This window comes from Lynx rufus, unplaced genomic scaffold, assembly GCF_022079265.1.
Source record: "Lynx rufus isolate CCGP_SWC_20201006 ecotype Redwood Valley unplaced genomic scaffold, mLynRuf1.p SCAF_1, whole genome shotgun sequence".
NCBI classification, from domain to species: domain Eukaryota; kingdom Metazoa; phylum Chordata; class Mammalia; order Carnivora; family Felidae; genus Lynx; species Lynx rufus.
Window position 1 is genome coordinate 131,323,122 of NW_025814823.1, and position 72,089 is coordinate 131,395,210.

Genomic DNA, 72,089 nt, shown 5'->3' on the forward strand with positions numbered 1-72,089 from the left:
TCAATGGGTGAATGGATAAAGAAGATAAAGAAGATGTCGTGTGTGTGTGTGTGTGCGTGTATACACACACACACACACACACACACACACACACACACAATGGAGTATTACTCTGCAATCAAAAAGAATGAAATCTTGCTATTTGCAACTACATGAATGGAACTGGAGGGTATTATACTAAGTGAAATCTGTCAGTCAGAGAATGACAAAGATCACATGAATTCACTTATATGAGGACTTTAAGAGACAATACAGATGGACATAAGTGAAGAGAAACAAAAATAATATAAAAACAAGAAGGGTGACAAATAAGAGACTCATAAATATGGAGAACAAACTGAGGGTTACTGGAGGGGTTTTGGGAGGGGAGATGGGCTAAACGGGTAAGGGGCATTAAGGAATCTACTCCTGAAATCGTTGTTGCACTATACACTAACTAACTTGGATGTAAATTTAAAAAAATGAAAAAATTTAAAAAAGACAATTTAGGAAGCTATGACCATCATGCAATCATGAACTAAAACCTAAAACTAGAATGTGAGAAATTTTAAAAAATAGGAAAGGCATATATGAGAGACACAAAAGTAGAGCCACTGGACTTGGCAGTTAGGGATATTGGCAAAGAATCGTGTGATAAGCTAGGAAATGTCCATTCCCATAGATCTAGTTAGTACAAAGCCAGAGTGTATAATATCAGTAGATAACTCAGTAACTTGGAGTAGCTTGACAGTTTAAGAATCACTCTGTTATAAAAACACTAGTGCGATGTCAGTTGTGTTAACTGTTGCAGACTTTATTTACCCCGCTGAGATCATTGCCCCCATTCCTACCACCTGTTACCCTATTTCTTTCATAAAAAAGTCATCAGGCACAAATTCTCTCCTGTTTGTCAAAGTTTCGATAATTAAAAGTGCTATGTGTTCTTAGAGGCAATGGGGAAGTGGAGGAAGTCAGAGCAACTGCCAGCCCTAGACTTCCCATTCTCTCAATTTCAAATCACACTTGAGGTGGTGAAGGAGCAAGCCAGGCCAGGAGGGCCAGAAAGAGAAGTTGTATATATGCCAGTTTAAAGGTCAGCTCAAACTCTGAGTCTATTTCCCACAGGCACTATTGCAGCCTCCAACTCCGTGCAATTCCATCTGGCCTTCCATCTGGCTTCCAGGTAGCAGATTCCCCAGTACAGATGTGCTTTCATAGTGACTGTTCACCTGGAGCATCCGTCTAGACATATAACTTTTGAATGAAACCGTGGACAAGTTGACCCTCATAACATATCTTCCTTTCACCCCAAAGCTGGCTTCACCCAGCCTCCCTTCATGTCTTGTCTCACAGAATATCTCCACCTCAAAGCTCAACCCTTCAACCTCTTGCCTTCTTCAAGACTTTGCTCCTTTAGTGATTCCTTCTTTCACCAGAATATTCAGTTTTTCCTGCCTTCAGCCTTTCGCCTCTGTTGCTTCCATTTTCCCCAGCCGCCAGAGATATGCTTTGGTCTCATTTTCTCTGAAAGAAAAAGAAATGTTTATGTCACCCAAACTTCCCTTTAGCTGCTTTCTTCCTCTTTTTAAGACTAAAATTGAATTCTGGAAATTTATAAAAGAGATGTTTCTTCTCTCGCCAAGTAGCACCTTCTGATCTAAATTTCCTTATTCCTAGTCTATTGCAATCATCTCCAGTCTCCAATGGTGGGTTCCTCTCAAACAGCATTTTAAACACCCAGTCCATCTTGCAGGCTTCTCGACTTCTTCCTTGCAGCCCTTTGTTATTAATCACTCCCATTTCCATCCTTCCTCCATCATACTAGTTTAGGCTATTCTACTGCAATAGTCATTTAAGTTTGCTACAGAATTCTTAAGTAATCTCGTGTGGTAATACAGGAAAGATTCTTGGCCATTTGTCATCTTATGGTCATCAACTTACATGTATAAACCCATGAGCTTGGAAAACTGTCACTGAAAAAGCATGGTGCAGATAATTTCATTTCCCTTGAGATGCTTTATATATGCTATAACCATGGTCATACACCAGTCATAAGGCGTTCTATAGTGCTTTCGGTTTTTTTGGTGTAATGCCATAACAATTAGTGCTATCTATATTACAGAACATATAGGAAGCCCCCCTTTCAGTTGTCCAAGTGGTAAAAGGAAAGCTGTCCTCGCATCTTGTGATTGCTAGTCAACTTAGGCAATGTTCTGTTCCTCTTGGCCTGGCTTGCTCCTCCACCACTTTTGGCATGATCCAAAATTGAAGGAATGGGGAATAAAATTTTCAAGTCAGAGACTTCATTAGGGAGATACATAGTACAAATTTTGCGAGCCTAACGGGGAAAGCATAACGAAAGAAAAGGATTCCTCAAATAAAGGAAAAGGCATATTTCTGCTCATATGACAGTCAAAGTCTGGTTGGTGGGGAAGACTCTGGTCTACATAGAGAATTAGAGATCCAGGCTCCTTACATCCGTGACCCCAATCCTCCTTTCTGTCTCGGGAGTCGTTTCCATTCACCTACCAAGTGCGAAAAAAAGCTCATTCTGGAGGTGTTCACAGTCCAACCCTCAAAGTGGTGATATCATTCTGCACGTATTATATTAGCCTGACACCAGCCTCATGGCCACACCCTACAAGAAGAAACATTGGAAAATCTAGTCTGTTTGTCTACTCAGGAAGAAAAGTTCTTGCATACTGACGACCACAAACATACTCTGATACATTAGTAAACCATAATAAGATGCTGTTGTAACCAATTAGAAAGCACAAACAGTAACGTTAATGTCAATGACTATTAGGATTGTTTCTAGAATTGTGGGGACCCAGTCTGATTCTTTACATGAACTGAAATGCATTTGGGTGTTTCTAACGTGTCCATGCATGGTCAATCCCTCCTAAACCTTGAAATGCCTGTGCATGTTCATAAATAGGTAATGATTACACATTTGCAATGTGATATATGCACAGTATGTCTAATCATCATTAACAATGATGTATTATCCTAATATCAACATTGTACAAAGCTATAACAAAAATAGGAAACTATAGACCAATATTTCATATGAATACAGATATAAAATCCAAAAAAAAATACTAGCAAACCCAATCCAGTAACATATAAAAAGAAATATACACTATGACTAAATGAGATTTATCCCAAGAATGTAAGGTTGGTTTCACATCTGAAAACAAATTAATGTAATACACCATATCAATAGAATAAAGCCAAAAAAAAAAAAAAACAGAAGCACATGGTCATCTTAGTTGATCCAGAAGAAGCATTTGATAAAATCCAACAGCCTTTTATGATTAAAAAAACAATTGTTAAAGTAGGAAAATAAGGAAATTTCCTCAGCCTGATAAAGTACAGCTATGAAAAATCTGTACTGAACAACATAAATAATGGTGAAAGTCTGAATGTTCTCCCAACATGACCAGGAAGAAGGTGAAAGATATCTGGTCTCATCATTTCCATGCAGTCTTGTACTAGAGGTTCCAGCCAGGGAATTGGGCAAGAAAATGAAATAAGGTGTACACACTGGGGAATAAAAGAAGTAAAACTATTTCTGTTTACAGATGACACTATGTTGCATACTGAAAAATCCTAAGAAATTCACTAATGGTATATTAGAACAAACAAGTTAGCAAGACTGCAGAACAAAAGATCAATATACAAAAATCTAGAGTTATATAAGATGAACAATTTGAAAATGATACAAAGAACGCAATAAGCTTCCAGTTATGGAACAAATCAGTCACATGAGATGAAGGGTACAGCATAGAGAATATAGTCAATGGTATTATAATAGTGTTGTATGGTGACAGACAGTCCCTACGCTAGTGGTGAGCACAGCATAACGTATAGAGTTGCTGAATCACTATGTTGTACACCTGAAACTAATGTAACGTAGTGTATCAACTATACTTCAATTAAAATTTTTTTAAGGTTTTTAAAAAGAAAGCAATATTTTAATTACAATAGCACCAGAAAAAAAATATGATCTGGGAATAAATTCAACAAAATGAACTCAGACTTGCATTCTGAAAACTACAAAACACTGTTAAAGTAACTTAAAGCAGATGTAGGGGCACCTGGGTGGCTCAGTGTGTTGAGCATCGAACTTCGGCTCAGGTCATGATCTCACAGTTCGTGAGTTCGAGCCCCACATTGGGTTAGCTGCTGTTAGTGCAGGGTCTGCTTCTTCAGATCCGCTGTTCCCCTCTTTCTCTGGCACTCCTTTGCTCACGCTCGCTCTTTCTCAAAAAATAAACATTAAAAAAAAGTACCTTGAAGCATATTTAAATAAATGGAAAGACATTCCGTGTTCATAAATCCAAAGATGTAATGTTGTTAATGTTATGATACTCCTCATATTGATCTACAACAGATTCAATGCAATCTCTATTAAAATCTCAGCTACCTTTTTTTTCCCTGAAATTGACAAGCAGATCTTAGAATTCATATGGAAAGGTAAGGGACACAATAACTGAAACAGTCTTGCAAATAAAAGAATGAAGTCGAAGAACTCATATATTCTGATTTCAAAACTTACTACAAATCTATAGTAATCAAGAATATATGATACTGGCATAAGGACAGGCATATAGATCAGCGTAATAGAATTCACAGTCCAGAAATAACCCCTTACATTCATGCTCAATTGATCTTCATCAAGAGTGCTAAAATTAATTCCATGAGGAAAAATAGTCATTTCTTCAACAAATGTTACAGGAAGTACAAAAATCTGAAGTTGCGTAACTTGTTTGCAGCACACACAAAAATTAACTGAAAATGGATCAGCTACCTAAATGTAAAAGCTAAATACAACCGTTAAAAAACACATATAGGAGTAAACCTTCATGTCCTTCTCAGATACAACACAAAAAGCATAAGCAGGAAAAGAAAAAATAGATAAATTGGACTTCACCAAAATTAAAAACACCTTTGTTGCGTATGGTAACCTCAAGAAAGTGAAAAGACAATAGAAGGGAAGAAAATAATAGGCAAATCATCTTCTGATAAGAGTACAGTATCCAGAATATAGAAAAAACCTTTAGCAACTCAACAAAAAGACCACCAGAGTTTAAAAATGAGAAAAGAATTTGAATAGCTATGTCTCTAGATAAAATACACACATGGTCAATAGGCACATGAAGATGTGCTCAATATCATTGGTTATTGGACAAATGCAAATAAAAACCTCAGTGAGATACCACTTCAAACAAACTAGGATGGCTGTCATCAAAACGATGGATAATAACAAGTACTGGCCAAGAGACCTCAGAAGGGACCATTTTACTTGGTGGGAATGAAGAAAGGTGCAGCCACCTTGGAGTACATTTATTAAGTTCCTTAAAATTTTTAACATATGGTTAGCACATGACTCAGCAATTCTACTCCTAGTTTTATACCCGAGATTATGAAAACATGCCCACACAGAAATTTGTATGCAAATGTTCATAACAGCATTATCCATAGTAGTCAAAAAGTGGAAACAACCCAAATGTTTATTAATGGATGAATAAATACAGTGTAGTAGATCTATAAAATTAAATATTATTTGAAAATACAAAGAAATAAAGTCCTGATACCTAGTACAACATGGATAACCTTTAACTCATTACACCAAGTAAAATAAACCCTTTACAAAAGACCACATATTACATGAAATGCTCTTAATGGGCAAAGTCATAGAGACAGAAAGTAGATTAGTGATTGCCTGCCTAGCGCTCAGGGTTTAGTGGAAAATAAGGAGCAATTGTTAATGAATATAGCACTATTATTATTATTTTGAGGGATAATAAAAATTCTCTAAAATGGATTACAATGATGGCTGCCCAACGCTGTGAATGTACTATAAACTTTCAAAGTGTATACTCTGGGGCGCCTGGGTGGCGCAGTCGGTTAAGCGTCCGACTTCAGCCAGGTCACGATCTCGCGGTCCGGGAGTTCGAGCCCCGCATCGGGCTCTGGGCTGATGGCTCAGAGCCTGGAGCCTGTTTCCAATTCTGTGTCTCCCTCTCTCTCTGCCCCTCCCCCGTTCATGCTCTGTCTCTCTCTGTCCCAAAAATAAATAAACGTTGAAAAAAAAAAAAAAGTGTATACTCTAATGGGTTAATGTAAAGAATGTGAAACAGGTCTCTATAGACCTGTTTCCAAAATGAAACTATATAACATAGCAAGATGTCAGTAGTGGCACAGCAAGAAGTTAAACTCGGGTGACGTGGCCGGCCAAAGACATACACTATGCAGAATGTATGCTAGACTTTGAGGATTATAGAACTATATGAGACACGGTGAGGCCCCGTTCAGGGCTTCCCATGACCTAGGCCCTAACAGGCTAAATACTAACACTTTCAACATAAATGAATCTGCTGTCAGCAACTGAGAAAATTCTAGAATTTGAGCACACAAATCCCCAAATCTTCGATTTCCTGGTATTTCCTGTTGGAAATAGGCCCCTTTAGAGTTTTCATAGTAAATCGTATAAGATTTAAGATTTATTTGCTCAAGGGCTTAGTTTCAACAAGCCTGAACCTCATGCGTCTGATAACTCTTTCAAGGTGTCCATTGAAATGTTACCTTATCAGTAAGCCCTTCCTTGAACATCCTGTAAAAAATACCAACACTCTTCCCCTACATCTCACCACTTGCTATATATCATACTCTAGTTAATTTTTTCCCATAATACTAATCACCATCCGATATATAACATATATTCGTGGTTTTAGTGTTGATTTTCTCTTTCCTTCTTTAGAATGTAAGCTCTTTAAGGCATGAGACTGTATCAGTTAGCCTTTTCCACCTGACAAATTCCCTTCAAAATTCAGTGCCTTAAAATAACAACCATCTATTTTGTTCACAAGTCTGTGCTTTGACAATTTGGTGATAAACGAAGGTGGGAGGTTTCTCTGGTGTGAGCTGTGCTCACTCTTGCATCTGCAGTCAGCCTCTGAGTCAACTGAGATCTGGCTCATCTGTGATAACCTTAGCTAGGATGGGTCTTCTCTGCTCCAGGTGATCTCTTGGTCTCCAGCAAACGAGCACAGGCTTGTACCCATGGTGGTTGGGCAGGATTCTGAGGTACCATGTAGAAGCGTGCAAAGCCTCATGAATTGCATGGTTACATCAATTCTGCCATGTTTATTGGTCAAAGTAAATCACAAGGCCAACCCATATTCAAGCAGTGAGAAAGCCTCCATGTCTTTCTGGGTGAAGCTAAAACTCACATTGCAAAAAGGGGGACACACAGAGGGCACTAACTGTGGCATTCTTACAAAAAACTCTGCCACAGAAACTTCCTCTGATTTGTTCACTGCTATATCCAAAGCACCTAGAACAGTGCGTAGGTCACAGATATTCCAGAAATATTAATTGAAGGAATGAATGAATCACATGCCCACTCTGTCTAAACCAGAGGTTGTCCCATAGACTGCCTCTTCTCCGTTACAAATCCTTGCAATGCAGTATATGCTTGCAAGAAACTACATTGATTGTGAATAGTTGCAATTGGAGTTCTGCTCTACTGTTCTTTTAAAGTTAAAATGAGCTTTCACCATTTGTTTTCTCTCTTAGTTAGTTCTTCCAAGTTAGACTACTTGCTTCCATAGACGGTGAAGCATAGCATATTTCATAAAATGCTTCTCATCCAAGGACCTTAGAAAAGTTTCAAAACTTTCTCCTCCATCTCCACAGCTATATAACCTGTAAGATAGGTGAGTCCTGTTGTCTACTCCTTTCTTTCTCCGTCCCTTATTCCAACCAGCCTGTTTCTTTTTCTTTCTTCAAACCTAAATCCAGTTGAGACACAAGAGAACAACCACTTGCTAATACAAGACATCTCCTTGAAACTTGGCTTGGGGAACTTTCTGGAAGCTGGACCATTGTGCAGTATTATAGATAAGTGTTGCAGAAATAACTGATCAGTTATTGGGACTCAACTCATTTCCTCATCCCTGCCATTGCCACATAGCAAAGTGAGCTGGGAAATAGAAACAACCCATTGCATACTTTAGCCTCCTGGATCCAGATTTTCCAGGAATATCTGTTTAGGGATCAAATGGGTCTGCTATAGTTCTTGATAACTGGATTTAAAGAGTAAACTGTATTGCTCTGCTGTCCATTGGTCAACTGGACAGACTCAATCTTCTGGGCTTCGTGTATCCTTAACACACTGCCCAGGATGATGCATTTCGGTTGCCCCTCTTGAAAGGCTGCTGTAGCATCTTGGAATTGTGGCCTCTCCAAACAAATTCTACTGAAAGTTAAAAAAGGTGCATCAACAATCAGGGTATTCATCTAAGCATTCTCTAAGGTGGCATTACTCACATAGTCTCCCAAATGACAGAGTGTTCAAATGCTGTGACATGTATCAATACCTTTCCCAGCAGGCCCCTGCCATCTGGGCTGGGAATTCTCTTAGCAGGAAACAAAGCCCTTTTATATTTACAGATAAAGCTTAAAAAAACAAACAAACCCCAAAGACCCAGAGGAGAAGTAACTCTCAACTTCCCCTTTTCTGTCATTTGCCCACATTTTCTTGGCACGAAGCCTCAGTAGCATCTTCACCTCCCTCTCCCCTCACACCCAGATACCAAGTCCTGCCAGTTCTTCCTCTGATGTACTTTTCAGAGTCTAACTTGTTTCCCATCCCTTCTGCTAACATCCCCCATTCAGGTCTTTATTGTTTCACACCTGTGTCATTGAAATGAGCTCCAAACAGAACTTCAGCCTTCATTCTTAGTGGTCTACAGTGACTAAAACTATAGTTCTAGCTTTTTAATCTGGAAATATAATAATTCCACATATGATCGCTAGCACTTTCCTTTTTAAAAAAAAAATATTTATTTATTTATTTTGAGAGAGAGAGCATGTGCGTGCATGCGCACATGTGGTGGGGGGTGCAGAGGGAGAGAGAGAATCCCATGCAGTGTCTGTGCTGTCAGCACAGAGCCCCCATGTGGGGCTGGATCCCACAAACTATGAGATCACGAGACCTGAGCCAAAATCAAGACTTGGAGTCTTAACCTACTGAGCTGCCCAGGCACCCCTCTAGCACTTTCTTCTATACTTACCCAGTGTGAACCCTCTGCATTGGCTAAAGTGGTCTAACGGGTATTTCCAAAAGGATCTGCTACCTAAATTTAAACAGTATATTGAGTGAAAATTACTTGGCAAAAACTTACTTACACATTACAGAAGCATGAATTATTCTGTCTTGTAACTAACCCTGACCAATCTATTGTTAAGCCATGAGTCTGCATCTTTCTCTAGGCTCTCCACCTCAGTCAACCCAGGCCACAAGCATCCAGCACTCCCATCACAAATTTTATACCAGGCCCCCACTTAACAAGAAGAAGGGATCAGGTTGTCTTTGGCCTCTCCTAAAGAATGTCTGCCTTTTCATACCACCCACAGCCGTGTGCCCACAGCTCAATCCTGGAGGCTTTACACAGTCTTCCCTGCTGAATCGTTCTTACCCACACCCAGCTCACGGTGATCTCTGTCCCCTGAATTCTTAGAGCCAAACTCTTGTGACTTGTCCTGTTTAGACGATACTAATATTCTACCACTAATGTTTACTTAGCCTTAGTAGCTTGTTGTTACAGACCCAAGGAGGGTGAAACTCCCTCAAGGTGACAAAAGCATCTTACTTTAATTTGTAGGCCCATGTTTCAACATTATTTAATGGAGCCTTACAAGTGGCGGCTGCTAATTTGTTATCCGGGCTTGCTAGTCATGCTGGAAGTGAATGATAACAATTTTCTTTCTCCATTTGAGTGATGATAGAGACTCAGGGAGGCCTGTAGAAAATGGAAAGCCATAGTCTCCTTGGAGGAATAGATGCTAGAGCAGAGAACAAAGGGCCAAAAAAGGGAGATAGCCAGACTCTAAAAGACAAATGTTCCAAATGCATCAGTTTCCTCAAGGTCAGGGACACATTTATGTAATAGCTTTCATATGAGAACTTCCAGACAGTTTTTCTTCTCTCAATTCCTCTGTCTTTACGTTTCATTATTGGGAGAATATTTAGATACACGTGTTGCCTGAACAAGGGTTCGTGAAGCTTCAAAGGTGCTCTCTTCTGTGGCCAAAATATCCCTGGCCTGTGTTTTCCCCTTACAGTGTACCTGGGTTCACCTTGCCCTGCAGCCATCATTCTGACACTAGAAAGCGGTGGAATTGACAACCAAAACCTGGGAAATAAGAGGCATTCCTGATGATTCCAATAGGGGAAAACAGAGCATAAAAATAATTTGACATCGTAATAGATCTTATATACAGAACCCCACTATCAGCAGAGACCCAGCCGGAAAGGAAAATGCCTCTCCATTTTTAACTGCTGGACAAACCCCAGAACAATGAGTTACTTTATTTGAAACCAGGTGAAGCCATTTTCCTCTAGCAGGAAGTGGTGGGGAAGACAGAGGAGGGGTGTCAGACTGTCCACTGCTTTAAAAAGACAGGATGGGGGTGCCTGGGTGGCTCAGTCGGTTAAGCGGCCGACTTCGGCTCAGGTCATGATCTCGCGGTCCGTGAGTTCGAGCCCCGCGTCGGGCTCTGTGCTGCCAGCTCAGAGCCTGGAGCCTGCTTCAGATTCTGTGTCTCCCTCTCTCTGACCCTCCCCTGTTCATGCTCTGTCTCTCTCTGTCTCAAAAATAAATAAACGTTAAAAAAAAATTAAAAAAATAAAAATAAAAAGACAGGATGGGGCCTCCTTGATTTTACAGAGACTGCATTTCTCTGCTTCATGTCCCCTGCCCTGTCCATATTACTTAGACAAATGTCTAAGTCCTAACTGTAGGTGTCAGTCAGGGAAAATTCATGGTTTTGTGGCTAAATAATGATATGTGACCTCCTCTTTTCAGAGATAGGATTTTTGTGTTTTTTTTTAAAGAAATCACTCCTTTAGACTGAGTTTCAGCACTAAAAACTGAATTTATTTCCCTAAGTGTCATATCCCTGATTTGTATAGCAGAATCTTCTCCTGACAAGTGTATTTTTTAACTTCGATTTTTAAATAATACAAATAAATACAAGTAGACAGTAATTCTGATTAAAATAAAGATGCATGTATTATTGATATCAGTTTATTGTAGCATTACCATTAATAAAGTCTTTTATTGTCACAGAGAAGAGTGAAGGCCAATTTTGATGCATATATACTTTATCTTAATACAAATACTAAAAGAAATAAGAAGCATCAGGGGCTGTTTACTGCTATGCACTTATTCCCCAAATTTCTCTATTGCCTTGGCAATTGTACTCCAGTTGGATGCTCCTTCCCCATTTTCACGTAATTCCTCCAAAGCAGGAAGAATAAATGTCCAGAAACCATTGGCATACAGTGCTGTAAAAGACACAAGTAAATGGAGGACTCAGCCCTTTGAATGTAATACTTGCTGGCCAAGGCATAATTTGGGTAAGCAAATTTTGAGCTTGAATTATTTTATATGTATCTATAATTTGTTCAAAAAATTAAGGAAGACATACAGAAAGTGCATTTTTTTTCATACAGCTGTACTGAAATTATTGTGAGAAAAAAAATTGAATTTTCAAGTGAATAATTTTTGGACTGAAGATATCTACCTTATTTGCTCCACCTTAGCCCCTTATCAGCATTACCTATGCATCAACGAACCATCCACTGAGTGTCCAGAGTTCTTAAACTTTCTCTGTTTTAACGGGATATGATAGTTACTCTCAGTTTCGGTACGAGAAAAAGATACCAAATGGAGGCTTTGTTCAGCGGACAAACAATAAAATGGCTTCAGTGATAGAACTGTCTTTTCACCTTCTGAATAAAAACACAAGTGAAGTTTCCATTGGCAACTTTTGCAACACTGTTCTCAAAACATCAGACGCAATCATTCAAAAGGTAGAGTTGAAGGGAGACGGCAGAAAAAACCAATAACTTTGTGCAGTTACGGTAAAACACAACCGGTATTCATCAGAAAATGAGAGGCTACATCTCACTAACAAACCTCTTGATCCCAGTCCTGTGGATGGAAATTTACATTCAAACGGAGCACCAAAATAACTTCCCTTCTGGGGGCAGTAAAGATTGTAACTAGTTTCTCAGCAAGAATGGCAAGGCCAAAAGAGTAACTTTTGGGGGGAGAAGGCTGGGAGTGCTCCACATAGTCAAATGGCAAGAAACAGGTTTGTCCTAGACCTGTGGCTCACATCAGGCCAAGGAGCGAATATAACCCTGTACAAGATTCTCGGGGACTCCGAAGGGAGAGCACCCCTAACTAGTTAACTAGTCTTTGGGGTCCCATTATTTAAAGTAACCGCCTGTGAGGTTCCAGGCAGTACTAAACCTATCGGGACCCATTCGATTGGAAGCCCGGAATTCCTATTTGGAAAGCAAAGTCCTAATAGCTACGTGTCCCAGACGTCTTGCAGAAACAAATCCCATGTAACGTTAGGACGCGCTAAACAGAACTATACTATCCAACAGGACAGGGGGTGAATTAGGCGGAAAGAGTCTGCATCCTGTGGATGCAACTGCCCTCTCAGATTCCACGGGGAGCGTCATCTGCAGGACGGCCTGCGCGCCGGACACCAACACCTCTTTGCCTCCCCTGGTCTCTCTCCTCCCACCTGACCTAGCTCCCCGCGCTTTCTCAAACCGTGTTGTTTATTTGCGCTTCTGCGCGTTCCCCGGCGCAGGCGGAGGGATGGCTCTGGTTTCGGTTACAACTCCGCGCGCGCGCGCCAAGTGCAAAGCAGACAGCAGCTGGCTGGGTAGGCGCGCGAACCTTTAGGCCGCTGGGGGTCCCCAGCACGCACACCTTGGCTGGCGGGCATGGTCCGGGGGTGGGTAAGTGGCGATGCCAGAACGTGCAGACTCGCCACCAGCCTATACAAACAGAAGTCCGTTCTCCCATCCCACTGGTTGTCAGTTTCTTTGGTGAGTGCTGACACGAAGGCAAGCACGGATACAATCGTTCCTCACTCCCGCCTCGCTCTCCCCCACTGGCCCAGCCTTGCTTGTACTTACAAGTCCACTCTAAGAGACAGCTTCTGGCCACTTGTTTGGAATCCAAGAAAACAGAGCATGGGGCTGTGCGCAAAAGAGTTATTCAGCAAGTCTACACAGGGAAGCGGGGATTCCCAGGGACATCACAGGCACTGGGAAAACAGAACCTCCAGCCTTTCCCTAGTAGCAAACCAATGCATAGGGACTGGCGAGATGAAACTGGAAAAAAAAAAAAAAAAAGTGAGTTTCTAGGAGTGCGGGCCAGGGTTGGGACTAGGTAACGAAGCAAACTTCTGAACCTTAAATTCAAGTTCTAGCACTGGGGCGATTAGGTGGGAGCCGTTAGTGGGCGCGGCGGCTGGGTGTAGTTTATTTTTCTGCGTAGATTTTTTGCCTTGAACCGCTGAGGCTCAAACTTCCGCCGCGAAGATGTGGAGTGCCGAAGAGGGAGGAGGCAACTACAAGGATCAACACTGATTCCGAGGCCAAAGTGTGAGCCAAGGTCGCTTCTCACAGACCCAGGTAGTTTCCCAGGCCCTCCAGCCCCACCTTTGGGGGCCTCTTTGCCCAAAACGCACACCCTCCGAGCAAGGGATTAGGGGATAGGGGATTAGGGGACGGGGGAGGAGGGAGGAGGTCTGGAAGCGGCGGACCCAGCAACTGAGAAAGTCGGGAAAAGTAGCAGGCTATCAGAGGTGTTTGATTCCAGAGGGCTGGAGGAGGCCGAGAGGATGGGGCGGGCCTACTTGCCGACGACTTGTCCATCATCTTCGGCGGCAGAACTTGCACTTGATGATCTTCTTAAACGCGTTTTGGAAGTCTTTGTTGAAGTAGGCGTAAATGACCGGGTTGAGCAGAGAATTGGAGTAGCCCAGCCAGTTGATTATGGCGCCCAGAAGCGTGGGCATGTGGCAGCTGCTCTCGCAGAAGGGCAGGACCAGGGCAACGATGAAGAAGGGCAGCCAGCAGAGGATGAATGTGCCCATGATGATGCCCAGCGTCTTCACCGTTTTCCTTTCTCTGGCCAGGGCCATCTTGCGCTTGGCTTCGGCGTTGCGCTCATTCTTCTTCTCGAAGGAGGCGGGGGCGCAAGGGATACTACTGGCCTCGCTGGGCAGCGGCAGGTGCTCTTTGGAGTTGCCCACCCGGTGCACTTCAATCACCTCCAGGGCGGCGCCGTCGTCACCCTGCCTCACCGCGCCATTGGTGCACGGAGCCCCCCCTGCCTTGTTCACGCCCTGCCTCCATTCTCTGCTCCCTGGCTCGCCATTTACGCTCTTCTTGGGCTGCCGGGCTGGCGACACACCAAAGCGGGTGTCCGCTCCCTTCTTCTCCACCTTCTTGACTGTTTTGCGGATGCGGAAGCGCGCAGCTCGGAAAATGCGCCCGTAGAGAACCAACATTAGCAGCAAAGGGATGTAGAAGGCTCCAAAGGTGGAATAGATAGTGTAGCCATGGTCCTTGCTAATCGTGCACGCGTCGGGGTCCGAGCGGTCTTCGGGGGTACGCCAGCCCAGCATGGGCGGGATGGAGATAAGGAAGCCAATGAGCCAAGTGAGGGAGATGAGCGCAGCGGCGCGCCGGGGCGTCCTCTTGTTCACGTAGTCGATGGGGTCCGTGATGGCCCAGTACCTGTCCAGCGCAATGGCACACAGGTGCAGGATGGACGAGGTGCAGCACAGCACGTCGAGGGCAATGAATAGGTCACAGGTGACCTGTCCCAGTGTCCATTTGTTGAGCACCTGGTACAACGCAGCCATGGGCAGCACCAGCACCGACACCATGAGATCGGTGACAGCCAGCGAGCCGATGAGATAGTTGGCCACATTCTGCAGGGAGCGCTCCAGGGCAATCGCGGCCACCACGCAAGCATTGCCCAGCACCGCGCAGAAAATGAGCGTGCCCAGCAGCAGAGAGGTGATCACTTGGTAGCCGAAGGTCACGTCGGAGATGACAGTAGCGTTGCCGCGTGTCCCGAAGGGACCCTCGGACAAGGTGGTGTTGTTGCCAGGTCCAGGGCTGAGCACATCCATGCCTGAGCGCCCAGCGGGGGGAGGGGGAGGGGAGAAAGAGCTGCCTTAGGATCCCCCTCGCCCCTCCCCCTGGGGTCTTCTACCCCTCTCTCCCCCCCGGGGAGTTCCAGGTGGAGGAAACGCCGGGACTCAAGCAGGAAGTTCTTACTGCTCGGGCGAGGGCATCTCCGAGGAGCAGCTTCTAGGAGCTCCGTGGGCTCCGTTGGTCCAGCAGGCTCCGAGACTCCAGAGGGGAAAGGAGTTCGCCAGAGAACAGCTCCGGGACCTCTGAGCGGCCGAGAGGTGGCTGGAACGTCTGTTTCTCACTGTCCATTTTACTCTGCCGCTGCTCAACTGGCTGCCGGAGCTGGAGTCTCCCCACTAGCAAACAATCTTCGGTCTTAGAAGTATCTGGAATAGAGAAACCTCGTCCTCTGCGGTCACTCTGTGATCTCTTCCTCCGTCTCTCCCTTCCTCTTTGCCACTCTCTCCTCCTGTCTCCTCTCTTAAGCCTTCTCTCCCCGTTCTCCCTCTCCCTTCTCAGCCCTCGTTCAGTCTCCCTCTTCCTTCTCACTCCCCTTTCTTTATCCCTCTGTGTCGCTCCGAGGCTACGACGACGGTGGCCCTCCCTCCTACGCTAACCCTCCCCTCCTAACACTTCCCCAACCCTGAGTGTCTCTTTCCTCTGGGTCCCCGCCCTCCTCTCCCTCTAGCTAAGCGTCTTTTCCTTCTAGCCCCTTTTTGTCGGCAGAGATTCAGAATCCACTTTCACCGGATCCTCCGCTGGTCACACCGATATTACAACATATAACTCCGCCTCTCACCCAGCCAAACTAGAGAAGGGGAAAAAACAATCCTAACTATCCGTTGCTTCATATTTCTGTCAAATTGTTAAGAAGAGTTAGCAGCACAGAGTGACAATAGGAAATGAGAAATGGAGCCACAGGGAACCTGAATGGGTAGGTAGACAGCCCTTGGATTAGTCTGTAAATTATTGTTAATTGATGGAAAGAAGACGAAGTGTGTTTTAGCTTATGAAAGAAGCCATCCTGTTCATTATCTGACAGTTCAGCCCGACTCCCTTGGGGAGGATGTTTCCTGTAGATTTATTTATTTATTTTTAACCTTGGGGAATTATCGGGGAGAGGGATTCTAAAGGGCGAGTCACCGGACAGATAAAGCAGCATGTCAAAGTGAAGAAAAAACTCAATTCGATATGTATTACACACACACACACAGACACACACACACACACACACACAAATACGCCTATCCATCACCATTACCTTTTTAATGTCAATAAACATTACCATGTTTCATAGCTTCGTGGCGAGTAAATTTAGAGAAGGGGATCTTTCGCCACTGTTCTGTAAATAACGTTGGGCGTTTTATACAGCCTTTTGCTTCTTTTATCACAGCCTGCAAACCTCTAGGGAGAACTTGGTGGAACCCCTGGTCGCTGGCCCGCAGTTTCTCTTAAGCGCCGAAATTGTCTTCAGCACTTGGGACAGCTCTAGGCAACAAGGGCTTATGTCGCCACCTTCTGGCAAATGCTTTGGAGCGCCATCTAGAAACCTTTGACTTGCAGAAATTAAGCAAGTATTGTGGCAATCCCATAACTTCAAGAAAGAAAAATACGGTTATTAAAAAAAAAGTAATATTGAATTTTGTATATCTTCTATTTTCTTCAAAAATTTCTTTTATTGCCCTATTTTGCTCTTAATCTTGTATATCAAGCCTATTCTATTTTCCAGCTCTTTTTTGAAAGCGCACAGCATCAGCAATTCGTAGATTCTATCCAGGAACTGGGTATTAATAGACCTATGTAAACAGCTTCATCTGTGTTTGTTTTGTGCTAACAAAGGCTGCACTTTGGAGCTCATACATTTGGACATGTTCACCAAGGGTGGGGGGGGGAGTATCAGATTTTGCAAATAGGGTTGACAACATAGAAAATGAATCCACTACCATGGGTTGCTTCTAAGCTGTTTCTTTTACCAAGAAAGGCAAATTTAATCCCATTTGAACATAAGAATGGGATTCCTAAGCTAGAAAAAAAACATAGCACAACAAAGTTCACTTGTACATTCTGATTGCATGACTGGAGCGAAGGAAAAGTGCAGAATCCAATCCTACAAGCAGATATGACAGGTATGACTCTAGTTAACATGCACAGATTCACCACAGAGAGCAATAATATTGATATTGTGTTCAAATTTGAACTCTGAATTTTATGGCTTTGAATTCTCCAAGACCAAACAAAAGAGCAATCACCAAAGCGTCAAAGAAAATCTAATTTGGCTGATGCATACAGTCCAGGGCAATGTGTTTGGGGATGGATTGTTTTACAATGTGATGCTGGGCACAGTTCCCACTCAATCATTTCAGCATGCCACAATAATGAACCTGACATTTATAATGATTCATGGCCTCAAAAAGAAAGAGGTAAGTATACACAGCAATACTGGCTACAGACTCTGAAGATGTCTTTTTTTAAGATTTGTGAAGGTGTTCATTCCCCCCTTTAAAATATCCTCACAAAAACAGAACTAAATAGCTTTATTAAAGTATATTTGTGGATCCAAAAATTATAAAAGGAAAATAATTAAAATCTGGATTCTTCAAAGATGAAATTTTGGAAATAGAGTTGATAACATAAATAAAGAGTAAAATACAAGAAATTTAAAATTTAAAAAGTAAATATATGCATATCAAAGACATCCTTGAATAGGAATGTGTCAAATTTAGTGCATACAAATGTATGTCAATAAATATGTTAGCCAGCAATATGCATTCATCTGTTGGATCCTAAATGGTTTAATAAGTGAAAATTTTGTTTTTTCCTTTTCAGGAAAGCTAAAATGATTTCAATCTGGAATTAATAATTAACAATCTGGCATTTGTTATTCTGCTATAATATTCAATGATGCAGCATTTTTATAAGTTGAAAAAAATCACAAGTACTTCATGTTTTCCATAGGAATAGTGTACATGATATCAAACATTTCATTTCTTAACATTTATAACAAGATTTTTAGGCACTCTTCTGAACACTACGAAGAAAATAAAAATGCGAAAAGGATATATAGCACTGATTATGGGATCAACCTTCATGTGGCTAATAGTTAACTATATAACCCTTTATTGAACTGATAACACTGTGATATATATTAAAAGCACAATGACATTGCATTTCTTCATGTTCATGCTTTGCCTATTCTTCTGTATTTAACCCTTAAAGACACAGAATCCCAGATATGCCAGGAGAAAATGGTGCAAACCAAAGAACTGGATAGTTAGACTCTTGTTCATCAAGGCCTCGGAATTTAGCCTAAAGAAAAGCTAGCCTTAAAATGGATGTTATTGAGGACGTCATTTGAAAAAAAAAAACAAAAACAAAAACCTTGCAGTCATTCTGCTTTTATTTCTTCTTTGAATTTGCTAGACGCAACTTGTCAGTTATGGATCTGGAGTATGATACATCATCCATCATGTGAAATTTCTCGAAAATAGTTCATGAGAGATAAAGATTTTTAACATTTTCACAGGAAATTTGATACAGGCCCTGCATTTTAATGTAGTTCTTTGACCAGGGCCATAAGATAAAAAGGTATTAAGCTGATAATATATTTTAAAAAGATATCTGCTATAAACTCTGAATGTCCTATCATTACTAAAGGTTTAGTAATGGTTGAGGTTTCTCGGTAATTGATGAGTTTATCAACAATCCCAAATTACGGCTGAATTTTCTATTAATGAGGAAATATTTTACATAGTCAAGAGTTGAAAATGTACTTAGGAGATTGCAAACGTGATTTCTAAAAGCTATTAAACAAAGTTTTTAGTTTTTTTCAAGTGGAAACTAAGATAGATTTTTTTTATATAAAAATACCTTTCTGAATTTAGTCATCAAATAGTAAAGCAATAGGGCAATTGTAGTTCTTCCAGAACTATGGATTCACTGGAATTCACTAGTGAAAAAAAAAACAGAACTTCAAAGAGAAATGTTTGCTTAAATAATTTAGGAAATGTGGTCTTCTGAGTATCAGTAAGAATTAACTGGGCATTTATAAAAAAAAAAAAAATGTAACCAAAATGCAAGAGAAAAAATGCTCCTGTAAAACTGAGTATGCTTTTTCTGTGTGTCAAGCATCACCATCCCCACCCCCCCACCCACCCCCCCACCCCCGGTGGTATCATTCCTTCACTGCTATGTCTACATGTCGGGCACTTCTTAGAGGCCCAGAACTGCACTTGATTTTCAGTACCAAGACACAGTGGAGCCTCAGTCTGTGCTCCTAGAACCATTAAGATTGACTTGGTTTATTGAATACGCATGCTAAAACCACAACATATGGAGAGTGAAAATAATGCAACATATATTCGCTAGTTGTGGGACCTTGGGAAAGTTGTCTGACCTTCTGGTTTCCTCAGTAGTAAAATCAATGTTATCATTCACTCGTGAAGACTAAATGGTCTCAATAAATACCCAACAGCTTAAACGATCAGAGTAAGTAACAGGGATGCAAAGTAATAATATTCTCTCTCTACTGATAACTGCTGAGCAGTGTGAAGAAAGAATTACATACGCTTCGTGAAAAAGCAAGAGCTCTGTCAGGTGAGAATTTATTGTGAAAACAATTTGCACATGGATGTGACATTCTTCCTATTGCTTAAAGTATCTGGTAAGCTTGCAATTCTTTAGAAAATTGTGAGTATAAGACAAGTGAATAAAGATAGATTGGACCTCTGCATTCCAAAACTTGTTGACTTAAATCACAAGTTATTGAAGGGGGAAAAAACATGTCAACAAAAGTTCAGTAATCACTACTGAACAGAAGTCTTCCCTTTTTCTGGGAGCTTAACCATTTGTTTAAAAGCATAACATAAATACTTGAAATTCATAGATCCCAATAAAATGTATAAAAGTATGATTTTTAAAAAGCCAGTACTTTTGCTTACGGGTAATTAAGAAAGTTAGTGGCAGGTGTTAGTAAATGTACTTTCCTGAGCTCAATCAGTCTACACTGCTTTCTTACTGACAATGTTTTCATGACTCACTTCTGAAAGGATAAGAACATAGTTGAGGGGCACTAGGGTGGCTCAGTCAGTTAAGTGTCTGACTTCATTTCAGGTCATGATCTCAGGGTTCGTGAGTTCGAGCTCCTCGTCCGGCTCTGTGCTCACAGCTCAGAGCCTGGAGCCTGCTTGGGATTCTGTGTGTCCCTCTCTCTCTGCCCGTCTCCCACTTGCTCTCTCTCTCTCTCAAAAATAAATGAACATTAAAACAATTATAAAAAAAAAGAACATGGTTGAGATGAGAAACATGTTTAGAGTGTTAGCTCAATATTTCCTGTTAATCTAAGGATAGTTGGAAATTAAATTTTGTCTAATGATTATTTGAAACAAAATTTAATTACTGTGTTAAGTAACAGTAGTTGGAAGGAAATGCCTACATTTTTACTAGCTTCAGCAAGTCACATTTTTGTCATAAAACTAAATCCAATATTTGATGCATTATTTTAATCTTGTTTTAAAACATGTCCCTTATATAAAAGCTACAATTATGATTATAATTTTTTTAATGTCTATTTATTTTTGAGACAGGGAGAGACAGAGCATGAGCAGGGGAGGGGCAGAGAGAGAGGGAGACACAGAATCCGAAGCAGGCTCCAGGTCTGTCAGCACAGACCCCGACGCGGGGCTCGAACTCACGAACTGTGAGAGCATGACCTGAGCGGAAGTCGGACGTTCAACCGACTTCCCACGCGCCCCATATAATTCTGATTATAAGATACCAATCTATAACTGTGCCACTTGGTCTATTGAAGCAGTGATATGTTAGTTGGTAATAGTGGCTCAGGGCCACGGTTTTGGATTCAAATCACTACTCTCCCATTCATTAGACTTAAAGTTTTCCTTAAATTTTCTAACTTAATTATGCATTATTTAAGATTTACCAAAAAGTAAGAATAATGTATTGTAAAGATTAATACACTAAATACTTGTATGATTAAGAAAAACTTAAGGACAAGAATAGTAAGATAGTATGATACTATGATTCCGCTGATTCCCCTGTTTGCTCTCAAGTTAAGTGTTTGTCGTTCTTATAAATTACTTCATACTTTTATATCATCTGTGTGTGTCACTAAGCCATACAGAAATGGTATCATTCTCTATATGTTCTTTTGCAACTTTCTTTTTTGCCTTAACATTATCTTTGTGAAATTCATCTGTATTGATAGAAGCACCTCTAGCTCATTTACTTTCATTACTGTATAGACTTAAATTGTATGAATAATACCACAAATTATTTATCCATTCTCTGGCTAGTGAGACTTTAAGACGTCTCCAAATATTTGCTTTTATAAACAATAGTTCAATGAGCATTCATGTGCATGTCTTCTTTTTTTTTTAATAAGCATATTTTTTAAAAATTTTTTTTAACGTTTATTTATTTTTGAGACAGAGAGAGACAGAGCATGAACGGGGGAGGGTCACAGAGAGAGGGAGACACAGAATCTGAAACAGGCTCCAGGCTCTGAGCTGTCAGCACAGAGCCCGACACGGGGCTCGAACCCACGGACCATGAGATCATGACCTGAGCTGAAGTCGGACACTTAACCGACCAAGCCACCCAGGCGCCCCTGTATGTCTTCTTTTAACTAATGTAAACTAGATCAATACTTTTCAAACAAATCACCTGGCGATCTTGCTTAAATACAGATTTTGACACTATAAGTCTGGGGTGGGGCCCAAGACTCTGCATTTCTACCAAGCTCCCAGGTGACACTCATCTTGCTAACTTACAGACCATACTTAGGGTAGCAAGGATCTAAGCAGCCAGAAGTCGAATTACTGGGATGCGCCCTAACTCAATGTTCGCAGATTTAGACTAATTTTAGTATACATCATACTAATGTATAAAATTGCACGATCACTGTTGTCGGTTGACTTGTGTTACCCAAAAGGATATAAAGGATTCAGTGTCTGTTACTGTGAGCTTTTTGGAAATAGCATCTTTGCAATGTAGTCAAGTTAAAATGAGGTCATATGCACTTAGGGTGGGCCCTATCAAAAGAGTGATACTCTTAGAAACTAAAGGAAATTTGGACAAAAACACAAAGAGAGGAGAACCCCATGAAGACACACAAACAGGGAAGAACACCATGTGAACACAAGAGACAGAAATTGGACTTAACGCTGCCACAAGCCAAGTAACGTCAAGGACTATCATCAAAAACAGACAAGTCTCCCCATCAGAGAGTTTATGCTGTGCCAACACTATCATTTCAGGCGTCTAGCATCCTGAATGGTGAGAAAATACGTTTCTGTTGATTCGACCTACCCAGTTGGTGGCACCTTAATATGGCAGCCCAAGGAAACTAATACAACCACTAAAAATGTGTACGTTTTCATTGCTTCATCAAGGTTGAGTGTAGTTTCATGTTTCTTTGCTGTGAATTATTGGAGCATAGTTTGTGCTTACCTTTAAACTGGGTTCTTTGATGTTGTTTTTTACTCACTGATTAAAATTTTAAAGTCCATTATCTATTATAGGTATTCATTGTTTGTCATTTGTATTATTGAAGATATTGTCTCCCACACTTTGGCTCAGATTTTGCTTTTTATTTTTTATTTTTTTTAAATTTTTTTTTCAACGTTTATTTATTTTTGGGACAGAGAGAGACAGAGCATGAACGGGGGAGGGGCAGAGAGAGAGGGAGACACAGAATCGGAAACAGGGTCCAGGCTCTGAGCCATCAGCCCAGAGCCCGACGCGGGGCTCGAACTCACGGACCATGAGATCGTGACCTGGCTGAAGTCGGACGCTTAACCGACTGCGCCACCCAGGCGCCCCAAGATTTTGCTTTTTAAAAGTGTCTTTCGATGAATTTATATTTTTCAATTTAACGTCAATGAATATTTCTGGTTTTGTTCTGTGCATTTTGTGTTTTGCTTAAAAAATCTTTTTCTACCTTGAGGTCATAAAGATAAAAGTCAACAATCTTTTTTCTAGCTTCATATTTAGTTCATCTAGATTTGGCTTTTGAATATATCATGTGAGGTAGGGATCTGCTTTAATTTTTACTGTAGGACTTCAAAATTACCCCAAACCATTTATTTAATAGTCAATCCTTTCTTTCCCGGTTTTGCAGTCTCCTCCATCATACATTATGTTTTCACATACAGGTGAGTTTGCTGGGCTCTCTATTGTCTTTAATTAGTCTGTCTCCATTCCAAAATACAGTGTCTTACTTTTTAAAATAAACTTAATATCTCATAATATCTGCTCTTTATTCTTCCTTAAAAGTTTCTTGGCTGCTGCTGGCCCTTTATGTTAATATACATATTAACGTTGAATCAACTTTTGGATACCATTCCCATATGTCTACACAAAACTGTTGTGGAATTTTTCTTGCAGTTGTGATAATGCGGAAAGAACAGATATCTTTATGATATTAAATATTATATGTGAATCTTCTTAACCATTTATTTAGCTCTTTCTTGCTTTTCAGTAAAGTTTTTAATTTTCTCCATTAATGGCGTGAACAGCTTTTGGTAGATTTTTTTCCCCCAGGTACCTCATTTTGTTGTTATTGTGATTATATTTGTATAGGTGATAGCTAATGTGAATGTTTTTAAATTATATTTTCAATTGTTTTAGGTATATAGAATGTGGTTAACTTTTTAAGTTGATTTATCTTTGGTGTACTTAATTTTATTTTTATTTTTTTAAACATTCATTTTTGAGATACAGAGAGAGACAGAGCATGAACAGGGAAGGGACAGAGAGAGGGAGACACAGAATCCGAAGCAGGCTCCAGGCTCTGAGCTGTGAGCACAGAGCCTGACACAGGGCTTGAACCCGCAAACTGCTAGATCATGACCTGAGACCAAGCCGGATGCTTAACTGCCTGAGCCACCCAGGGGCTCCTGATGTAATTCACTTTAAAATGTCTGTAGATTCTGTTTGTTTTTCTATATTAACAACTTAACAATCCACAAACATTACAATCTATCTTTCTCTCTAAGCTTTTGGCACTTACCTTTTTGTTTCCTAATGAACTGTACTTAAGTTTAATATTTCAGAAATGCAGTGATATGACTGCATAATGACTCACCTCATTAATGATGCCAGAGACAGTATTTCTAATGCTACACAACACAGTGTATGTCTGAAAGGTATATATACTTAATCAGGGTAAAGAAGTTTTATTTTCAGTTTTATTCTAGATTTATGTCACTAATATTTTGTTTTACATCTTACATCTAATCCCCAGTGAGATTTGTCTACAAGTTTCCCTTCTCGTACTGTTGCTTCTTGTAATGATTCTTCATAGGACTAGTATCACTACCAAAAGTTATGCCAACCTCATAAAAATGAGGTATGGAATACTTTCTCACTTTGTTATTCTCTGAAATAGTTTTTATAAGAACTCAGTTATCTGTTTGGTAAAACTATTTAGTAAAACTTGTCTGTAAAAACATTTGGACCTGATTTTTCTTGGTGACTATGTGTTTAACTTCTGATGCAATTACTTTAGTGGTTCCAAGATAATTCAGGTTTTCTAATATTTCTAGAGTCAATGTTCAGATATAGTTTTCTTTAAGAATGTTTTTGGGGCACCTGGGTGGCTCAGTCGGTTAAGCGTCCGACTTCAGCTCAGGTCATGATCTCGCGGTCCGTGAGTTCGAGCCCCGCGTCGGGCTCTGTGCTGACCGCTCAGAGCCTGGAGCCTGTTTCAGATTCTGTGTCTCCCTCTCTCTCTGACCCTCCCCCGTTCATGCTCTGTCTCTCTCTGTCTCAAAAATAAATATACGTTAAAAAAAATTTAAAAAAAATAAAAATGTCTTTATTTTTACTAAGTTGTTTAAATCAATGAACTTCTCTATATCTGCAGCGAATATCTTGTTTTCATCCTTAATGTTACCCTTGTGAGACTTTTCCCTTATTCTTTTTTTTTTATTTTTTTTAACGTGTATTCATTTTTGAGACAGAGAGAGACAGAACATGAATTGGGGAAGGTCAGAGAGAGAGGGAGACACAGAATCTGAAACAGGCTCCAGGCTCTGAGCTGTCAGCACAGAGCCTGATGCAGGGCTCGAACTCACTGACTGCAAGATCATGACCTGAGCTGAAGTCGGTCGCCCAACCGACTGAACCACCCAGGCGCTCCTCCCTTTTATTCTTGATCAGCCACAACAATTTTACTGGTTTTATAAAAGATGCAACCTTTATGTTTGCCGATCCTCTCCAGTGACTGTTTTTTATTTGCTTAATTTCTGCTTTTATCTTTATTATGTTTTGTATTCTTCTCAGGGAATTTTGTTGTTTTTTTCTAACTCTTAAGTTTTGCAATTAGTTCATTAAATATAAAATGATGTTTAGCATATGAATTTAGAAATATATGTTTCATTTGAAATTGAATTTTAGCTACATCTAACAAATTTTGATATATGCTATTATCATCATCCAATTCTAGCTATTTTCTGTTTTCCACTGTTATTTCTAAATTGGGCAATTTGGTAAATGCCAATTAAATGGGAAGAGCTTGGGAAGATGATAGAGTAGGAGGACCCGAAGCTCACCCCATCCCATGTTTAAAACTACATGTCATCTGGGGCGCCTGGGTGGCTCAGTCAGTTAAGCATCTGACTTTGGCTTGGGTCATGCTCTCGCAGTTCATGAGTTGGAGCCCTGCATTGGGCTCTGTGCTAACAGCAGAAGGAAGATATAGTTGACTTTCCTAACACATGGAAATAGACAAACAGGCAGACAAAATGAGAAGACAGGGAAATTTATCCAAATGAAAGAATAAGACAAAGATAAGGCCAGTGATCTAAGCGAAACATCTAAGTAACATACCTGATAGAGAATTTAAAGAAATGATCACGAGGATACTCACTGGACTTGAGAAAAGAGTAAAAACATGAGTCAGACCCTTAACACAGAGATAAGGAATAACATAGCAGAGGTATGGGGCTGAATAAACAAAATGAGAAACACACTTAATAGAACAAATAGAACAATGGGAAGAAACAGAATAATGAACTAATGACCTAGAAGACAGAGTAATGGAAAATAGTCAAGCTGAACAAAAGAGAGAAAAAAGAATTACACAAAATAAAAATAGACTTAGGGAACTCAGAGACTCCACCAAATATAGGGGCATTCTTATTATATGAGTCCCAGAAGAAGAACAAGAGAGAAAAGGGGGCAGAAAAGTTATTTGAAGAAATAGTAGCTGAAAACTTCCCTACTCTGGGGAAGGAAACAGATATCCAGATCCAGGAGGCAGAGAGAACTCCCATCAAAATCAACCAAAGCAGGCCAATACCAAGACATATTATAATTAAATTTTCAAAATATAATGGTAAAGAAAAAATCTTAAAAGCAGCAAGACAAAAGAAGTCAGTAACTTAGAAGAGAAAACCCATAAGCCTAGCAGGAGAAGATTTTTCAACAGAAACTTTCCAAATCAGAAGGCAGTGACATGACATATTCAAAGGGTTGAATGAGAAACATCTGCAGCCAAGAATATTCTATCCAGAAAGACTATCATTCAGAATAGGAGAGATAAAGAGTTTCCCAAATAAAAACTAAAGGAGTTCATGATCACTAAACCAGCCCTGCAAGAAATGTTAAAGGGGACTCTGTGTGGAAAGCAGAGACCAAAAGTGACTGTATGAAGTTAGGAAACACAAAAGGACTAAAAATGAATCTTTCTGCAAACAATTGCAAACAATTAGTCAGGGGATTCACTAAAAGAAAGGCTATAAAATATAATAACCTATACCTAAAGCATGAAGAGGAGAGGAGAATGACCATCAACTTAACATAGACTGCTATACACAGAAGATATTGTATACAATCCTAATGGTAACCATATATCAAAAACCACTGATAAACATGCAAATAATAAAGAAAAAAAATCAAAATATATCACTAAAGAAAATCAGCAAAACACGAAAGACTGAAAGACAAGAAAGAATCAGAGAAAATCTTCAGAAACAACCACAAAACAAGTAATAAAATGTCACTAAGTTCATATCTATCAATAATTACTTGGAATGTAAATAGACTAAATGTTCTAATCAAAACACTTAGGGCAACAGAATGGATAAAAAAACAAGATCCATCTATATGCTGCCTACAAGATGAGGTTCATTTTAGATCTAAAGATACCTGTGCAGATTGAAAGTGCAGGGATGGAGAAACCTCTACCATGCAAATAGACATCGAAAGAAAGCCAGAGCAGCATTTCTTACCTCAGACAAAATAGACTTTAGAACAAAGCCTCTAACAAAAGACAAAGGACACTATATAATAATAAAGGGCACAATCCAATAAGATATCATAATTGTAAATATTTATGTATCAAACAGGAACACCGAAATAAATAAAAGAGATCATAACAAATGTAAAGGAATGAATCCATAATAATACAATAATAGTAGGGGACTTTAGCACCCCACTTACATCAATGGACAGTTCATCTAAACAAAATCAACAAGGAAACAATGACTTTGAATGACACATTGGGCCAGATGGATTTATCAGATATATTCAGAACATTTTATCCTAAAACAGCAGAATACACATTATTTTCATTCTTTTCAAGTGCTTACAGAAAATTCTCCAGAACAAATCACATACTAGCCCACAAAACAAATTCCAACAAATTGAAGAAGATTGAAGTCATACCATGCATATTTTCTGACCACAATGCTATAGAACTACAGGTCAACCTTAAAAACAAATCTGGACAGTCCACAAATACATGGAGTTAAATAACATGCTACTAAGGAATGAATGGGTCAATGAAGAAGTAAAGAAATAAAAAAGTACGTGCAAACGAATGAAAATGAAAACACAATGGTCCAAAACCTCTAGGATGCAGCAAAAGCTATTCTAAGAGGGCAATTGGTAGCAATACAAATCAACTTCAAGAAGGAAAAACACTCAAATAAACAACCTAACCTTAAACTTTAAAGGAACCAGAAAAACTAACAAAACCAAAAACCAGCAGAAGGAAGGAAATAATAAAGATTAAGGCAGAAATAAATAATATAGAAACTAAAAAACCAACAAAACAGATCAATGAAGCCAGGGGCTGGCTCTTTGAAAAAATCAAGAAAATTGCCAAACCTCTAGCCAGATTTATCAAGATAAAAAGAGAAAAGACTCAAATAAATAAAATCACAAATAAAAGAGGAGAAATCACAATCAACAACACAGAAATACGATCATAAGAAAATATTATGAAAAACAATATGCCAACAAATTGGACAACCTAGAAGAAATAAATTCCCAGAAACACATAAACTACTAAAACTGAAACTAAAACAGGAAAAAATAAAAAATTTGAACAGACTGAGAACTACCAAAGAAATTGAATCAGTAATCAAAAAACTCCCAACAAGAAAAAATCCAGGACCAGACGCCTTCACAGGTGAATTCTATCAAACATTTAAGAAGAACTAATACCTATTTTTTCAAAGTATTCCAAAGAATAGAAAAGAAAACTTCCAAATTTATTCTATGAGGGTAGCATTACCCTGATACCAAAACTGGAAAAGACGCCGCTAAAATAGAGAACCATAGGCCAAATCCTTGATGAACATGGATGCAAAAATTTTCAACAAAATACTAGTGAACCAAATATAACAATACATTAAAAAAAATCATTCACCACAATGAAGTGGGATTTATTCCTGGGTTGCAAGTGTGGTTCAATATTTGTAAATCAATCCATGTGATACATAACATCCATAAAAGAAAGGATAAGAACTATATGATTATTTCAATAGACACAGAAAAAAACATTTGACAAAGTGCAACATCTATTCATGATGAAAACCCTCAACAAAGTGGGTTAAAAGGGAACATGCTCAACATAATAAAGGCCGTGTATAAAAAACCTAAAGCTTTTCCCCTAAGGTCAGGAAAAAGACAAGGACATCCACTCTCACCACTGTTATTCATTATAGTAATGGAAGTTGTAGCTACAGCAAATAGACAACAAAAAGAAATAAAAGGCATCCAAATCAGTAAGTAGAAAATCCAGACTCCACCAAAAATCTACTAGAACTGATACATGAATTCAGTAAATTCACAGGATACAAAATCAATGTACGTAAATCTGTTGCTTTTCTATACACCAAAAAATGAAGCAGCAGAAAGAGAAATTAAGGAATCAATCCCATTTATAATCGTATCAAAAATAATAGTATACTTAACCAAAAAGGTAAAAGACCTGTGCTCTGAATACTGTTGAAAGAAACTGAAGACCACACAAAGAAATGGAAAGACATTCCATTCTCATGGATTGGAAGAACAAATATTATTAAAATATCCATACAATCCAAAGCAATCTACACATTTTATACAATCCCTATCAAAATACCAACAGCATTTTTCTCAGAAGGAACAATCGCAAAATTTGTATGCAAGCACAAAAGACTGTGAATAGCCAAACAATCCTGAAAAAAGCAAAGCGAAGCTGGAGGCATCACAGTCCCACACCTCAAGTTAATTACAAAGCATCAGTAATCAAAACAAAATGGTACTGGCATAAAAATAGACACATAAGTCAATAAAAAAGAGTAGAAAATCCATAAATAAACCCACAATTATATGGTCAATTAGTCTTCGACAAAGCACAGGAGAATATCCAATGGGGAAAATGTTTCTTTAACAAATGGTGTTGAGAAACCTGCACAGGTCCATACAAAAGAATCTAATTGAACCACTTTCTTATGCCATACACCAAAATAAATGCAAAATGGGTTAAAGACTTAAACGTGGGACCTGAAACCTTAAAAATCTTCTAAGAAAATATAGGCAATAATTTCTTTGACATCAGCCATAGCAACTTCATAGATATGTCTCCTGAGGCAAGGAAGATAAAAGCAAAAATAAACTATTGGGACTACATCAAAATAAAAGCCTCAACACAGCAAAGGAAACAATCAACAAATCTAAAAGGCAACCTGTGGAATGGGAGAAGATATTTGCAAATGATATATCTGATAAAAGGTTAGTGTCCAAAATATACCAAGAACTTATAAAATCAATACTCCCAGAAAACAAATAATCCAATTTAAAATGGGCAGAAGACATGAACAGACATTTCTCCAAAGACATCCAGATGGCCGAAAGACACATGAAAAGTGCTCATCATCACTGATCATCATGGAAATGCAAATCAAAACCACAATGAGATATCACCTCACACCTATCAGAATGACTAAAATCAACAACACATGAAACAACAGGTGTTGGTGAAGATGTGAAGAAAAAGGAATCCTCCTGCACTGTTGGAGGGAAAACAGTATTTGTCTTTCTCTGACTTATTTTGCCTAGCTGTAGCTACTCTGAAAAACACTACGGAGGTTCCTCAAAAAATTAAAAATAAGTACTACCTTATATTCCAGCAGTTGCACTATTGGGTATTTACCCAAAGAATACAGGAACACTAATTCAAAGGGATACATACACCCCAATGTTTACATCAGCATTATTTACAATATCCAAACTATTGGAGAAGCCCAAGTGTTCACTGATTGATGAATGGATAAAGAAGATGTGGTATATAAATATACAATGGAATATTACTCAGCCATAACAATGAAATCTTGCCATTTGCAACAACGTGGATGGAGCTAGAGAGTATAATGCTAAGCAAAATAAGTCAGCCAGAGAAAGACAAATATCATGATTTCACTCCTGTGGCATTTAAAAGACAAAACAAATGAACATAGAAGGGGGAAAAGAAAGGGAGAAGCAAACCAAGAAATAGACTCTTAACTACAAAAAATGAACTGAAGGTTACCAGAGGCGAGGAGGGGCAGGGGGATGGGTTAAACAGGTGATTAAGGAGGGCACTTGTGATGAGCACTGGGTGTTGCGTGTAAGCGATGAATCGCTAAATTCTACACCCGAAACTAACATTGCACTGTATGTTAACTAGATGGAATTCAAATAGAAACTTGGAAAAAATTTTTTAAAAAATGCCAATCAAATGAAGTCATTCTTAGATACCTTCTATTATTAGTTTGTAACTTAATTTTATTGTTGTCAGAGAATCTGAAGTAAAATACACCAATTCCTTTAAAATTTGAAATTGGGGGCGCCTGGGTGGCGCAGTCGGTTAAGCGTCCGACTTCAGCCAGGTCACGATCTCGCGGTCTGTGAGTTCGAGCCCCGCGTCGGGCTCTGGGCCGATGGCTCAGAGCCTGGAGCCTGCTTCCGATTCTGTGTCTCCCTCTCTCTCTGCCCCTCCCCCGCTCATGCTCTGTCTCTCTCTGTCTCAAAAATAAATAAACGTAAAAAAAAAAAAATTAAAAAAAAAATTTGAAATTGATATTATTGCCTAGTACACGATTAATTATCATAAGTATTGCCTGTGTAATTGAGAAGACATATCATCTAATCATATTTTGTGGCTCTCTTCACATCTGTTTGATCAAACCTGTTAATTATGTTTTTCAAAGTTTCTAATCCTTATTAATTTTTGTCTGCTTGATCTATCAACCTCTGATAAATGTTGGAGTTGATAGATCAAGCAGACAAAAATTAGTAAGGAGATAGGATAGGATAGGATAAGTGAACTTCTCACAATGACAGATTTGTCAACTTCTCCTTGTAGTGCTGTTAATATTTGCTTTATATATCTTCTGGACAAATAATAGATCAGTACATACTTATTATAATTAGTATATCTTCCTGCTGACGTAAATAGCTTACACTCTTTACCCTTAATATTGTTTGTTGCTTTAAGTACTATTTTGTCTATATCAGTTATTTTTGGTAAGCATTTGCCTGGTTTATCTCAGTCCATTTATTATCTTTCATCTTTGTTATATCTTCAAGTTTCACATGAGTCCCTTGTAAAAGCATTATAATTATTTTCTTTCTGAATCTGGAAATATTATTGTTTTAGCATAGGAATTTAGTCTTAATTTTACTGTGACTATGTCTGTATCAGCTATGTTATTTCAGCTATGTTATTTTATAGTTTTTATTTTCATTCTGTTTCTTCTATGTTTCTCTTTTACCCATTTCTGCTGCTTCCACTCTATTGGCTGAGTTTCAAGATTAGGTTTTTTTTCCTCATTGTATTAGAAGTTCTGTATTCTAGTCATGACTAGATGTTAACATTTTAACATGTAAAAACAACTTAAACTACAAAGATTATTCATATTTGTCACCGCCTCTCAAATCACACAAGTGTACTTAAATACTTTAATTCAGATCATCCTTGTCCAGGGTATTGTCGTGAAGCAATCAGTTGCCTCATGCTTTTGATTGTCACTCTCTTAATTAGACATGACTCTTGCGCTATACGGTCAGTGTTTCCTTACATTTGTCCATATGTTACCAATTTACTTGAACAGCATTCCTTCTTGTGTCTCACATACTTCTTCTGGGATTATTTTCTTCAGCCTTAAAAATATCCTTTAGAAATTTCTTTTATAGAGGTCTGTTAGCAGAAAGCTCTCCTCGTTTTTTATTGACAGAATTGTTTTTATTTCACCCTCATTTAGCTAAGTACACAATTATAGGTTGACAGCTTTATGCTTCTCAGAACTGGGAGATATTACTGGAATATTTTTTTGTCTTGCATTATTGCTTTTGATGAGAAACTTACTGTCATTTGTCATTAGTGTATGAGTAAACTTCCTTTTCTCTCTGGCTGGATTTGAGATCCCTGGCTTTTAGTTTTTATTGGGTTTTGCAAATTGCCTCAGTATGTGTAGCTGTGGATTTTTTTTTTCTAGTTTTCCTGGGATTTATTTAGCTTCTTAAAACTGAGGATTTATAACTTCCATTAACTCTGGGAAATTATGATTCATTCATTCACCATTAATTCAACAAGTATTTCCTTTCCCTTATTCATTTTATTCTTTTCCCGAGATTCTAGATATAGTAAGAGGAGAACCTTCTCTTCACTGTCTCTTAATTCTCTGTCATATTTTTAATTTCTCCTCCTATATTGCATTCTAGTTAATTTCTTCATATCATCTTCTAGTCTATTAATTCTTTCTTTAGTGTGTTTAATCTGCCGTTTAACCAATCCTTTAAGTCTTCAATTTCAACTATATATTTTGCTTTTAGAAGTTTTGCTTTGTTTTTCAAATATACCAAGTTATTTTAATAGACATTTGTTTCTTGCTCAAGTTTATAATTACATCATTTCTGTTAAAACTTTAAGCATGTTCATTTCATATTCTGTCTTGGATTATTATAATATCTGTGCCCTAATTCTCTTTTGTGCTAATTTTCATCATAGCTTGGTTGCTATTGTGTTTGGTGATTTTATATCGTGAGTTTAAATTTGGTTAGTCTCTGTTTATGGGAATCCTGAAAATTTTGGTTCAGCGGACCTTCTTCCAGGAAGATTTGTTTTTGACAGCATACTACTAACCTGTGTGGGGGCATCATCTATGGCTAGGTATTATCAGATCTGTCTTTATCCCTGTGTTGGATTCAAATCAGAGTTACATGTTGTTTTCCCTGAAGCTCTCTGAGGATTCTAGCTTTATGTCACTCTACATTCCAACTCCCAACCCTGCCATCTTTTATGTCTTAGGATTTGTTCTGGTTCACTGAAAAGACATTAAAACTTCAGGATTTATGTACCTGTGATCAGCAGATGTCTCCAAGGTATCTGTAACTTCATTTCTGGATAATTACACTGTTTTTTTTTCCTATTGTTTTGAGGACACTCAAGATTGTCCTTAATTTCTTGAGAGCTCAGCTCTGCCTGTTAGTTTTTACTTGCCTATGATTCCTTGGTATTTTGCAGTGGGAGAAAGTTTAAAATATAGAATCTTCAAGATTTACCAGAAGCACAAGTTAGGAAAATGTCCACCTTACTAGGTTACATCAGGATTAAATAAGAAAATGCAACTGAAGAACTTTAGCAGAGCTCCTTATAAGTGTTTGAGAAATGTTAGTTTAAAAAAAAAAACAAACTTAGTTTTTCAAAAAATATGGGGCTTTCTTCATCTTTTCCATTTATGCAAAATCTCTGTTCACCAAACATAAATATTCATCGGCATAAATATTAATATAGAATTTTATCTTACATTTTAAAAGACAGTTATATATGCATCACTTTATGTAATGGAAAATACAGAGAAATTGTTTTTAAATTTTTTTTTAAAGTTTATTTATTTTTGAGAGAGTGAGAGACAGAATGCAAGTGGGAGAGCAGCAGAGAGAGAGGGAGACACAGAATCCAAAGCAGGCTCCAGGCTCTGAGCTGTCAGCACAGAGCCTGATGCAGGGCTCAAACTCACCAACCCTGAGATCATGACCTGAGCCCAAGTCAAACGCCCAACGAACTGAGCCACCCAGATGCCCCAGAATATAGAGAAATTATATTAAAACTTATTATTTAAGCTGATAATCAATGACTTAAAAATTCTACAGAAAAGAGTTCTAAAATTAGTCAAAATTTGCTATTAATATTTTATTTTTATTTATTTTCTTTTTTTAAAAGTGAGCTCCGGGGCGCCTGGGTGGCTCAGTCGGTTGAGCGTCTGACTTCGGCTCAGGTCATGATCTCATGGTCCGTGGGTTCAAGCCCCGCGTCGGGCTCTGTGCTGACAGCTCAGAGCCTGGAGCCTGTTTCAGATTCTGTGTCTCCCTCTCTCTGACCCTCCCCCGTTCATGCTCTGTCTCTCTCTGTCTCAAAAATAAATAAACATTAAAAAAACAAAATAAAAAAAAAGTGAGCTCCATGCCCAACATGGAGCTTGAACTCACACCCCTGAGATCAAGAGTCTCATGCTGTACAGACTAACCCAGTCAGGCGCCCCTGTTAATGTTTTACTAAACCAATTTCTTACTTGAAATTGTCTGAGAACTAGTATTTTGAAATTCTGTTTAGAGCTCATCATTAGCAGTGTAGCCATTTTTATAGTGAATAATATCTGTCTTCTAAAATTATTTTATTCCTAATCTCCAATTACACCTTGAAAACTAAAATTAAGTAAATAGAATTGTCAAGTACGAGCTATGCCTTTCAGCAATTTTTACTGAAAATTGGAATGACGATTGGAAGCCATTCATCCCAGGTGCGTCAGTTAATGAATCTAAAACTGAAATTTGCTTCCAGACTGAGTATTTCTTGTTTTGGCTTCTTTTTGGATTTTGCAGATTTTCCAAATTGTTAGGGAAGCACAGCTGGGCTTATTAATACACGGAGGCATTCGATTTGAAGATGACTGTCATGTGTGGTCCTGGATCTCTTCCTCTGGACTGCGGAGCCAACTGCTCTGTCTTCAGTAGAAAGAAGTGGAATCAAATGCCAGTATTTGGGATTAAATATTCTGGCTTCCAGCTCATGACTTGCATAATGTAATAACAGTAATAGCCAGCATGATTGCTTCTTATATTCCTGACACTATGCCAGGCCCTTTCCATGTACTGTTTGATTTCGTCTTCATAAGAGTGTAGGCCGTTCAATTTTTCAGACAGATAAATGGAGGCCAAGAAAGGCCTTGTGCTTGTTTCTTAAATGCTTGAGTATAATGAGGAAACAAAATTTGCGGCCCTAGAAAACGACTTCCTACACGCAACTACCTGTGGAGCAACTGTTGTTGCTCATTCATTCAAGGTCACCACCTCATGCTCAGCATTAATCAGGCAGAGAGAGAGGACAACATACATCCTAGGTAGAAAGTTCAGTCCTCCTCAAAACATGTCCTCGGGGCTTCCTAGCTTATTCTTACCAATCATGTTTTTTAATGTTTTTCTAATGTTTATTCTTTTCTGAGGGACAGAGAGAGAGTGTGTGAGCAGGGGAGGGGCAGAGAGAGAAGGAAACACAGAATCTGAAGCAGGATCTGGGTTCCAAGCTGTCAGCACAGAGCCTGACACGGGGCTCAAACCCAAGAACCGTGAGATCATGAGGTGAGCCAAAGTCAGAGGCACAACCGACTGAGCCACCCAGGCACCCCATTACCAATCATGTTTTTAAAGAATAGCCTCTGGGGGCGCCTGGGTGGCGCAGTCGGTTAAGCGTCCGACTTCAGCTCAGGTCACGATCTCGCGGTCCGTGAGTTCGAGCCCCGCGTCGGGCTCTGGGCTGATGGCTCGGAGCCTGGAGCCTGTTTCCAGTTCTGTGTCTCCCTCTCTCTCTGCCCCTCCCCCGTTCATGCTCTGTCTCTCTCTGTCCCAAAAATAAATAAACGTTGGAAAAAAAAAAATAAAAAAATAAAGAATAGCCTCTGATGCCCCTTGGAGGACCCTGAGACCCTAACTAGTATGGATTGTCTGCCTGTTAACTTCCTCAGCACCTCTTTCCTGACTTTCTGTCAGTTGGTATAAAATGGTAGAGGACTGCAAGCTCTTCCAGCCCAAACTTAATCAATTTGCAGAAAAGGAAACTGAAGGTCCTCATCGTTAAGTGATTTGCCCTAGATCACATAATGGATGCCTTATATTGGTCTGACTGCATCAGTTAAAGGATACATACCATGACTATCCAAGTTTCAGGCTAACCTCCTGCCCAAATCCAGTTGAAAATACCCAAAGAATTTGAAATAGACCAAAGAAGCTTAAGTCTGTGTTCAATAATCTTTTCCTTCCTTCCTTCTTTCCTTTCTTCCTCCCTTCATTCATTTATGCGAGCACTTAATGTATGTCTACTGTGAGCCAGGCTGTAAAACTATAAAGATAGACATGTGCTGAGGACTATGAAGAAGACAGAGCCCCTGTATTAACTCGTTTAGTGAGGCATGCTCCCCGGCCACACTAGAAAGCCTCATCAGGAGTGAAGAATATCCTGGCTCAGTCATTCTGCTGTGTTTATTGAGTACTTACTTTTTTTTCCTGGGCTTTTGATTCATAGTGATAAACAAGGCACTTAAGGACCCTGTATTGAAACTAGTAGAGACAAACTATAAGCTGGTGAATAAATGCATACATACACACATACATACACACATAATTTCAGGTGCTGATAATGCTATGAGGAAGATAAAATTGAGCAATATGGTGGAGTGGCTGCGGGGGTGGGGGGGGTGGTGCATACTCTTATAGGATTAGTGATGTGAGGCTTCCCTCAGAGGTGACATTTAAGTTGACATCCAAATAATGTAAAGAAGACAGCCATTCCAAGATCTCACGGATGGGATGTGACAGTAACATACTGATCATCTCTGCCTTTGGGCAGAGCCTGGGGCAGCGAAGCCCTTAAGCAGCTGCCTCTAGGACTCAGTAGTCGATAGTTTTCTCTCTTTACTCCAAATTGTTGTGCAAATGTTCCCATTTTTCTGTGTGTCCCAAGATAGGCAAAGCATTGGGCAGCACTATCCTAGCTGAAGGGAAAATCCAAGAGGAAGGAAAGCAAATGAGATTTAGCCTAGTATGTTGGGTAACAGAAAAAGCAGAGAGCACCAAAAGTGGAAAGTGAGAAGGAATGAGATCAGAGAGCGGGCAGGAGCCAGATCGTGTCGTCTTTCGTAATTTTGGCATATATCAGTGAAAGGTAGATGGATATAAAGGTTATATTTGTTCACTTCCACAAAGGAATAGATACATTACTATGTTAAAGCATATATTAAGTAAGTTAATTAAAAAATAGATTAACAAGAAATACTGAAAAAAATACGAAGAGTGGAGAAGAAAATTTTATCTAGAGTCTGGTATGAGTTTCCGTAATTGAGCACTAACATTAATACTGAGTTTCCCAGTAGCCAAAATCTAAAATAAAATATCAGGGACCACATAATTTTCACTGTCTAGTTAAAGGAAAGATGAAGTTACATTAGGAGATAAAGACTTGTCCTGGATTTGTAAGTTATACAAATAATTTAGTAAGTTATATATTCCTTGCCATTTTGCATAAGTTCAAAAGTAATGTCACTTCATGAAAGTTAAAGTTTTATCTTAGTGAAGGCCTTTCATCAGAAATGGATCTATATCTATATCTGTATCTATACTTCCATGAACATGGTTTTTTGATGGTAATCTTGGGTCAACTGAATTTACTTGCCTCCTAGATATCCCCATATGTCCATTCCTCCACATAATTTCTTACAGCTCCTTCAACCTGGCATATACATCCCCATCTTTTCCACTAAAAACATGTATACCCCCAACACAAGGCCCAAGCCCAAGCCCTTAGTGACTACACAATAATTATGTAGTTTACTTAGAATCTCACCTAGGTAGCTTTTAAAATAGATAGGTATGTGGCGGCTGGGTGGCTCAATCAGTCGGGCGTCTGACTCTTGACTTTACCTCAGGTCATGAGCTCATAGTTCATGAGTTTGAGCCCTGCATCCCCGCTTGGGATTCTGGCTCCCTGTCTCTCTGCCTCTCCACACTTGCTCTCTACTTCTCTCTCCAAATAAATAAAAATAAAGGTAAAAGAAAAAAAGTTTAAAATAGACAGGTCCTACCCCAAACAGATTGAATCAGAATTTCTAGACAAGAGTGCCTGGGCATTGGTATTTCTCAAGCTTTCCAGGTGATTCTAGTGAGTAAGTTGGGTTAATTGCTGAGCTGGCTTAGAGCTTTCTCCTACTTATAGTGGCCTCTAAAAAGAATGCAGACATTCACCTTTGGTGCTTGCTTCAGATGGGTTTCCTTCCTGACACAGGGGAAAAAAATAACCAACCAACTACAACAGAATGTGCCACAACAAGAAAGTCTTTTTGGTCACCTCCGATGGAAAATAAATGAGTAATTACCTCTTTGACCTTGTATCTAATGAGGAAAAACTGCATAGCAAATCTGCTTTGGTTCTGGCTTCGGTCAAAAGCTGTACAGAAATAGACATTTCAGTGAGTCCTTTTCACCTTCTCAGCGAGGAAAGAGGAGAGAACATTTGAGAAACATGATAGAAGGGAACAAATTAAAGTGTCTCTCAAACCTGAGTGTGCATAAAATCACTTGAAGAGCTTGTTAAAATGCAGATTCCCAGTCCCCAACAATCAGTGATTCTGTTTGAGTAGTAGTTCTGGAGTAGGTCCCGAGGATCTGTACATTTAACAAGCCCTCTACGTTTCTAGTGCCGGTGGTTTAAAGGCCAAAGGGAAATAGGAGTTTACAAAAAGCTGCCTTTTTGGTAATACATATAAATGCTTCTTCCGGATTCTCAACGTACCCAAGGGCTCTTCAACCACTTTTGAGAGGGAATAGAAAATGGAGAAAATCTAAGTTTGGAGGCAAATTTCAAGGACCACCACAGAGTCAAAGGACAGTAGGGAGAAAGCAGCTCAGGCACAAGGGGAGACAGCTGGGGAGCTAAGGGCTCCAGCATCAGAAGGGCATTCAGGTGGGGAGGCCAGATCTGGGTTGGACTAGAGAAACTTCTCAACTAGAGCAGATTCTGTGGTGGGCAACAGAGAGAATAATGTCCCAGCTGCTCTCCTGGAAGTCACATATAATAATCCTGCACTTCTTAAATGCAAACGCCTCTAATCAAGCTGTGAAAAACATACCAACTTTGGTCTGCTATTATTGGCCAAAGGCTAATTTGGTCACATCCTGGGGCTTCCATTCTCACACTCCTGTTAGAAACAAACTGCTTCAAGTTTAGGAAATGTGAGCCTCAGGAAGTCTACTTAGAAACACACACTGGCCTCTCTGTGAGGCCGAGCAAGAGAGCAGGGAGCGACCAGAAGCCTAATTTCTATAGTAGAGCCATCAAATAGATTGTAGACTTCCAGCATCCATTCTCTCCATTGGAATCAGCAAAAATCAACAGAATACAAAGTGTAATAAGCCATAGCAGTGCTAAACACAGCACAGTTTGTCTTCTCATTCATTACCTCATTTGTTTATTCATCATTTATTCTTTCATTCCAAAAATATGTAAACCCCAGCATGGGCGTTAGCTTACTTCCCTCATAAGCAGTATCTAAGACAAAGAATGGGTTACAAGTAGTGGTTTTGGAGGTGACCCCAAGGAACAGAAGTGAGGATATGTAATGACAGGGAAAAGGAAAGAGGGAAAGCCAGTGGATGTAAGAGCATATTGTAGAGACTATCACCATGGGCAGTGGGACCTCCGTTCTGCTGGAGCTCTGAGAAGCATCATTCTGTTTCCTGACGTTGTCTCCTGAGGGATGTGATGATGAAGTAATTATCTGCAAAGGTTCTAGTCCTCCTGGTGAAAAGTTTAACTGTGATTGTTAAGTCGTTAAGCTACTAAACTCCGCACACCTGGAGGCAAAGGAAGCCCCACCCTCCGCCCCCTTCCGGGGTCCAAGGACAAAGAGGAATCTGGGCAGAGAACAAGGTGAGAGGCTGTCCACCTGTAACCCGACTAATGTGAGTATGTTCTTTCGTGAGTTACTGACTGAGACTCCATCAGATGGAACTGTCCCCAAAGGTAATCTTTATTTGCAGCAAATAAGGAGATCACGGGAATAACTTCCAAAGCCCTGGGCCCTTAATTGGTCATGAATGGGCTCTTTTTATTTAGAGTTTAGGGTGAATATTCAGAAAGGGGAGCCTTGTCATCCCATGTAAAGGCAGAAGGAGGTTGTGCAGGAGTACTTAGAAAACAAGCCTATACACGCATTGTATGTTATGATAGTGAAGGGGTGCCCCTCTTAGAGATTGGAGACTTCAACTACCTTTCTACCTTCCTTCCTTCCTTCCTTCCTTCCTCTTCCCTCTCAGGCTTGCTTCCTGGCAGTCACTTAGTATTTATGATTTGAAACATCTGTTCTAACCTCCACCTCTGCACAGATAAGTATCCAAAACAACCACAGGAATTATAGATTTGTTTGTTTCTAATGATGATAACAATAACGTATAACTAACAGACAGTAAATATCATGTACCAAACACTGTTCTGAGGGTTTTATACATATTAATTATTTTTCTACTTTCAACACCTTTATGATGTTATATTTTCCCATTTTAAAGAGGGGAAAAGTGAAGCACTAAGTTATGTCACTTACCAGATCACACATCTAATAAGCAGTGGAACAGGGACCAGAGATACAAAAGGTCTGGCTCCAGAGGCTGTGGTCTTGGTCACTGGGTCCTGCTCAGGATTTCTCAGCTTTGCATCTATGGTCAATCCCCCTTGTCAATGTACCTCTGACACTCTAGAAGGTACACATACCTCATTGCAACATCTGCATTCAAAACACCCCTTCATTTTCTTTGTTTTCCTAGGGCTAAATCCTCTTCCCTTGACACTTTCTCACAGGAAGAAATTTCCATCCATCTGATTAATTTATTTTCAAGAACCAAGTCATGATTATACTTGTAGCAGTCCATGTAGCAATTTCCTGCATCTATTCACCTAATCACTACCCCTTGATCCAAGCAACTTGTTAATTTTCCGTTGTGGTCTATATTTTACCAACCTCCGATAATGCTTTTCTCCCAAGGCAGTAACCTTCCAGACTTCAGCAGTATTTTGAACACAGCATAATCACCAAGTCATGGTCTTTAATTGAACTGAAATGGCTAGACATCAGGCATCATTTCATTTCTCTTTCGCTATCATTTGGTTGTTACAGCTAGCTTGTCACAGCTAGGGACAGTGTCAAATTGCTCTCAAATTTTCAGCTTTACCTTTACAGATAACCACTCTACCTCCTTGCTCTCTTTGCCCCAGACATTTTCATTTTGTGCATACCTAAGAGAGTTATTAAAGACTTTCCAACATTTGGAAAAGTTTAGTGCTGACTGGAATTTAATTCTGTTTGAAGAAAAATCAGTCGACAGGGATGACAAAGGTGCATTGTATTTCAGACCTCTGTCTATGGAGGTTTCAGAAAAAAAAAAAAGATTCTTTTCCTCTTGATAATGGCAATAATCATGAACATTCAGTGCTGCTTATTATATGCCAGACACTGCCAAATGCTTTTCATGCATTACTTCATTTTTTAAAGATGAGGAGGGGCGCCTGGGTGGCTCAGTCAGTTAAGCGTCCGACTTCAGCTCAGGTCATGATCTCGCGGTCCGTGAGTTCGAGCCCCGCGTCGGGCTCTGTGCTGACCGCTCAGAGCCTGGAGCCTGTTTTGGATTCTGTGTCTCCCTCTCTCTCTGCCCCTCCCCTGTTCATGCTCTGTCTCTCTCTGTCTCAAAAATAAATAAACGTTAAAAAAAATTAAAAAAATAAATAAATACAGATGAGGAAACTGAGGCTCAGAGATGTCAAGTACCTTGTTTACCATCACACAGCTGTACTCATTCCAGAGTCTATGCCTTAATCAGACTTGAAGATTCTGATCTTCTTTGTCCATTACTTGGGCAATTAATACTTGGGCAGCTACATACTTCAGTATGTAATGAATATGAGGAAATACCTTGAAAAAGAAAAGATTACCATGTTCACAAGTGATCTTAGCTTTGGAATTTCACAATTGAACTGCACAGATATTCTGTTCCTTGTCAGCTAGTGGACTCTCTACATCTGTTCTCTGAATGTTACCAGCAGAGGTATTGACATCTACTACCCTTTATTTTTTATTCCTTGTTGTTTAAATGTTTATTTATTTATTTTTGAGAGAGAAAGAGAGAGAACATAGGTGGGGGAAGGACAGAGAGAGAGAGAGGGAAACACAGAATCCTAAGTAGCCTCCAGACTCTGTTGCACAGAGCCCGACTCAGGGCCTGAACTCATGACATGGGACTCTAAGTTATGAACTGTGATATCATGACCTGAGCAAAAGTCAGACACCTAACCAACTGAGCCACCCACACTCCCCAGAATTCTACTACCCTTTAGCATCAGGCTACAAGTGATACATGACTAGAACTAACACTAGAGTTAAAGTTAATAATTTTTATCAGTTCCCCTAACAAGAAGATTATAGGTAGAATGGGCTCCATGTATAGGACCTAAAGGGTTAGGATTCACTTTGTTACTTTTTGTTCCTTTTGTGTTCTCTCTTTATTAGCTTTTTCCTCAGGATTGCATCCTGTAGAAACTAGGGCAAATACTTCTTCCTCTTCCCTCCTCTTCCTCTTCCTCCTCCTCCTCCTCCTCTTCCTCCTCCTTCTTCCTCTTCTTCTTTTCTTTTCTTTTTTTTCTTTTTTTTGGATCCAGCAGCAAAAGAAAGAAAAACAAAGCTAAACAAAACACTTCTCAAGTATGACTGACCGTTTTTTCCTTTAGCCACTGGGCCAGCCTCAGTCATGTGCCCACCCTGGGGAAGAAAAAAAAAGCACATGATCCCAATCAGTCCATAAAAAAACCAAAACAAGCAATAAAACCTTCCTGATAAAATCTAACATTCATTTGTTATAAAACAGTATATTCAGACTTTAATCATAAAAAGCCCTCCCTTTGCTTGACACAATGAGTCTATCCATAATTTATAGCAGGAAATAATAACCATTCTACTGGTAAAACTTCAGGAGCATTCTCAATAAAGTTAATGTTACACTAAAGGTCCCAAGCCATATAATAAAAGAAGAAAAAGAAATAGGAGTCACGATAATTGAAAAGTTAAAAGCAAATGTAACATTACCTTTAGGAAATATTATGTACACAGAAAGCAAAAGAATGTCTATAAATGATTAGTACTAATAAGAGAATTCTAAATAAGTTATGGATTTCCACTTAACACATAAAAAATAAGAGCTTTCATATATACCTACAATAAAGAGATATAATGGAAAATATTCATAGTGGCAATAAATATATAATGCACTTAGGAATAATTTTAACAAATGAGATGAAAAAAATACTCAGCTCATTATGGACGAGCATGAAACATCTAAATGATCTAAATGAATGACGATATAGGCAAATACGTGATGCCAGATGGAAAGTCATAATGTCAAGATATGCATGTTATGCAAATTAAGTTATAAATTCAATGCCATATCAATTTAAAAAATCTCAACAAACCTAAACATGAACTTAACTGACCCTGAAATTTACATAAAACAAAAGTCATTATGAAAGTGAAAACTTTTTAACTTTAGGGAGAGAATATATTTGTCATATATATATGATATATATATGACAAATATATTTGACATATATATGTATGTGATATATATGACAAGGGTTAGTATGCTAAACATGAAAAAAAAATCCTCTAAGTCAGTCTAAGAAAAAAAAATTAAAACAACCTCTTTAACCACTGGAAAATAGACAAAGGATATGAACACATAACGCACAGATTAGGAACCCTAAATGACTGACATATGATGAGATTCCCAGCTTCCTTAATGATCAAAGAAATGCAAAATTAAAACGATAATGAGCCACCATGTCAAATCCATCAGACTGGCAAAAACGTTGACACGCCAAACATAGGCAAGTTCCTAGGGAAACAGGGACTCATAAATCATAGATGGTGAGTATACATTTGCATAGCTGCTTAGAAGAGCAATTATGTCTTTGAACTGTTTTGAAAAGCAACAATATGTGGCAAACATACCAAGTCTGCTTTTAGATATATTGCAGAGAAACTCTTACACGTGTACTTCCAGAGGTTAAGTATCACATTGCTAACTGCAACATTGATTGTAATTAAAAGAGATAAACGAAATGGGGTACATTATGATACTTGTATAGCAGTTAAAATGAAATGAGATTTAAATACAATCACTGAAGGTCAGATCCCAAACAAATATTTCGTGAAAAGATATAGCTAGCTTGGTATAATTTGTGAAATTTTCAATACCAACATACCCCAAATACATATTATTATGGATAAACATATGTAATAAACACGGACTTGAAGAATACATACAAAATTCAGGACAATCGTTGTTTTAGGAGAAGAGAGAGAAATGGGACTTCTTGTATTAAGATTATACCTAAAGCAAAAATAACAGAAGTTTAATATTTATTAGTCTTGGTGATTGAATCATGGCTATGCATTAAGCCATCCTCTGTATGTTTCTGTATCTTTAAATCTGTTTCAGCATGTTTTAAAAGTGCTAAATATTTTTAATGTGAAGATTATAGGCTCAAGGCAAAACAAAAGACCATAAAATGAAATATCTACCCTTTTTCTCATTCCTTTTCCCCCCATAGCTACATGCATGTTGTAACTCCTAATATAGCTTAAACTTTATCTCATGTTTGATCTGGAGGCTTATAAAAATAATTGCATCTATCATATAATGCCTCCATCTTTCCAAAATCAATGAAAAAGAAAGTGAGCAAGAAAGCTAACAAAGAGAGCAAGCTGCCTAAGAACCATTGTTTTACAAACTATTACTTCCAAGGGCCATTATCTCTGCTTTTGTTTAATTTACCATTAAGATTGAGTTCTATGATGCAATAGAAATGTACTTGGTAATTTGGTAATTTTAAAAGCCCCAGGATGTCCCAGATTTTTGTTTTTTAGGTAGGCTCCACACCCAGCATGGAGCCCAGGCAGGGCTTCAGCTCAAGACCCTGAAATCAAGACCTGAGCTGAGATCAAGTCAGATGGTCGACTGACTGAGCCACCCAGGCACTCCATCTCAGATTTTTTTTTAAGGCTTGTATTTAACGTATGGGAATCAACACAACATCATTAACCTCTCAGAAAACCTCCAAAGCATCTATGTCCAAAGAGCCCCTTGGGCCGCATCTTTACTCCTAATTTCACTTTATCTAAGTAAGATTCTTTTCGGGAAAGGCAAAATCACTTAGATGGAATTTGTGTGTATTCTCTCTCTAAAAATCACACTACTTTGAACTTGATGGCATTTGTATCCAGTCACAGTCCAAAAACCAGGGCAGAGCAAGTCCTTGAAACAGGATTCACCCAGAAACAATGAAATTTATGACACAGCAAAGCCTGCAGAAGATACACTTAAATCCTTCCATTGGCTGCAAATGCCTAACTTAATCAGTCTGTATCCATACCATGAAAATTGTTTTTGTAGTTTTTAAATTTTGGAATAGTTTCAGACTTACAGAAAGTTGCAAGAATACTACAAAGAATCCCTGAACATTTTACCTACACACACACACACACACACACACACACACACACACACACAGTACAGACTATTATAAATTTTCAGAGCCATTTGGCAGTAACTTTTGCACATATGATACCATTTTAACCCTAAATACTTCAATGTGTACTTGCTAAGATCAAGGATGTTTATTTACATAATCACAGTAAAAATATTAATATTAGGAGAGTGGCACTGATACAGTGTTATTATTTAATCTATAAGCTTTGTTAATATTTTGCTGATTACAACAATAATGTTCTCTGTAGGAAAAAAAAAATAAAAAGAAGCCTGGTATACAGCCCAACCCAGTACCACACATTCCATTTAATTACCAGACTGTTTAACCTCCTTTGATCTGCACAGTTTATGATTTTATTTTCCACTATAATTTTTTTTTAACTTTGAACAGTACAGGCCAATTATTTGGTAAAAATCTTTCTTGACTTGAGTTTATCTGGTATTTCCTTGTGATTATATCAAGGTCATGCATTTGGGGCAGGAATATCAGTATTTCAATCCCTGCTCTGTCATTGTTTCTCTTCTCCTACCTTTGCTCAGCCCTTTATTTTCAGCATCTCTGAGTAGTCTGGTTCAGATGTGCCCCTTTTATAAAGTGTATAGTTGGATCGTGCTTTTTGAGATAAATTATAAATTGTTTTTCTTTTAACAAATGAATTAAGCTCATTCATATTTACTTATATTACTGACACTGTTGGTGTCACCTTGTCATTTTACCTTATGTTATAAATACCATGCTTATAGTATTTTCTGTGTATTTTCTCAGCATTTGCTCACCCTGAGTTTGAAATGATTAGCTCTTGTGTCTTGATATTTGTAAGCTATCTTGGCTGAATATCCTTAGAGCACACATTCTTTTCTTGAGTTTCTTGAATATGCTGCTTCATCATTGCTTGATCCCTGAGTCTCTTGCCCTTTTAAGCCATTAGATCCTTTTGTTTTATGACACTGGGAAATTTCTCAACTTTAAAGTCCAAAAGTTTCACTAGGATATGCCTCAGATTTGATCATCCTGTGGTAATTTTCTTAGGTACCCAGAGAGCCCTTTAAATATGTAGATGCAAGTTTCCTTTTATTTCTGGAAAATTGCCTTAGATTATTATTTAAATATTTGTCCTGTTCCATTGTTTTCTTTTTCTCCTTTCAGAACTTCAATTATTCGAGTATTGAATTTTCTTGATCTGTTTCACATTCTCATCCCTTTCTTTCTGACCCTTTTTCTTTCTTTATCTTGTTTTCATTCTTTTAGTTATTGTTCTGCTCCTCTTCATTGACACTTAAGTTTTTATTTAATTTTTTCTCCATTGAGCAACTTGTAATTTAGTCTCTCTCTCTTTTTTCCTTTTTTATATTTCTTCCCTGAATGAAATACTCATTTCTTTTTTTTTTGTTTTTTTTTCTTTTCCATTTCTGTTCTTAGAAAAGTGATCAAAGCACTTCTTTATATTGTTATATATTTAATTTATTTGAGAATTAACTAATTCAGTAGAGTTATATGACAGTATTCTTTGGTTTGTGGTTGCCTTTCAGAGATAATTTTTATCAAGTAAAATCAAGTTTTTGTTCTAATTCTTTATTTTCTTCTTCATGTAGATGAAGATTGCTTGCATTTTTGCATTTAATAACCAGGGATGATGATTTGGGAGGTAAACAAGATGTCTAGTTCTGTATCACCCTCCACTGTCAGTGTGACAATGGAAATGGCTTTTTAGTGTTGAAGCAAAGTGGAAAACGGTGTGTCTTAAGATAATTTATATTTGTATTTATCTTATAAGGTTCTAACATTTTCCTTCTTGCTTCTTTCACTGTGAAGTTTCCAAAAAGCTCTCTCCCCTTGCTTTTACTGTCATTTCCCCAGAAGTGTGGCCCCGAGGGTCTCTGTTTTCTCTATTGTCTCTTCTGCAGAGTTTTTCCACACTTTGCTGTCTGGAAATCTTGGAGCAGGAAGTTGAGAAATAGTTCCATTGCAGACTGGTATTTATTTTCCCACCCACTGGTAAATGGAACGGTGTATTTCACTATAACATGGAGTCATTCCAAAGAGTGGGATTGGTGTGGTTTTCATTTTTAGTTTTGTTGATTTGCATAGATTTTACAGAATGTGTTGAGATGTCCACCTATTGGTGGCTACCATTCCCTGACGTACCTCCTTGAATTCCTGATTCCTTCAAATCCCCACATCAATAATAAAAAAAAAAAATAATAATAGAGTTTATACCCAAGTACTTTTCACACATAGTATTATGCATTGGGTTTTACAGTCTTTTAACCTGGAATTGTCAACCTTAACTCAGGGATGTAATGTCCAATGTTACTAAAATAATAAACAATCTTTATTTGTCCCCATCTCTAAATATTGCTCTCTCGGCTCCCAGTCATACCTTCTCTGACCCTTCATTACCCAGACCTGAGATGTTTCTAAAACAAAGAAGCTATGTACAAGGTGCTCACTGAAAGTTTTCTAGCAATATTTGAAGACATCTTTATGGGAATATCCAGGGAAGTTCCCAGTCACCTTCAGTATTACTCGGCACATTTTACAGAAAATCCACATAATCTCAAGTTGTAAAATAAATCATTTCTAGAGACTGAAAACCATTAAACCCAGACTCATATCCTGAAGAAAATACCATGAGACTAAAAAGGCATTTGGCTGGTCTCCTTGAGTTTATATGTTTCATACTCCATTCTTAGCACTGTTAATTTCCCTCTTTTAACAGATAATATCCATACTCCACCCACATTCCCTCAATATGCACCATTCCCATGGGCACCAATGGTTTCTTACTACAATCATCCACAATTCTCTTACTGAGTTTTTTTTTTTTCTCTAGCCTTAGGAACTAGAGTGCAGCCCTTTCCTAGTACAGACCCAAAATGTTTAGTCACAGGAGAAACTCTCAGCCAGTGGTATATGCGAGTTGGGAGTTGGTGAACAAATATCCTTGCGTGGAACAACTCTGAGGAATATTCTATAGAGCATCTCAGAGGTCCCCATCAGTGAACCCTACTTGTCTACAGTGATAAGATGCCCTTCCTTGGCTCACATCCTTATTCCTCAATTGGTACTTTCTGGGATTATCTCTCACAGAAACTTTTCTCACTCAAATCAGGATCTTCTTAGGGGGAACCCAACCTCTGACATACTTCCATGAATCCATAAAAATGTATATTTTATATTCCTTTCCTAGGGGCTATTGTCCAGCAGTGAAAATCCAAAAGAGTCATTTTTGCCTTCTGTGATATCAAGTTCAGTGAAAAGAATGTCAGTCTAGACTGTCTGGATTTCTGGCTGTTTAGCTCCAGGGACTTCAATTCCTATGGAGGTTTCCAAAATCCTTGGAAGCAGTGAGGGTAGAACTTACGTGGAACTGATTAAACTGAACTGAAGTAAACATCTCAGGGCAGCTTCAGATGGAAGCATAGTTAGAATCTCGTCCTTGGTAATATGTGCCCACTGTGAATCTTTTACCCAGGAAATACCAGTCTGAACTCTGACACTAAGTAGTTAGGTAGTTTTGGAAAACTCATTTCTCATCTCTAAACTTCAGTTTTCTACTCAGTAGAATGAGCTGCTGAAATAGATGCTTTCCAAGCATTTCTTCACCCATAGTGCTTCTTAAGTTCATGGTTCTAAATAGGTCTCTGAAATCCATCACATGTCACATATACATTTTTTCCTAATTTTTTTTCTTGGGCGTGCAATTATCAAGAGTGTCCTTTCCAAACACTTATCTTTGAATTCTGATTTAGTTCTTATTCTTCCAGCCACACCTCATTTTTTCACTGGTTCGTTTCTGAATTATGGTGGCTTACACAATACTAAAATGCTCTCCCTATCATTAAACTGAGATTTTATTCTCTGGTGATACTCTATTCACCCAGCCACCCCAAAACATTTTGGTACTTTTTGATTTCTGAAAACAAAAAGAGATCAGAGAAACCCTTCATTTGATCAATCTCAATGCATGGGCTAAATCTTCTCTAGTTACATAACAGGTGTCACATAGAGGAAAGGGTTTGTCAACGATAATTAAAGTTGTTTTCTGAACTGAGAAGCTGAGCTTTGAAACCAGTTCCTTTTGAGTGGAACATATTGATCCAAGGGAGGATCTGACATAGAACGAAGTGAAAGGAATCAAACTGAGCTGGTGGAAAGAAAATGAATTAAATTTGTAAATTCAGTTGAGGGCACACACACTAGATCTTGAGAAGGAATAGGGGCAAACAAGAATAGAAAAAGGCAGGGTAGTGGAATGGTTTGCATTCTTTTAACTCACAAGTGAAAAGAGCTAACTAGTTAGTAGAAATCAGACCAAACAATTTAAGGACTCCTATTAATAAGCACCACACTTTCTCCACACACAGTTGCCCTGGAAGTTGAACCCTCACCTTATGGCCACAGATTAAAAAGAGGAAAATTACATAAAATGAAGCAAAGTGTTAATTCCTCACGAGATCTCCTCGATGAACCTCTGGGGAAGGGATTGGGGAGGAATTTATAACACAGACAAAGAAGGACGCAATCAAGAAGACTATAAATGTAAACATGTCCATTTGAGCCTTGTATAGTCAAACAGAGAAAGGGAGCTTTTTTGCTTCATCTACTGATCACATGGGTTTTAGGTAATAAAGAACATGTTTAATATCCACACTGTCTGAACTTGGTCTACTCATCTACTTGCTTCTTGCTTCTTGGAAACAAACATCAGAAATCAAGAACCCGAGGTCAGAGAAGCTGAATGTCATTTTCCATGTGGGGAGGAGGTTTGGGACAATCAAAGCCTGCTGCCTGGGTCAATGTCTGCACTTTTGCCTTCATCCTAGGGGTGGGCCAGGGAGTCAGTACAGTGATTCAGCAATTACCTTTATAATCTGAAAAGTATAAGCTAAGTATAAGATTTCTTTCTCTGGAATTGGACACTAAAAAGTCACGCTAAGAAAAGGAGCAAGGCTAAAAGCAAAAGGTGAACAGATTTCAGCCAGATTGGAATGGCTTTCCTGGTTCGGCATGGCAGCTCATAATTCTCAGAGCTACTTGACCACAGAGAACGCTCCAGCAGTCACAGCTGACCTGAGTCGCACATACAGTCCACTGAAGGCACTTGTTGGCCAATTTGGCTGGTTACAGGCAGAGACATTGCCAACATCTGCACAAGCAGAAAAGGAAAAATATAACAAGGAAGGGAAATCAGGACCTAGGTTAAATACAGTTTTCCACTGTACCAGAAAATTTAATTTACTTGTGTCCATAAATCTGGGCAAGTGCAGTCTTTGAGCAAGCTGATAGCTAATGAGAGTCATCTTTGTGTAGTAGCTAAAATACAGATTTTTAAAAGGTCAAGCAGACCTAGATTCAATTTTTGGTTCAGTCACCTACTAGCTAGCTGTGTGATCTTAGAGAAGTTATTTGATCTCTCTGAAACTTGACTTTCTTTCCAAGTATGATGAGGATAATGACGCTTCCCTTGCTGGGATTGATCAGGGAATGAATTTAAGGCACCTATAGAGCACGGATTCATTAAGTGGTACCAGTGGTGGTAACAGGAATGATATTAATGGATGTGTTAATGTTGGAAATTGTTGTTTTTATTTCTATTATTATGAGGATGTCGTTTTCACACTTTCCCCAATGAACATACTAGCCCTTTCATGGATATAAAGACAGCTGTGATATTGTTGGGTTTTTTTCTCTCTCAGTGTGGAGGGAAGGAGAAGGAAGAAACTTAAAATCTGGGGTACCTGGGTGGCTCAGTCAGTTAAGCATCCAACTTTGACTCAGGTCATGATCTCGGAATTCAAGCACCGCATCGGGCTCTGTGCTGACAGCTCAGAGCCTGGAATCTGTTTCGGATCCTGTGTCTCCCTCTCTCTCTGCCCCTCCCCCACTCACACTGTCTCTCTCTCTCTCTCAAAAATAAATTAACATTTAAAAAATTTAAAAAAAAGAAACCTAAAATCCAACGTTTTCAGGATTCTCAGAGAATGGTTGTCTAGGTACCTTACGGTGAATCTGGATTCTTAACCATCTAAGATTGAAAGTTTCCCAAGACAAATTCAATCTTCAGTGCAGGTAGAAAGAAAGACTGGGAGATGGTATTTTGGTCTTTCTGCCAGGGTCTTCATGTAAATCCAGACCTGAAACAAAGAAACACAATGTAATTTCACATCATGCTCCAAAGAGATCATGCTCCAGATTCTAATTACTGTTGAGTATCTTAAGAAATAAGTTAACATTTCATTTAATGATAGTGTTAGCTTCCGTAGTAAAGTAAACATAAAATACCATAGCTGGTGCCTTATAAGCAACCTAAAAGGGAAAGAGAAACCAGCCAAAACGTGGGGTGGGGGCAGGAATAGACAAAATCCTGACCTCAACAGTAGCTGAAAGATAGGGACCAATACACAAAATTCAGGTTCCATTCCAGGAGACTAGAAAACCAAATGGCTCCATCCATTGTGTGAGGAGCAGGTCATGGAGCCTCCATGGCACTGAGAATAATGGGACATCATAACAGAGTCAGGCTGTCCAGAGGAATTTGTGTGAAAGTAAGGTAGGGAAGAACAGAAACTGAGCCCAACCCAATCCCTGGGATACAAGACTGAATGTAATGAAACTGCCAAGCAGGCTTCATTCTGCAGGAAAGAATACAGTGATGAGCTGAAAAATGAGAGCCAGCAATGTGGTGTTAATCTGTACCGGCATTATTCAGGGACACCCGGGAACGGTGCCCAGAGAGTGAACACATGGAGACATGCAGTCTCAGTGCGGGAGCAGAAGAAACATGATACACAAAGGTGTCCTGTTCCTGGTTCCAAAAAACAGATGATGTAACTCACGGCTAGCTGAACCCGCCACACAAACAGGGAAGGTGGAGCCGGGCCAGGGCAGAGGCTCACATTAAGCTAAACATGACTCACTTGTGCATTCAGGTGCATCTCATACTTTCTCATTTTGATAGTTCTCTAATGGCAAGGAGAAGGAAACATTTTCCTCTGTAATGATATTCCAGAATCTAGAACATTAGACTGAATAGTTTACATTGACTTATGAGTCTCTTTGGATGCTATTTGGCTATTCATGATAGAAAAGTACACTTCAAACCTGCAATGTATAATGAGGCACAACTCTCTGTCTTCCAAGCATACTAAAAAAAGAAAATGATCATAGCATAGCTGGGGCAGGCCTTTACCAGTGTTGAGATACTGCAAAGTTATTTGGGGGTTTAAACTGGAAAGGAAATTTCTTCTTGCTATCACTCTAACTCCACTGGCATTCCAGAGAGACGTGAGGAAATGGTAAGTTGTAAAACTGAATTTTACCAAGCATGTTAGAATTTTGTTATCTAAATGAGTGTTTCTTTGTCCAAAGCAGCTACTTTGAAAAGCTCTTGGCTACTTTAGGAAAGCTACCAGGATGGAAGGTGTCAATCATTTCTTCCTATTCACAGCTCTTCCCTGAGAACCTTCATGTCCACAGTCTGGGGACGTGCAGCCTTTAGAAATGTGAGGTTTCTCTCTGCTTCCTGGCTCTAGGGACATGAAAGGCAAAACTCTGGCTAGAGTTAGAAATATGGCAAGATAAAGCCAGTCCATCTCAGAATCTGCTTACTGAGGAACCCAAACTATGACATGGGAAATTGAAAGAAGCCTTATTAGATATGGCTAAAATTTAACCATGTTAACCAAAAAATTCCTTGGCAATTTCAAAGTAGGCTTTTAGATAGATTTGGGCCTTACAGCTCATATGACTTTATTTCATAAATTTTTGCTACATAGAACCGCAATGGCAAAGGATAGTTTTACTATAAGCAAAAAAAGTCTAGAAAATATTTTTCTTACCTTTAAAAAGCATTTGGCTTTGAATTTATTTGCACTATATTAACATATATTTATTTATTGTCACATTACATAATATTTTTATAATGTTGTTATTTAAATTTCTTAACTTTCTCCCCAAATCTCAAGCAAAATCAACGGCACCCCCATTCCCAGGAAAATTGTCCTGTGGGTTTTGCATACATTTTCACCACTGGGTACTGCCCCCCAAAATTATCTGAGGTTTCTTGGCACTCCTGAAGAGGGAGGGGCAAAGAGAATAGAGAAAATAAAAGGAAGGTAGTGAACAATAAACATATCACACTAAGAAATCACAATTTCATCTTGTAAGATTAGGCCATGCAGTCATCATTTTCCATTATGTTCTAGAGTCAAGGTGGCACAGTCTAAACTCAGAGCAGAAGGGTGATGGTATGTCCTTGCCTTTGTTTCTTCCCTAGTATCTGGATACCAGATGTGGAAGGATGGGTAAAAAGGGTCAGTATTGTCAATTGTGGGGAGATCTCACTCTATGCATCACAAAGCTCAAAGCTTGCTGTCAGTATCAACCCAAATCAATCAGTTGTGCTTTTTTCTTCTACTCATTCTAGGGAGTCTGTCCTGGAAGTGAAAGCAACTGAGATAAAACCTATCATGAAAAAAATAATCCTAGAGGGAGGGCCATGTGAAGACAAAAAAGCAAAAAGAAGTAATGCTTCTACTTTGTGTCTGATCTTAACCCTTTATATCAGAGGATACTGTAGAGAAAGTGACAGCTCCTGGAGCTGTTCTGAAAAGTGCATCACTTTAGAAAAAAATTGTCAATCAACTAATTCTTAATTGATGAAATATTTGAATAACATCTTCATGTTACTTTTCTCTTGTCCAGCATTGATCGCATTTGCGATGATTTTGAATATTTATTAAACCCTAAACAAATATTGGGCTTCTCAGAGTTTCTTTCATAGTTCTTAAGACAGGCATGAAAAAGATTTCCCTTTACAACCTACAGGGATGGGAAGATTGGACACAATAGTCACATTCTTTGAAAGACTAAGTAAGAGAAACAGAGGCACTATAGTAATTATTAATAATGAATTTTAAATATTATATATTAGCATTTATCTTTTTATAATTAGAACTTTGTTGATAATCTTAGTGAGTTGTGGTTCTTTTCATTGTTCAGACCATCATCTGGGACTGAAAATATAAATTTATCCCTTAGAGATCTTTTTGGAAATTTCATAACCTGTGGCAGGTGCTAAATCATTTGACGCCCAAGGAAAATAAACAACTCTCAAGAGAGGATCAGACCCTCTGGGGTCAGAACTCTACTCACCCTCTTCCAACCCTACCCAGTTGGAATGCCTCTTTGAGTTCTCTTGATTTAGAAATCTCCCCAAAGGAATCTTGGGCCTTGAATTTCCCATAATAACCTCATCTCTTTGGAAGTATTCCTAATTTTAAGAAAGCTTAGTGTGTGATATTTCTTTTTTTTAACGTTTTTTTTTTTTTTAATTTTTGAGAGAAAGACAGAGAGACAGAGTGTGAGCGGAGGAGGGTCAGAAAGAGAGGAAGACACAGGATCTGAAGCAGGATCCAGGCTCTGAGACATCAGCACAGAGCCCAACGCAGGCTCGAACCTATGGACTAGACAGCAAGATCATGACCTGAGCTTAAATCAAGAGTCAGACACTTAACTGACTGAGCTATGCAGGTGCCCCAGTGTGTGATATTTCTTATTATACAGTTATGGAATTTATAAAATAAAATTCTTGTCGGTGGGAAGAATAGGCTTCTACCTCCCTGGCTTTCAGCAGGAAGGGAAGCAAAGGGGTTATCAGAACTACCCTATGGGTTTTTAAAAGTACTCCTGCTATGACAACCAAAGACAATGAGAGATATTTGATTGCATCCATATATAAAGAAAAAAAAAGCCTCGAAAGAATATGTTAGGGACAATTAAGAAAATTTGAGTATGGACCGTAGATTAGAAAATACGATTTATCAAGGTTAAATTCCTGGAGTGTGATAATGGTATTATTGTAATGGAGGATAATATCATTTTCAGGTGACACATGTTTAATTATTTTGGTGGTCAGGTAAACTGTCAAGACAGCTACATTTTACATTCCAGTGACTTTCCTTGTCATTTCATTGAAATAGAAATACTTCCAAAAGCTCAGGAATATCTGATTCTTTACAAGAAACTGCTATCTGATGCCAAGAGCAACCTGGTACTGTCAGAAATTTGTGTGAGGGGCGCCTGGGTGGCTCAGTCAGTTGAGCGTCCAACTTCAGCTCAGGTCATGATCTCGCGGTCCGTGAGTTTGAGCCCCGTGTCCGGCTCTGTGCTGACCACTCAGAGCCTGGAGCCTGTTTCAGATTCTGTGTCTCCCTCTCTCTCTGACCCTCCCCCGTTCATGCTCTATCTCTCTCTGTCTCAAAAATAAATTAAAAAACGTTAAAAAAAAAAGAAATTTGCGTGAAATGGGTAAGATATAGTTTAAAGAAGAAAGTCTTTGCACTAACCTCTCAATTCATGATAGACGGAAAAGGATTAGGAGAGGCCAGTCTAGGGAAAATGGGAATGGAATCTAGTTATGGGATGCCTACAATTTATCCTTGAGCTGTGCTTCTGAAGAATCTAAATGACTCTTAGAAAGATTGGGGGAGAAGAAGAGGCAAAATAAGTGATCCTTAAACGCATGTTGGAAGGCAAAGAGAGAGTTCAAAGGGGTCTCTGAGATCCATTAGACAATGACTAAGCTCACGTAACAGGCATAGAGAAAAATTACACCTTTTTTTTTCCCAACAGCAGAAATGTGGAGGTCTCCCCAAAGGGCCTAGTTCTCTTTTTGTTGCAGTGAACTAGCTCCAAATACTTGCAATTCTTTGACTCATTTTATTAAAGAGTATATACCTACCAAGCTTTGTCAACACACAGCAGCATGATAGCAAATCACCTTCATATGCATAACTGTGTGCCATGTTCCATCCTAGGTTTCGTTTTTCTGCCTGTTCCTTTTATTCATTTTGAGTAATACCAGCCACCATTTATTGTAAACCTGCCATGTCAGTCATGGTGTTTGGTATTTTTTATAACTATCTTACCAACAACTCTACTGCTATTCTATGATGTAGGGATTGCTATTTCACATTTTATAGCTGAGGGAACAGAAGATTTGAAAGATGAAGTCTCTCTACGGAAGTCCACCTATGTGGGGAAAAGTCTACCTGTGTGGGGGAAAATGTGGGGCTAGGACTGCTGTCTGCACTCTTCCCCACTAACCTTGCTTCTTCCTGTGTGAATGCTTAGACTCCCGTATGTCCAAGCCCGTCAGCAAACACACACATACCTTGCATGGCATCACTTCCTTGCCCTGTGTCATGGGTGCCCACAGTCTGCGTCTGACGGCACCTTAGAGAAGCTCCCAGCTACTCAGAGATAAGTATTCAAGAAATAAAATGACTCACTCTCACATAGGTAGTTGAGATCCTGTCTTTGGAGGATACAGCAGGTTAGGAAAATCAATGCCTTAGTACAGGCGGCCCTTCTCCACATCTGCCTGCCCATAGCCGGCTCTATTAATCTTCTCTACATAATCATATCTGATATGCTTTTCTGCTCTTTCAATTAAGGAGACTCAATCGATGATAATTATAATTCTCTAATTAGTTTCTTAATGATATTTTCATAGAGGAGTACAAACCCTGGGCACACTTTTCAATAGTTAGAAATATTTTCCCAGATACACTCGTATGCCTTACTTGCCCTTATATATTCCTGCAGGATATTTTGAGTACTAATTGAGTCATCAGTTCAAGTTTATCCACATTTTCCACTCTCTTTAAATTTCTTTAATTTCTTACCTCCCTTTAGCATGTATTTCTTTGCCAACTTCTCACACCTGATTAGGTTCAGTCACTTGTCTCTGAATATTTAACACCACTTTCTGTCAGTTGCAGTGCTTAGTTTGCTTTTTTTAGTATTATTGACCCATCCATGCATGGCCACTATATTGAGCAATATTTAGTCAAATTCTTAGAGTTAATTGTATTAGACATGCTTGGGGAACATGCTCAATCCCTGCCTTTTTCTTTGGCACTTACTCATGACCTCTTCTGAGACGATGAACTTGCGAGGCTGTGTTTTACTACAAGACCCACTCCTTGGCTGTCTCTGATTAGATTTGGGGTGGACACTTCATCTGATGGGGTGAAAGGCCAACCTATAACAGACCAAAGTTACAAAGGGTAAATTAACAGGTCTGGAGAGGAAGCCAGTCCAGGAAAAAAATAAAAACGTTGCAAGGGCACCTGGGTGGCTCAGGTGGTTGGGCATCCGACTTCAGCTCAGGTCATGATCTCACACACAGTTCATGAGTTCAAGCCCTGCGTTGGGCTCTGTGCTGACAGCTCACAGCCTGGAACCTGTTTCAGATTCTGTGTCTCCCTCTCTCTCTGCCCCTCCCCCACTCATACTCTGTCTCACTCTCAAAGACAAATAAACATTAAAAAATTAAAAAAAAAAAACAAGAATGTTGCAGACACAAAAAGAGATGTGGAAAGATAGACAATGTAGCCACAATAAGGAAAAGGTGGTACCTAATCACTTCCCTGGTTCCCTGAAGCTTGGCTCTGCTTCTAGTATATGGATACTTTGTGAGTTTCTTTTTGTCCTTACTGTAGCCATTTCTCATTCTTTATTTAGAGATAATCAGAATTACTATCATCTGTACTAGGGATATTGTATAAAAGGCCTGCGTAGCAAGGATAGAACCAAAGTTGTTTCAAAAATCTAGATATAATCACGGCCAGGAGATAAATCACTAAATGGAAAGAAGTGTTTTAAATTTAAGAAGAGAAAGTGAAGCAGAGACTGGAGTTCAAGGAATTAGCATTTTTTTTTAATTTGGAGAGAGAAAGAGAGAGAGAGAGAGCATGCATGAGCCAGGGAGAGTGGCAGAGAGATAGAGATAATCTTAAGTGGGCTCCATGCTCAGTGCTCAGCATGGAGCCTGATGCGGGGCTCAATCCCAAAACCCTGGAATCATGACCTGAGCTGAAATCAAGAGTCAGACACTGAACCAACTGAGCCACCCAGACATCCCTGGATTTCAAGGAGTAAGTGTATAAAGGAGGTACAAGCATACAAACCATGCCACAGAATATTAAGAAAGATCAGGCCCCAAACCAGAAGTTCAAGGAACACAAAAACACGAGGAATTTCTAACTATATACGATACAGAGAACACAGCATGAAAGGGCTAACTAACAAAAGTCATAATGGAAGTAGATGGTCCAGGGAGCTAAAATAGTAGTCACAATGATCTTAATAAAAAGCCTGTATCTACCAAAGCCTGGAGGAGAACACAGCTAGGATTATAAAATAAGCACAGTGGCCACAGTAGGGGTGAGTATCTGTGCTTCAGTAAATTAGGTGGAACTGGAATGTCAAGACAGGAAGATCCTAAAAATTGAGGAAATAGTATGACTTTCCGGTCAATGTCACACCTTGGATGACTCAGGCTCCAGACATAACAGGTCATTTGGTCACTGACAGCAGATTTGGAGCCAGGAAAGTGCAACTCGAGAGAAAATGAAATCTCAGTCCTTATTCTGGAAATGAATATTTCTTTCATGAATAGTCAGTTGGGCAGGTGAGGTACAGCAGGAAAAAACTGACAGTGGCTGTGGTCAGGAGTCGGATGTGGAGTGACAAGCTGTGTGTAAGTGGAAAATATTCGTTATTGATGGGAGATAACTAGTCAAATCAAAGCAGGATTGGACAGCACCAGCCACCAGTGTGGACTAGCGCATAGTGGAGCTCCATCCTAGAAGTTAAAAGCAGCATAATCCATCAGAGCTGTTGTTGAGAGGAACAACTCAACCAGTTTCAGCATCATGAGCCATACAGGGGATGGGGAAAGAGGAAATGGAGCAACGGATCTCAGAGTTGACATGGGAACCAAGTTGGTTCTCTCTGAAGGAACCCATACCTCCTACGGTTCCAAACAGCAGGAGGTATTCCAACCAAGATGGAAGTATGCTTCTGGCATCCTTCTCCTACCAGGTCACCTCCCATTCCACACCAGACTAGAAGGCAAGGGATCGGAGTGAAGTATGGGAGGCAATAGTAGAAGCTGGAGAGACTTTTCCTCACTGATATATTGTAGGCTAGTAAGCAGAAAGTGCCACAAATTCACTGTACTCTCTCTGAGGTACAGTGGTAACAAGACCTGTTTTCTTCAATGATCTTTGTGCTTCAGCATATCCTACTTTCCAAAGTACAGATGACACTACAAGTTTCGGTACTGACATTCAGTGTTCCCAGAGGCAGCTTTGACCACCTCTCAGAGTTTTAAATGCAAATTAATTCAGCTGGAGAGCAGACAGGCAGTTATTCATGGTGCTTTCCCACCTACACAAATTGTCCTACTCCTCTCCTAGCTGGTAGAGGGGTTAGTCCCTCAGGTTTTTAGTACTTCGTCATCTTTAATTAACATCGAGTTCCTCCATGAAATGATTCCTCTGGTCTCTGGCTCAGAATCCTCACTGATGTCACAGACTACATGGTGGTCAGCCTTTCAGACTGTGAAACCCACAGAGGTTTCTGGCAAAAAGTGAGAATGTATCTTCCTAAACTTCCTCTCTGTCCTGGCCCCCAGTGACACACACACACACACACACACACACACACACACACACACAACACCATCACTTTAAGAAAAAACATCTAGTAGGGAAAGATCTCTCCTGTGTTTTCTCACAGCGTATGTTAGTATACTATATGCTATTGAATAAGAACTGGTTCTGAAACGGGAATTTTTTTGGGCAGTGACAGAATAGTGACAATACTGTCTATATTTGCAGAGATATAGCTTCTTAACATGTCCATATGAAATGCACGATTGGTAAAACTTGATAACTGCTTGCATCCATAGATTCTAAGCTGCCCACTCTGAATGAGTTCCCCTTGCTAAGTGTCTTATATTTTTGGTTTCTTCTATCTTTGAGTGCAGAGGATTCTAGGTAGACCTCCCAAACCATGCTAGACACAGAGGCAAGAGTGTTATACTGTGATCTCTCTTCATCAAATTTTTTCTCCTCCCTCAACCTCTGACCTACAATATTTTCCATCCTATTTTGCAGCCACCAAGGAAGTGAGGACAAATGACCTCTCCCCTCCCAGCCCAGGTTTTAGGGGGAAAAAGAAGTTATGAGTAAGCAGGAAAAACAGGCAAATATATTATAAAACAATAATTGCCAAAGGCCGAGTGGACTGTCCTGATAATCCATGGTGCTAGGGAACAGAAGTTCAGTTTACCTGAGAAAGGTATTATAAAATCAATCATTCTGAGCTGGGCCTTAAAAAATAATTAGTAAGAGCTTCGAATGGAGTGGTACTTGTGACAATGTGAAGAATGAAGTGAATGTGAGAAATGTCTTAGGAACATAATGGAAAGACTCACAGAATCATGCAATACAAGTGATACAATGAGGATACATCACCATCTAGCGTACTTACAGCTCTGTCCAAGTCAGGGGGAAACGTCTGCAGCTCCTAGAAGTCGTAGAACACTCAAGAGTAACACACTCCTGATAATGTCACCCTTTATGTATGGTTCAAAACCCTTTCCAATGAACCCCCAAGTCATTCCCCAAAATGGCATTGGTTGGCCATGAATTGTTCTGTCCCTGATTACTATTATCTTATTTGCACGTCGTTCTGCTGCATCTAATGTGCTTCATATAACATGTGGTCTCATAACCAAAGCAACCAGAAATGGTGAAAGTTCAGTGGAGGGAGGCTTAATCTTGTCTTTTGGGCCTTTTGTTACTGGAGTCTCACAAACCAAATGGTATCACCCATTCACCCAAGTCCCCTATATTTTGAGAGCTCCCATTCTGGCCCTCCTTTCATCATGTTTCTCTCTACTAGTTGAGGAGAGGGCATGGGCCTTTGTCCTCTACATAAACGTTCCAGTTACCAACAATACCAGAATTCCCAGCCATGCCCTAGCTTATTTCCAGAGCCCCTACACCAATGAATGGACTGCTGTTACATACATCCTAAACACAATGATTCATTCATAACAGGGACAGAAGCTTCTTCACGTGAGACCCTTCCAGACCTCACCCTATAAATTGCTTCATCTTGCTGTTCATTTGTATCGCATATCATATCCTTTAATATATAATAAATATATGCATGTGTTTTCCTCAGTTCTATGAGCCATTCCAGCCAATTTTATTGAACCCAAGTTGGAGGTCAGGGGAACCCTGATTCATAGCCAGTCCATCTGAAGTACCAGTGACAAGCAAGAACTTGCATATGACATCTGAAGTGGGGGGAAGGTTAGTCTTGTGGGCCTGAGCCCTTAACCTGTGGAATCTGATGCTATCTCCAGATAGACAGTCTCAGAATTGAATTAAATTGTAGGACCCCCCATTTGTTATCAGAGAATCTCTTGATGTATATGGAAACCCCACATATCTGTGGTCAAAAATGAAGTGAAGTATGATACTAGTGTGAGAGTAAATGAGAAACACAGGCATATTTTTCTAGACAAGTGGGTGTCTATTCATATGCATTTGAGGTGCCATCTGGTATGGGACAAAATAGCAATAAGAAGAGAAGAATGGCAGCCTCCTTTTAAACTCATGCCACTAACTTCCCGAATGTTAAGAATGCAACCTCTTCCTTACTGTGTCTGCTTTACCAGTGTCTTACTAAAATGTACATGTTCCCCTGAGTTCACTGAATAGAATAACATTCTATTTCCACTGACAAGATCTAGTGATTTGCCCTCCTCCAGAAGAATTATCTCTTCTGATTAATATTACCCAATGATTTAGAGTGAAAAAAAACCCCATAAAACTGCCTGATGTAGAACCATACAGATCTTAAGAACTATATGCTCTTAGAACTATTGTAGTTTATAACCATATATTTTTTAAGAGGGAACTAACTCATCCTGAGCCATTTTCTTTTCCTCTCCATCATTCATTTAGATACCGAGAGCTAAGTGATATTTACTATAACTAATTGAGATTTGTGTTGTCTTTACTTTTGCCTCTTTCCTCAACCTGTGTTAAGTGAGCTCTCCTTTGTACCAGGCTAATGGGGCTTAGAGGATGTGGAAAAGCAATGGAGAGGGTCCTCTTAATTTAAATGTGTCTGTGTTTTCTGCATTCTAGCTCTTATCCCCAGAGAGACCTACAGAAGAAACTATGACTAAAGAGGTATTAAATATCTCTGTGCAATGAATTAACATTGTGCATACCAGCAAAATTGCCCATAGTATGAAGGTACAACCTCCACATAATGTAATGAAGAAGCAGAAAGGTCACATGTGCAGAGTGTGGGGACTTGTGCACATTGTCCATCAGAAAGTGACCAAAAGAATAATCATACCATTTTGGCTTTCTGGCTGTAAGGAAAATAATACCACTAACACTAGTAACCCACCTTTACTGATCAACAGGAAAGAAGTGAGGAAAAGAAGACAATCTGTGCTTCTTATTGCTTCTAGTAAAAAGAAAAAACTCTCTGCAGTAATATAGAATATATGGTTAAATTATAACATACAAGTAAAATTATAAAGGAAGAGGTAAAAATGGACAAGGACAACGAAGTCAGGAGAAAGCAGTTATGTCACATGATATTTTTCCAAAACAAAAGAATGCTCTGACCATAGAATTATTTTCCAAGACAGTCCTATCATCTCTAGCAATAATAGGGACAAAAAAAGTGACCAAAGAGAAAAAATATCGTGAGCAATTCAAGAGACTTAGAGCGAAGCAGTGTGCTGCATAATGGCAGGGGAGTTATCCTCCTCCACAGGAGGGTACCTCCTGGTCAAAAGAGAAAACAGAAGAACTAGAGTAGGTTTCTCCAACAACAAGCTTCCTGAATGAGAATATTTTAAACAGACAACGTCAAGAATTATATTTACCAGTAACAGATAATATGGACCATTAATCTTTACTCTGAGAATAAAGCTCTTTTATAATTCCATGACTACTCAAAAATTTATATTCAAAAAGAGGGAAATGTTACCCATGTTATAAAAGAAAGCACAAGTAGGGAGCCCCACCAAGTCACAGGCAGGGCTGAAATCTTCAATGCCTACCAACTCTGAGGCCACAAGTGCTCCTGAACTTTCTGTGATATTGACCAAACCAATAGGTCAAGTTAATGGAACAATCTGACTCAATTGTTCCATTTTAGGTGGGAGGTGGGAGTTTTGTGGCACCTAAACTCCCTAGGAAGTTTCAACCATGTAGATAAGACTTTCTCAAGGCTTCAGTGGCTCTCACTTTATGGGATGGAAGAATTAGGCTGTTCCATACCACAAAGCTCATGGTAACTCAATGATCAAATTAATTCAAATTAGCTCAGATGTGAGCAAGATCCTGAACACCAAAGATAGCCCGCAGCACTGGGGGAAAAAAAAATCTGAAATGAAAATACATTGAGTTGCAAAGAGGATTTTAATGTGTTAGCACTGCAATCTTATTTAAAAACTTCATTAGAGAACCATGAGCAAGAATAAAAATTAAGGTTACAAAATTTGTAGTGCATGAGGTAAATTTGAAGTCATTAAATTAAAAAAAAAATAACATAAAGAGAGAAATTCCAGAAAGAAACAGTCCAGCAACAAAAAAGTAAAATTGGATTCCAGAGGGTCTGACAAAAACATAGGATTCTGAAAAGAAGTAAACTTTCATTACAAGCCGTAAGTCTTGAAATAGAAGTCCAAACAGCCCTCAAAAGAAAACCAGAGATTAATTTCCAACATGATGCCGTGGTGCCTTCATTCAGGATTGTCTTTGTTGCTGAGGGGAAGTGGCCCCTTCTGTCCAGGTTTAGTAAAGGAGCTATTTAGTTCGTGAGAAATGTGACACTTGCATTCTGTATGTTCATACCTGTGCTCCCCTCCCTCTTTCTGTTACTGCCAGCCAGCCAGCCAACCAGCTCCAGCCTCTGTCATCCATGGCCTAGAGATCGGATCCCTTGAGACTCCCCCTCCCCAGCTTGAGAGGAGATCACTGAAGACCGTGAAGTTGGCCTGTATGCACATACAAGAGAGGGATTCAAACCCTTGTGCTTTCCTTGAAGCTGGCCTGGTAAATATGTTTGTTTTGCCTGTTTGCTTATTTCTGCTCCATCAGGACTGAAACTAAAACAACAAAACAAAACAAAACAAAAGAATACTTGAGGTACAGTGCTTTAATTCAAAGGAAGGTGATGAAATTTCAGATGCTGTGACAGATTCATGGGAGTAACATACTTAGGCAGAGAAGACTAACTGGCACTTGTAGAAACTTCCCAGAGACAACTGTCTTCCCTGCTTATGCAGAAATCTAACTAAGTGCTAAAACAGAGTGGTAAGCAATTGTCAGTTGGAAAGGTAAAGCTTTCTTCGGTTTGTGTTTCTATGTTGGCCTGTTCAACTCTGTTAAAACAAGTCTATCATTAGTCATGACTGTCTACTTTCAATGCAACATTCAGTGCCTAAAATACTCCTCTAGCCTTACCTCCTACAAAACTGTTATTCGCCTGTCAACAAGATTAAGGAAGGGAACAAGGATGAAAAATGGAACATTTTGGAACCTCCAATCCTGCTTTGTAGAGGGACTTTGCTGGAAAGCTTTATATCCCCAGGAAATATCACAAAAGCCCAGGTCTCCTGAGCTGAACACCTTGCTGGGGAGGTCCCAGCAAGGGGATAGGGCTACAGTAAAAGGAGTTGAGGAGGCAACTTTGGCAAGCACGGCCTCCCCTACAGCTCTGTGTTTGGAGGAATCCAAAACTCTGGTGAGCTTAGGTAATTCCTGGCTTCCTAACAGCCAACCTTATCTTCCAGTTATTCTTAATTATAGAAGAAACATGTATTTCAAGAATTTAAAGACAGTTTATTCCTTGTCATGTTCTGTGTATCCAGGCTACCTACCTGAGTTGGTCACCTCAGCTGAGAAACGCTTTCAGTAATCACTTCTTTATTCTCTAACTCCAAACAATTTAATAATGAGTTTCAAATTTTTTTAATGTTTATTCATTTTTGAGAGGGAGAAGGAGAAGGAGAGGGAAAGGGAGAGGGAGAGGGAGAGGGAGAGGGAGAGGGAGAGGGAGAGGGAGAGGGGCAGAGAGCAAGGGAAGCACAGAATCCAAAGCAGTCTCAAGGCTCTGAGCTGTCAGCACAGAGCCCGAAGCGGGTCTCAAACCCACGGGCTGCAAGATCATGACCTGAGCTGAAGTCAAACACTTAACCAGCTGAGACACCCAGGTACCCCCAATTTAATTATGAGTTTTAAGATAATTTTCTCAAAAGTCCACTCATTCCCTTGGGCCATAGTTTCTTTATTGTCTTTGATTCATTTCAACTGTCAAGCTTCCTCCCTTCCCCTTCAGTGGGCAATAATTCTAAGACCATTCAGATGAAATGAAGGCAACCCTACAGATCTTTAATACCATTTGGGAGTCAGGGGCCAACCTATGAGGTGTCCAGAATAGAGGCACTCACAGACTCTCTGTCTTAGATCTGGAATCCATTTCATCGTCTTGTTCATTGTTCTATTTTCCCAATCATCTCTTACCTTTCGCTGAGTCTGCTGTCAATTGTCCCTCTCTCAACCTTCAATGGAGACTATATTTCTATGACTGCACACATCTGTTTCTATCTTCTTATTAAGTCCTCGAACTATCCTCCCAGTGACACAGCATTGGTGTGATATAGTCCCTGAACTCCCCCAAACTGCCATGACCTAAGGTCTCCAGTCGAGCCAAATGTGCTCCTTGGTAGTGAGATATTTGTGCTGCCCACGTGAAGGGTGAAAGTGGGCTCTGCTTGTAGGATGTAGTCCACATGTGTGTGCACATTCACATACGCATGTACACACGGAGAGTCTAAACGCAGTATGGGTTCTATACGAAATACATACACCATGTCCTGGCCTTGCTACTGTTTACGGTGTAATGCATAGTGTGTGTATATGTGTGTTTACGTGAACAAAGTTAACCAGGTCAAGACAAGAAAGACATGGGGTCCCTAGCCAGCTGAGTCAGTAGAGCATGCATCCTGATCTCAGGGTCATGCGTTCAGGCCACACATTGGGCATGGAGGCTACTTGAAAGAAAGAAAGAAAGAAAGAAAGAAAGAAAGAAAGAAAGAAAGAAAGAAAGAAAGAAAGAAAGAAAGAGAGAGAAAAGGAAAATGAAAGAAACAAAGAAAGATGAGGTGACTTTTCCCTGAGTTTGTTCTTTCTAGCTACTTCCACTTTTCTTTCTGGGTGACTACTGCAATGAGGAGGTTAATTCAAGAAATATATCCAGGCCTTTCTAAGCACCTGACACTATATGGGATGGGAGATCTGGAAATGTACAAAACATGACGCCTAGCTTTCAGAAGGCTGTTTTCTATTGGAAAAACAGTAGAATCTGAAAACATCCTCGGACTTCTCCCAAGTTAGAAAAAACTTCTCAGGCGAGCAAATTGCGGGTTCTCTTTTCAGCGAGAGGGTAAAGGTGTAAGGATAAATGTAAAGACATTGGTATCTTGCAGGCTGTTGGAAGGAAGGTCAGCAGAAGGAAGGAGGAGGACGGAAGATGTTGCCTCAAAGTATAATAAATAATGCAGTCAGACTGCAGGTGGGACCAGGCTCCCAGACTTCATTAGTATTGTCAGTTTCCACAGAAAAATCAAATATATTACTTTAGGGTTTTAGCATTTAAAATCTTTTCAAAGCGCAAACAGTGGCATATTACTAGTAAGGGAGAGAAGAGGCAGGCAATAAAACAATTACAGGGAAAACAGACTAGAGCAATTATCGTTTAAAGCAGCCAAACAACATTGTGAAGCTGTTATTTTTTGACTGGGGCATATGAACTCAAGCGTGGAAAAAGAAAAAAAGTAAAATGCTCCCGGTTTTTTTCAATGATAGCATGATACTTTATTTGGCCCTGATGCACACAATTTCTTATCAAGTAATGGTTCTCTTCCCACATTGGTAGCAGAAATGGTCATTAAGTGCCTCATTTCTATCACTTCTGCCCTTTATCCCCTTTATGGCCTTGCTGTGAATAAAGTATGTGCTCACCACAGTTTTTGGCTCAGTGTAAAATGGATTAAGAGAACGATCTCAAGTTTCTGATTGAGATTTTCTAAATCGACTAACGCTGGGGCCAGCTCAGTTCCCCCTGCCAAGGAAACAACACAGATTTGATGATAGTCCTAAATGGACTGACCTCACTGAGGACAGGATCATGTCGCCCTTTAGAAGTTGGTGGCTCTGTCCATGGTGGGGTGTGAAGAACCCCAACAAGTCAAATCTGCCTCCTCAAACAACCCTCCGCGGACCTCAAATTCTCACCATTAGAGTGACTCATTACAGTTAGTTTTTCTGCACCTCCAGCATGCTACCTACGAGAGGTGACATATTGCATGTCTCAGGTCAGCAGTAATGAGTTTCTAGAATGGGAGAGCCAGTCCCCAGGAGAACCCTGATGTAAGGGGGCACAGCTCTCTCAGGCTGACCTACTTTATAGTCAGTTATTTACCATATCTTTGACTCAGTTTTTTTCATCTGGAAGGAAGGGCTTCTTTTAGGATCATTTGGCAACAATTTAAAACACTTAACAACCTAATATAATTAAAAACTAATAAGCGATTGCTATTTTTCTTCTGTACTTTTTTCTTTTTAATTTCAAGAATCTTAGTTCTCAAACTTTACAATGCATCAGAATGTTAAAGCACAGATTCCCAGGACCCCACCTCAGAGTTCCTGATATAGTAGATCTGAGGTGGATCCTGAGAACGTGTATTTCTAACACGTTTCCAGGAGAAGTTGATGTTGTGGGTCCAGGGACCACATTTCGAGACCCACTGCTGTGAAATTTAAGACTAGATTTACTTGGTCATACTTCACAGTGAAGAACTGAAAAGTAAATGAACATATTCCCAATTATGCCAAACATTTGTATTGCATCTCAGTTCTTACAAAATTACTCCATAAACTTTTAAAAATCTGCACATGCACATCAGCAACACGCAGGGTAATTTATCAGCAGAAATGGTGCTCGGTCATAAATCTATCCCAGGGGGCCTGAACCACAGGTTCCCAGCTGACTACAGGGAATCATATGTGCTGATTTTATTTTTTTTATTATTTTTTTTATTTTTTATTAAAAAAAATTTTTTTTAATGTTTTTATTTATTTTTGAGACAGAGAGAGACAGAGCATGAGCAGGGGAGGGGCAGAGAGAGAGGGAAACACAGAATCTGAAACAGGCTCCAGGCTCCGAGCTGTCAGCACAGAGCCTGACGCGGGGCTCGAACTCACGGACCGTGAGATCATGACCTGAGCCGAAGTCCGAAGCCCAACCGACCGAGCCACGCAGGCACCCCCATATGTGCAGATTTTAAAAGAGTCTTCTAAGAGGGGTGCCTGCCTGGCTCAATCAGTAGAACATGCAACCCTTGATCTCAGGGTTGTGAGTTCGAGCCCCATCATGACTGTAGAGATTAGTTGAAAGAATCCTCTAAAGCAAAGATTATCCCAAAAGAGGCCCACAGTTCAATCTATAATCCTTTGAATTCTCCTGCCATTTATGCTGAAGGGTTATATAATGGACAGTTTCCAAAATGGGTTTGTCACTCCTTCATTCATTTATGCATTCCTTCCTCAAAAACTTTTGTACATCTATTACATGTCAAAGATTATGGTAGAAACCAGGGGAAAAACTCAAAATTTTTGAGGGATCTTCCAGTCTAAGATGAAAGAAGGGATACATAATTCTGAAAAAAAGTAGACATAATAACTAACATTTGTTTAAATACTAAAGTATATGAAGCATTTTCATATTTTATCTCCTGTGGTCCTCAGTGGATACCTCAAAGGTAAGTCTCATTCCTGGCTTTATACACAGTTAGGAACACAGGGCTCTGAAACAGCGGATTTTCTCCTATCACCCAACTGGTCAGTGATGGAGCCCGGGTGCAGCTCAGGCCTTAAGATTTCAAAGCACGTGCCCTTTGCTCAGCCCTGCAGCGCAGTTCTGACCCTGCAAAACATGGCCCAAGGGTGTCAAAGAGCTAAAGATGGGAAGAGTTCCAAAGACTCTTGGAGCTTGTGAGAAACCAGTCAACAATTGTAGGAATTAATGGAAAGACACCTTGGCCAGAAAAAAAAAAAAAAAAAAAAAAGGCTAAAACATTTCTCTCCAAAGTGCCTTGGGCCATGTTTCTTGATCAAATGTGATACGAAGATGTTTCTTACAAATCCCCTCTGTGTTTTAGCCTATGAAAGACATTCTATTGCCTTGCCAACTTTTTCTGTTTTTGCCAATTATATTATTTTCAGCATAATGCAGAGAAATACAGTTTAAATCCCGTGTCATAGGGGGATTCTGCAAAGGAGCTGTGGTTGCCTCAACAATACAAGAAAGCATATTTAATAGTGTGTGTCCCCTCCTTCTCTGGCCTTCTAGTTCTCTTCCTATGAAAACACTTATTCTACCTGCTTTTCCCTGAGGACTGCATCCTCGAATTTCCGCAAAAAAAAAAAAAAAAAAAAAAAAAAAGAAAACAAATGTTGGCCTTAAGTGACCCTGTACCACACAGCCTTTCACTGGAAGGCAAGGCCTCCCTGGAGTTCCTGAAAATAATGAGCCTGATTCTCTGCTAAACACCAAACAGAACAAAAAATGAATGTCCTTCCAAATGCTGAGGAGAGTGCTAGGTTAAGAAGAAACCTGAGGACATAGGCCACTCTGCTGACTTTCATGATGCTCAAGTAACTTTCTGCAATCAGCACTCAAGAGACCAGAAGTTCTCCTCCAGGCGTTACAGCTCTGGAGCCCAAGCTTTTTCAAACCTGTCTAATACTGTAGCCAGCCCCCACCAACCCCCAGTCCCCTGTTAAAAGCAAAAGCTGTAATACTTCAGGATGTTGGAATATCAGAGGATTAATGATTCAGAGATAGGCAATTATGTATTGGCCCAATAACAAACTAATTAAGCAAGTAAAACTGGCCGAGTTGTTATCCTCATTTTATAGCTGAGTAAAAAGGATTTAGAGAGATTCAATGACATGTTCAGATGATTGATTTAGGAGATAAACACAGACCAGAGAGGTTTCAGTGAAGAAGAAAGAGAGGGGAAGAGGAGAGGGTGGTGGTAAGACAACAGAGCAAGGAAGGGCTCTTTTGGTAAGTTCACTGGTGTCATAGGACATTTTCCGAACTCATTCAACATATTATCATGCCAGGGGTGCCTGGGTGGCTCAGTCAGTTAAACGTTCAATTCTTGGTTTTGGCCCAGACCATGATCTCACGGTCCATGAGTTTGAGCCTCACATTAGGTTCCATGCTGACAGTGAAGAGCCTGCTTGGGATTCATTCTCTCTCTCTCTCTCCCTCTCTTTTCTTCTCCCTCTCTCTCTGCCCCTCCCCTATGCATGCCATCTCTGTCCCACTCAAAATAATAAACTTTTAAAAAATTAAAAAAAAAACAACGTATTATCATGTCAAAGTGTGAGGAAGAGTTTGACACACCTAAGATTGCTTACTTCATGAAGGCCTCTGGTAAATTCGTCTGAATTATCTTCACATGAGTTATGCCTTAAAATGAGGTAAGATTTCTCAGATTTAGCTTTCACTGTTTCTCTAAGACACCCCCAACTCTCCACCCCCAACCCCAAATGGAGCTGGAGCTCTGGTTTCCAGGGTGTCAGAAACTGGAGCAAGTAAAAAATAAATGCCAGGGGGCTTAGCTACCTCTTCTTTTTCCTGTCAGCCTAAAGAAGGAATCTGGCCATGCCATCATTCAATAAACTGATATCTTTATCGCAGTCTTTATTACAGAACTATAAAAGATGGTTTCTCATTAAAAGAACATGTAAAAAGCATATCAGCAGTGAAAACAGCATTCAAACCAAAGATAAATGTGTGTGCAATAAAGTACAAATGGCTGGATTCATCAGTTTTATGTTTTCTAAAGGATTACCTTATATTAAAACTCCGCGGGTTTCTCAGCTTTATAAAACAAGGAGAGCAACCATCTTTCCCAGTGTGCATTAGTTAACTTACAGCTCCCTAACAAATCTCCCTGAAACCTACACACATAAAACAACAGCATTCATTTCTTTCATAGTTTCTGTGAGTCAGGAGTTTGGGAGCAGTTTGACTGAACCACTCTGGCTTGGGGATTCCTGTGAGGCTGCTGTCTGGTGGTGGCTGAGACCAAAGTGCTTGAAGATTTCTTCCATCACAAATCTAGGGCCTGAGCGAGGAATGGCTGAACAGGGTCTAGAAGAAATAGAGCTTCTTAGGCATCTCTCTCTATCTCTTTGT

The 72,089-nt window shown here is 39.5% G+C and overlaps 1 protein-coding gene and 1 non-coding gene across 2 annotated transcripts; one reads left to right on the plus strand and one right to left on the minus strand.

Moving 5' to 3' along the window:
• Positions 1–10,906: 10,906 nt before the first annotated feature.
• Positions 10,907–15,688, minus strand: HTR1A (5-hydroxytryptamine receptor 1A). The gene is made up of 2 exons (XM_047087080.1): positions 15,155–15,688; positions 10,907–15,008 (listed from the first exon to the last, which is right to left on the minus strand). The coding sequence occupies exon 2, from the start codon at positions 15,004–15,006 to the stop codon at positions 13,738–13,740; it is 1,269 nt and encodes a 422-aa protein (XP_046943036.1). The 5' UTR covers positions 15,007–15,008; positions 15,155–15,688; the 3' UTR covers positions 10,907–13,737.
• An 18,824-nt stretch (positions 15,689–34,512) lies between these two features.
• TRNAR-UCG (transfer RNA arginine (anticodon UCG)) lies at positions 34,513–34,597 on the plus strand. Its single transcript has one exon. It is a non-coding gene; the product is annotated as a tRNA-Arg (tRNA).
• The last annotated feature ends 37,492 nt before the right edge of the window (positions 34,598–72,089 follow it).

Excerpts from the sequence above, each read along its gene's own strand:
- HTR1A (XM_047087080.1), bottom strand. The coding sequence starts at position 15,006 with ATGGATGTGCTCAGCCCTGGACCTGGCAACAACACCACCTTGTCCGAG.